General features: G+C 39.7%; 3 protein-coding genes and 1 long non-coding RNA gene across 6 annotated transcripts; 2 read left to right on the top strand and 2 right to left on the bottom strand.

The window, feature by feature from the left end:
- The first annotated feature begins 13,595 nt into the window (after positions 1 to 13,595).
- On the top strand, positions 13,596 to 23,721 carry LOC131953769 (PC-esterase domain-containing protein 1B). Of its 2 annotated transcripts, none has more exons than XM_059317146.1 (6): positions 13,596 to 13,623; positions 14,901 to 15,047; positions 15,480 to 15,559; positions 16,639 to 16,877; positions 17,300 to 17,513; positions 22,040 to 23,721. In XM_059317146.1, exons 2-6 carry the CDS (start codon positions 14,975 to 14,977, stop codon positions 22,478 to 22,480), a joined length of 1,047 nt encoding a protein of 348 aa, XP_059173129.1. In that variant the 5' UTR covers positions 13,596 to 13,623; positions 14,901 to 14,974; the 3' UTR covers positions 22,481 to 23,721. The 2 variants fall into 2 exon arrangements, with proteins under 2 accessions (XP_059173129.1, XP_059173121.1); XM_059317138.1 differs by lacking the exon at positions 13,596 to 13,623 and adding an exon at positions 13,636 to 13,778.
- Positions 23,700 to 29,238, bottom strand: LOC131953784 (BLOC-1-related complex subunit 7). Of its 2 annotated transcripts, XM_059317165.1 has the most exons (6): positions 29,089 to 29,238; positions 25,900 to 25,962; positions 25,769 to 25,812; positions 25,572 to 25,592; positions 25,424 to 25,460; positions 23,700 to 25,361 (listed from the first exon to the last, which is right to left on the bottom strand). In XM_059317165.1, exons 1-6 carry the CDS (start codon positions 29,218 to 29,220, stop codon positions 25,347 to 25,349), a joined length of 312 nt encoding a protein of 103 aa, XP_059173148.1. In that variant the 5' UTR covers positions 29,221 to 29,238; the 3' UTR covers positions 23,700 to 25,346. The 2 variants fall into 2 exon arrangements, with proteins under 2 accessions (XP_059173148.1, XP_059173140.1); XM_059317157.1 differs by having other exon boundaries at positions 23,700 to 25,460.
- Positions 27,899 to 28,622, bottom strand: LOC131953800 (uncharacterized). Its single transcript, XR_009388682.1, has 2 exons — positions 28,535 to 28,622; positions 27,899 to 28,095 (listed from the first exon to the last, which is right to left on the bottom strand). It is a non-coding gene; the product is annotated as an uncharacterized LOC131953800 (long non-coding RNA).
- Positions 29,239 to 40,793: 11,555 nt separating the features above from the next.
- LOC131953271 (beta-1,3-galactosyltransferase 5-like) lies at positions 40,794 to 54,051 on the top strand. The gene is made up of 5 exons (XM_059316389.1): positions 40,794 to 40,918; positions 44,200 to 44,442; positions 45,468 to 45,642; positions 48,490 to 48,615; positions 52,866 to 54,051. The coding sequence occupies exons 1-5, from the start codon at positions 40,899 to 40,901 to the stop codon at positions 53,514 to 53,516; spliced, it is 1,215 nt and encodes a 404-aa protein (XP_059172372.1). The 5' UTR covers positions 40,794 to 40,898; the 3' UTR covers positions 53,517 to 54,051.
- The last annotated feature ends 18,038 nt before the right edge of the window (positions 54,052 to 72,089 follow it).

Genomic DNA, 72,089 nt, shown 5'->3' with positions numbered 1-72,089 from the left:
CTACCTCAGGGATCATTGTAATCAAGTTGTGTAATATTATGTAATGAATTTTTTGAAGAGCATACATTATGTTGATTATTGTATTTACTTGTATACAGCTAGTAGCTAAAGATAATTTACTTAAATGGTACTACAAAATCATGATTTAATAACTTATCAATGATCCATACAACTGTAATATAGCTAATTTTTTAACTTTACAATCAGTATTTTTAAATTTTGTATCAATTCAAATTTTGTATCAATTCAAATTTTGTATCAATTCAAATTTTGTATCAATTCAAATTTTCTATCAATTCAAATTTTCTATCAATTCAAATTTTGTATCCAATCTTTCAGTGAATGTCTGGGGCAAGCAAGTGTGTGTGTGTAATGTGACTGCTGTATGTTGTGTTTGTGTAGTTGTATGGTGTAGATCAGGGATCTCCAAACTTTTCAGTCTGAGGACCGCATTAACTATCTAATTTCAGTTCGGGGGCCAGTTTCTTCCAGGCATGTCGTGATTTTTCTGAGCAAAGTTCCTCAGCAATCTCCAACAAACGTTTATTTCCGTGGACAAAAAGATCTCCGCGGGCCGGATGAGAGGACCTCGCGGGCCACATCCGGCTCGCGGGCCACATCCGGCTCGCGGGCCACATCCGGCCCGCGGGCCGTAGTTTGGAGACCCCTGGTGTAGATGTATTGTATGTTGATGTGTACCCATGTTATGCTGGTGTGGCTGTTCTTAATGTTGTATTCATGTAGCTGTGCTGTATGTTGGTGCGGTTGTACCTATGTTATATTGGTGTGGCTGTATGTTGTCTTCCTGTAGCTGTGCTGTATGTTGGTGCGGTTGTACCTATGTTATGTTGAGCTGTATGGTGTAGCGGAGTTGTATGTTGCGTAAATGCTGTATTGAGTGAAGGTGAAGTTGTAATTATGTACATAAAAATTTGGACTAAAGGTATACTAGTCACTACAATGTTTACAAATAAATTGTACAAATTAAATTTTATTCTGCATGCTAATTAAATATGCCTATACCACTTCTGCATGCATATATTTCATGATTTATTCTTTATTCCCCAAATTTTTCAATAAAATCTATTTTACACTGGATTCATGTTGTTAGTTAATGTATGATTGTCACTGTGTGTGTGGGACACGAAGATTGTCCTTGTGTATGTAACAAGTATACGATTTGTTTGTGTGTATGTGTCACGTGATCATTATGTACTAACATACCTAAGCAGGAGTGCTCTGCTATAAGGGGCCCGGGAAATACATATTTCCCCCTTAATGGTTTACACTCGGTATACATGTACAATAACAAAACGGTAATTTAGTTAGGTGGTGACTGGGGCAGGGGGTGACTTACTTGGCTAAGATGGGGCAAGGGGTGACTTAAGTTAAACATTCAATGAAAATCAACGCTAGATAATCTGTCCATTACAGCACTGATCCGAAGACCCTGCCAACCCCTTCGCTCAACCAGATCCCACCGGGTGTCACCATTTAGGGGGCGGGGATGACACAAAGGCAAAAAAGAAACAGAAAAATGCTACATCATGCTGTATTTATAACCGATTAGTATATATCTGAGCACAGTTAAAAGCAATCGCCGTGGGGGGGGGGGGGGGGGGGGGGGGGGGGGGGAGTTACATTAACTCAACTTCTTTGCAAGATATGCCTGAGGTAATGCCTGTTAATCCATCTATGAGGAGAGGGGAGGTAAAAAAAAATTAAAAAATTGAATGCATACACATGCGTGTATAATATATACATACATACTTATATAAATTCAAATTTGGCAGGCAATAGAACACGGGGGCCGGTACCGGTTGGCCGCAAAGAGAGGCTCAAAACTGACCTCGACTGACCGGCGCCTTATATGAGATATATATTACTAAAAAAACTTACCGAACGCCCCCCCCCCTTGATATTTTATGAGATCGTAGACCGACCATGAAGGGTAACAAAAAAAAACAATATTCCCGTCGGATAAACCCTTTAGGGTCGTTAGATTTGTCCAGATACCGTATTTTCTTATATAAACAATTGTTTGTGAAAAAGTAAACAAAGACTACATCAATTTTGGCATGTGCACATGGGAGATAACGTTTTAATTTTAAGTAATAATTTTTAAATAAATTTTTTGCAATCTAAAAGAAAAAACAAACATTACAAAGTATAGCATTCGTTTAAACTGATATTTCGTTATAAAGTAAATTATGTATTGTCCTGACCTTGTAAAAATTAATTCCAAAAGTAAAATAAATATAATATTTGATTTATACTTTTAAGGAAGCCTTTGCAGTTCTAATAACCAAGCGAGTAATAAGTTTGCGAATACACCATTAATTGATGCATGACTAGAAATTACTCAGACCGCTTAATTAGACACTAAGCACTCCACATAACATCAAATCACCAATTAATTAATCATTTAATTTCTCAAAAGTTTTTGAAAACTTATGTATATATATAAAATATATATACATATATATATATATATATATATATATATATATATATATATATATATATATATATATATATATTTTATTTATTTTACGGGGGGAGGGGGGTGACACCATTTAGTGCCGCACCGGGTGACGCCCGGCCTCGCTACGCCACTGGGTTAGACTACCACGGAACACCCATGATGTATGTCAGTGGTCAGTTCCGACTCTTGCTTGGTAGATTTATGAGTCCCGGGGGTAAAGTTGAGATAATGACCCCAGGGTGGGGCGTGACGTTCAGACGTTAAACGACAGGCAGCAAGGTGTGATGGTCGGCCTTGACCTCAGTGGGTCAGTGAAACAGGGTCGTGGTCAGTCACCAGGTGTGTGACGGGGGGGGGGGGGGTCAGATGCAGAAAATTAGTTGCGGGTCAGTTTCTCTGTACTCTCGCGTAACTTGGGAGAGTTTGTCTAGTTGGAGAGGGTTTGTACATTTTACAGTCAACTTTGCAGGGGAGGAGGGGTGGGTCCTCATAGACATTCGCAAGTTAAATTGCACCTCAGCCAACATCCACAAAACATCATGTGCACCTCAGCCAACATCCACAAAACAACATGTGCACCTCAGCCAATATCCACAAAACATCATGTGCACCTCAGCCAACATCCACAAAACATGTGCACCTCAGCCAACATCCACAAAACAACATGTGCACATCAGCCAACATCCACAAAACATCATGTGCACCTCAGTCAACATCCACAAAACATGTGCACCTCAGCCAACATCCACAAAACATCATGTGCACCTCAGCCAACTTCCACAAAACGTCATGTGCACCTCAGCCAACATCCACTAAACATGTGCACCTCAGCCAACATCCACAAAACATCATGTGCACCTCAGTCAACATCCACAAAACAACATGTGCACATCAGCCAACATCCACAAAACATCATGTGCACCTCAGCCAACTTCCACAAAACGTCATGTGCACCTCAGCCAACATCCACTAAACATGTGCACCTCAGCCAACATCCACAAAACATCATGTGCACCTCAGTCAACATCCACAAAACATCATGTGCACCTCAGCCAACATCCACAAAACATCATGTGCACCTCAGTCAACATCCACAAAACATATGCACCTCAGCCAACATCCACAAAACATCATGTGCACCTCAGTCAACATCCACAAAACATGTGCACCTCAGCCAACATCCACAAAACATCATGTGCACCTCAGCCAACATCCACAAAACATCATGTGCACCTCAGTCAACATCCACAAAACATGTGCACCTCAGCCAACATCCACAAAACATCATGTGCACCTCAGCCAACTTCCACAAAACGTCATGTGCACCTCAGCCAACATCCACTAAACATGTGCACCTCAGCCAACATCCACAAAACATCATGTGCACCTCAGCCAACATCCACAAAACATCATGTGCACCTCAGTCAACATCCACAAAACATGTGCACCTCAGCCAACATCCACAAAACATCATGTGCACCTCAGCCAACTTCCACAAAACGTCATGTGCACCTCAGCCAACATCCACTAAACATGTGCACCTCAGCCAACATCCACAAAACATCATGTGCACCTCAGTCAACATCCACAAAACATCATGTGCACCTCAGCCAACATCCACAAAACATCATGTGCACCTCAGTCAACATCCACAAAACATGTGCACCTCAGCCAACATCCACAAAACATCATGTGCACCTCAGTCAACATCCACAAAACATGTGCACCTCAGCCAACATCCACAAAACATCATGTGCACCTCAGCCAACATCCACAAAACATCATGTGCACCTCAGTCAACATCCACAAAACATGTGCACCTCAGCCAACATCCACAAAACATCATGTGCACCTCAGTCAACATCCACAAAACATGTGCACCTCAGCCAACATCCACAAAACATCATGTGCACCTCAGTCAACATCCACAAAACATGTGCACCTCAGCCAACATCCACAAAACATCATGTGCACCTCAGCCAACTTCCACAAAACGTCATGTGCACCTCAGCCAACATCCACTAAACATGTGCACCTCAGCCAACATCCACAAAACATCATGTGCACCTCAGTCAACATCCACAAAACAACATGTGCACATCAGCCAACATCCACAAAACATCATGTGCACCTCAGCCAACTTCCACAAAACGTCATGTGCACCTCAGCCAACATCCACTAAACATGTGCACCTCAGCCAACATCCACAAAACATCATGTGCACCTCAGTCAACATCCACAAAACATCATGTGCACCTCAGCCAACATCCACAAAACATCATGTGCACCTCAGTCAACATCCACAAAACATGTGCACCTCAGCCAACATCCACAAAACATCATGTGCACCTCAGTCAACATCCACAAAACATGTGCACCTCAGCCAACATCCACAAAACATCATGTGCACCTCAGCCAACATCCACAAAACATCATGTGCACCTCAGTCAACATCCACAAAACATGTGCACCTCAGCCAACATCCACAAAACATCATGTGCACCTCAGCCAACTTCCACAAAACGTCATGTGCACCTCAGCCAACATCCACTAAACATGTGCACCTCAGCCAACATCCACAAAACATCATGTGCACCTCAGCCAACATCCACAAAACATCATGTGCACCTCAGTCAACATCCACAAAACATGTGCACCTCAGCCAACATCCACAAAACATCATGTGCACCTCAGCCAACTTCCACAAAACGTCATGTGCACCTCAGCCAACATCCACTAAACATGTGCACCTCAGCCAACATCCACAAAACATCATGTGCACCTCAGTCAACATCCACAAAACATCATGTGCACCTCAGCCAACATCCACAAAACATCATGTGCACCTCAGTCAACATCCACAAAACATGTGCACCTCAGCCAACATCCACAAAACATCATGTGCACCTCAGTCAACATCCACAAAACATGTGCACCTCAGCCAACATCCACAAAACATCATGTGCACCTCAGCCAACATCCACAAAACATCATGTGCACCTCAGTCAACATCCACAAAACATGTGCACCTCAGCCAACATCCACAAAACATCATGTGCACCTCAGCCAACTTCCACAAAACGTCATGTGCACCTCAGCCAACATCCACTAAACATGTGCACCTCAGCCAACATCCACAAAACATCATGTGCACCTCAGCCAACATCCACAAAACATCATGTGCACCTCAGTCAACATCCACAAAACATGTGCACCTCAGCCAACATCCACAAAACATCATGTGCACCTCAGCCAACTTCCACAAAACGTCATGTGCACCTCAGCCAACATCCACTAAACATGTGCACCTCAGCCAACATCCACAAAACATCATGTGCACCTCAGTCAACATCCACAAAACATCATGTGCACCTCAGCCAACATCCACAAAACATCATGTGCACCTCAGCCAACATCCACAAAACATCATGTGCACCTCAGCCAACTTCCACAAAACGTCATGTGCACCTCAGCCAACATCCACTAAACATGTGCACCTCAGCCAACATCCACAAAGCATCATGTGCACCTCAGTCAACATCCACAAAACATCATGTGCACCTCAGCCAACATCCACAAAACATCATGTGCACCTCAGTCAACATCCACAAAACATGTGCACCTCAGCCAACATCCACAAAACGTCATGTGCACCTCAGTCAACATCCACAAAACATGTGCACCTCAGCCAACATCCACAAAACACCATGTGCACCTCAGCCAACATCCACAAAACATCATGTGCACCTCAGTCAACATCCACAAAACATGTGCACCTCAGCCAACATCCACAAAACATCATGTGCACCTCAGCCAACTTCCACAAAACGTCATGTGCACCTCAGCCAACATCCACTAAACATGTGCACCTCAGCCAACATCCACAAAACATCATGTGCACCTCAGCCAACATCCACAAAACATCATGTGCACCTCAGTCAACATCCACAAAACATGTGCACCTCAGCCAACATCCACAAAACATCATGTGCACCTCAGCCAACTTCCACAAAACGTCATGTGCACCTCAGCCAACATCCACTAAACATGTGCACCTCAGCCAACATCCACAAAACATCATGTGCACCTCAGTCAACATCCACAAAACATCATGTGCACCTCAGCCAACATCCACAAAACATCATGTGCACCTCAGCCAACTTCCACAAAACGTCATGTGCACCTCAGCCAACATCCACTAAACATGTGCACCTCAGCCAACATCCACAAAACACCATGTGCACCTCAGCCAAATTCCACAAAACATCATGTGCACCTCAGCCTACATAAAAAAAAACAACTTAATTAGCCTCTGATGTACGTTCCACATGTCAATAACATTTACTCGACCATGTTATGACCGATATTTACCACTCAAACTAGTACAAGCTTAAGGAAGAAGACGATAAAACTTATATTAATATGAAGTGAAGTGCATAATTACATTGATTAACTTGAATTTATAGACTGGATGACAGTCAGGTTTGATTAATGTACTGCTATGGTGCAGAGGTAAGGATTAAGGCGTGTACTACTAACGTAGTGCTATGTTGCAGGGGTAAGGATTAAGCGGCGTGTACTACTAATGTAGTGCTATGCTCCTGCTCCTACTTGGTAGATGAGTCCCGGTGGTAACGTTGAGATAGGCCCTAATGATTCGGGGCGAGGCGTGACTTTCAGCCGTTTAACGTATGCCAGCAAGGTGTGCGGCCGTCCACGACCTCAATTTGTGGGTCATGCAACAATTGTCGAGATTTTCATAGTGGAAACAATTGCCTCTGGTGCACCCTAGTAACTTTATCATTGTTTATTTAACCACATTTATTTTCCACATTTATTTTCCACATTTATTTTCCGCGTTTATTTTCCGCATTTATTTTCCGCATTTATTTTCCACATTTAGATCTATATGCTACATTTATTTTACACTTTTATTTTACACATTTATTTAACCACATTTATTTTACACATTTATTTTCCACGTTTATTTTCCGCATTTATTTTCCGCATTTATTTTCCACATTTAGATTTATATGCTACATTTATTTTACACTTTTATTTTGCACATTTATTTAACCACATTTATTTTACACATTTATTTTCCGCATTTATTTTCCACATTTATTTTCCACATTTATTTTCCACATTTACTACCCACATTTATTTTCCACATTTATTTTTCCAAATGTATTTTTCACATTACAGAGAATGAGAAAACAATTCAAATTAATCTCAAATGTTTTTAAAAATTAATAATCTTAATCAGTGGCGTTGCTAGGTCAGGTCTGACCGATGCGGCACCTAGAGGTGAAAGTTGGTGTCGATCCCCCTTCCCCCCCCCCCCCCCCACAAACTTTTGATAGGTTTAAACTTTGCACGGATAATAGCAGTGCCGGCGCCAGCTTATTTAGCGCCCTAGGCAAAACTTATTAAAACGCCCCCTTTCGCACAAATTAATTACTAAAACATATGTATAAGAAAATAATTAATTAAAAGTAACATTAATTTATTTATTAATAGCATACACGTTATAAGTAGACATCAAAATCAAATTTTATTTGCCTCCTTCGCCGCAAAAGTTTGTACTAATTCCTTCCATTCCAGTTTGCAAGCGTAATCACATTCTATTGAAATTATTGCTAAATCCACGAGTCTATTTCACGACATAGCCCCCACTCCCTCCCCTATTTAAGTTAAGCAACGAATTATCTCCCATTTGGTAATCCAAATTCTAAGATTTCATTCAAGGGAAATAACTTTCACAAGAATAGCTAAATTAACCAAGTGTAACTAAGACATACTTGAAAACCAAATAAAGCGGTTTAAATTTCATTACGTAATAATCATACCAAATCTTTTATATTAGCTATGTAACCGTGTCAAAACAATGTATTTTAATAATTTAATTCTTAACTGTAGCTTTTGTTTGAAAGTCTAAACATGGTAGTTTTTTATTATAACATACTTCTAGTCAATTTCGATTACATACATCGTCGGAGCGATCGCTAAATCAACATTAAAATTAGATAACGTTTGACATGTTCGAAATTTAAATTACGAACTTATTTAATAGTTTACTACATCAATTATGTGGCACCCAAATAAAAAGGCAAAGTGACTGGTAAAAAGCGCCCCGACCTTTCCAAATTAGGGAGGTGGGGGTTGCATTCTCACCATCGCGAATAAATATAATACTATATAGGTCTAATAATTTTGGGATGTGGGTGCAAAATTGATAGTTCGTCCTGGGCGCCGAAATAGATCACTACTCCTTTTGTATGTTACCATCCATAGTTTATAAAAGATAATCAAAGTTATTAATTATTAGATACTTTTTTATAATAGCGATTAAACATTTATAATAGTAACGATGTTTATCTATAGTCGGTTGTTAATACAGCTTGATGTGCTTGATGTAGCATTTTTTTTCTCTATAGCTAGCAAGTTTACGTCATGGTGTCACCCCCCCCCCCCCCCCCACACACACATTTAAGTTGAATGATCTTTTTTTTTCTATTTCTATTTTTCTATTGGTGTCACCCCCCCCCCTTCCAATGATGTCACCCGGTGTGGTCCGTACCCCCCGCCCAGCTCTCGTTAGGCCTCTCATATTAATTTAATTTAATTTTTCAAAGTCAATCAGTCAGTCAGGTTTGACCACTGAGGTGTAGGAGTAAGGACTAAGGGGCGTGTACTGATGTAACGCTAAGGATTATCACGTGATCTAACCGTTACAGTCCAGACTGTAATGTGTGACTGGGGTTCGATCCCATCCCCTGGTATGTGGGAAGGCGCTAGACTTAATCCGGCGTCAGTGACGCGTGGATGACGCAACAACTGACATGTGACACACAGCTGACGGTCACCTCAAGGCGTTACAGACAGCACCGTGTCTGTCAATGACAGCAAAGTGTCTGCCACAGACATAACAAGCGACAAACACGCTATCAACAAAATGTTCACAACTTTAGTTACCAATGCTCTCAATTTTATCGACCCGACTTGCGTGTAATGCCTATATTATGTCTGTTTTATTCCGATTTTAAAAAATCAAGTGTTAAAATATGTTTTACCACACCACTACCCAGCCCAACATAATGACTCATCACTACCCAGCCCAACATAATGACCCCACCACTACCCAGCCCAACATAATGACCCCACCACTACCCAGCCCAACATAATGACCCCACCACTACCCATGTGGTACTGATTGAGAACACATAACACATGAATGTATACAGAATGAGAACTTGTAACACATGAATGTGTACAGAATGAGAACTTGCAACACATGAATGTGTACAGTTTGAGAACCCCTGACAATGAGGGCTGACCCCTGGGTTATCTGTAAACCCCTGTTGTGGCAAGATACGCGAGAAAGGATGTTGTCTTAAGCCTGGGTTACACCAAAACCCATGACCCACATTAACTAACGCCAAAATGTGTTGGTCCAATTAGGCTAACCTGTCTCATGGATACCTGGCTCTGATGGACCGTCCCCTCCCCCCTCCCCTTCCCCAGTCGGGGTGTAACGGTCGTAAATCGTGCTGACACCCACCGAGAGAAAAGAGAAAAGACAACTCTCGTTCGCTCACACGTGGGATATCACTTTACCGGAAATTAAGTCCCCTTAACAATTAAGGAACACCGATCCGCTGGCCGGTTTGGGAAAAACCAAGGGAAGAGTACCAGGTACATCTCTGTTGTCTCCCTTGCTTGCTCGGGTCCAACAAATGAGCTCGCGACATTTGATCAGGCTTTGACACTACGTCAGGGCAATATGCAAATGTGACTGGGATAATATAATAGTATGCTGACGCGTGACACCATATAAGGGGGTGGGGGTCAGGACGATTGAAATGGGGGTGGGTGTTAAAAATAGTTTTAAGATTGTTGTAGTTTCTGAATAACCCCTGAGAGAATGTCGCGTAGACTTTTTTTTTTTACTGTAAGGTTGCCGACCCCATGGCATGGGCCTGTGTTACAAAATTCAATTCTTGTCCTGACCTAGTGGTCATATGGTCTAGAGGTAGAGCGCTAGACTGCTAACCCGAGTTTTAATCCGGATTCAAGTCAGTCAAAAGTCTTTGAGTCTACCCAGCTCTGATGGGTACATTACTAACGTTATAGAAAGTAAATGCGGCTGGGCGTAGTGCTGACTTCACTATCCCTTCTCATGCTGAGGTCAAGATACATGAACTCTACTTGATCTGCCCAATGTACACGATAAGGATGTCATAACGCCACAAATCTTGGGAGCCGGGGGTAGACTTTAGTTACGAGAGGGAGGGGGGGGGGGACTAAACTCTTTTGGTTTTAAAAAGTTGTTAGGCCCTAGTGTAGTCCACGACATTTGAGCTAGTAGTTTGACAGAAGAATCACACACAACAACACGTAACATCAGCACTGGCTGTCGTCGTTAACAGAACTAGAAGCCTTTCACCGGGAACTACAGTACCACTACAATGTTCCCTCCTGTGGCCTTGATAGGTGGGGGAACTACAGTACCACTAAAATGTTCCCTCTAACAGGCCGTGGTCAGTGAGGGAACTACAGTACCACTTCAAATATTTTGCTAAGTTAATTTAAACTGCTTAGAAAAAATATCGCGACCAACCCGTTTTCGTCTATCCTTGCTTGGATAGAGATTCTGTAAAAAAAAAAATAAATGCAAGAGCGATGGTTATTCTACGTCAACTAACCCGCGAAGTTAAAAATTAAAAAACCAACGTGGACTGAGGAATGGGACAGATATACAAAACGTTCGAACGGCTACCCACTTTTGTCGTATCGTATCGCTATCCCTTAAACTTAAATAGCCAAATAAGCCGGCACATACAAATTACACCGCTCATAAAAATGCCTTTTTATTCTAAACATTTTATTTCTAGTTTATAGACTAGATTTTATTTTAAAGAGGAATGAATTAACGGGGAGGGTGATTATCAGGGACGGGATTACCCCACCTGATCTAGGAAGTACCTGTTTGTTGTTGTCAATGTACCCAATCATTACCCCGCCCCCTACTTCTACATGAGCCCGCCTTACTGCCTACATAGTTGCTAGTCTCCGCCCCGCCCATAAACACGGGAACCCAGCGCGGTGTAGCCGACTCCCACCGTTCACCTTGATCTAGCCGAGCGGCGGGCTGAGCAGGAGCGGGCTTTTAACTGACCGGAGCTTTGATCTCACGGCTCAGAGCCGGTGGGCGGCCTCTTCTGATGACGTCACGCGGGGAGGTGTGGGATGGATGGGCTTTGGGAGAGGGGAAGGTGGATGAATCCTCAATAAAGTGTTAAGTTTACGTGCTTAGATTAAGTAAAAGGCAGCTAAACATTAGGCGTATTTTAGTAATTACACCTGTAATAAGTAATTGAGTCGCTACGACAATATTGCGTCATTAGCTCTTCGCCACACAAAAAAAGATGTGAGAGGGAATCTTTAAATAAAAACCTTTGCTCTCACCCCCCCCCCCCCCACCAAATGGCCATGCCCCCCCCCCCCCCAAATGCTCTTACCCCCACCAAATGCCCATGTCCCCACCAAATGCTCTTACCCCACCAAATGCACATGTCCCCACCAAATGCTCTTACCCCCACCAAATGCCCATGTCCCCACCAAATGCTCTTACCCCCACCAAATGCACATGTCCCCATCAAATGCTCTTACTCCCCACTAAATGCCCATGCCCCCACCAAATGCTCTTACTCCCCACTAAATGCCCATGCCCCCACCAAATGCCAATGCCCCCACCAAATGCCCATGCCCCCACCAAATGCTCTTACTCCCCACTAAATGCCCATGCCCCCACCAAATGCCAATGCCCCCACCAAATGCTCTTACTCCCCACCAAATGCCCATGCCCCCACCAAATGCCCATATCCCCCATAGATAGTGTGTGTCTGTGTGTGAATGCCCATGTTTGTTGTGGTGATAGAAAAAAGGGCGTCATTTAATTGTTGTAAGTTGTAAAAGTCATCAGATTTCTTAATTGAATTGAATTTGCTTGTGTCTACACATCACGGTTAATTTTTATTAAATAACTGAAGTAAAGGAATGTAAGTTATAATTTTAAATCGTTCATACTATCCGATTTAAAGACCAACAACAATGAAAAAACTGAGTATTTAAAAACTATTTTTTAAAATTATATTCTGGACTTAGAGTTACATGATTTAGATCTACATCTACTAGGTCTATACGAAATTATGTTGGCATTAGATTGGGAAATAATTACAAATAGCATTTTGATCGTTAAATGAAGCACCTCTCCTTGCTAAATCAGAGATGAAAGTCTATTGAATTCATTCGTAAACTAATTTCACATTTAATTTGTGCGCTTTAGTAGACGGTGAACATCACTCACAATGACGTCATTTTAACATAAAATTAGCCGCCTGTACACCGATTGGTCATTAATAAATAAAAGCAGATAATACATTTTACTAAAAAAAATATAGCCTAAGGGGGGAGCGCATGATGCTAACCCTGGAATCGAAGTTATGAGGACACTAGGGGCCTAGGCCTTTAAAAACAATTAGGTAGGCCTACAAAATTTGTTGACACCGCGAGAAAAAACGTGATTACTTTAGCTCGTGCAAATGGTGTGTTGAATTACGATGTTTAGCACAGGCTGACTTTCAACGCCAGAAGAATACAAAATACAATTAGGCCTAGGCCTATAACTCGACTGGTTTTATTGTGTCTCAAAACATAAACGGACGACCAAGCGTGACAATTGTTTTTCTAAGTTGTTTTTCGTTCACTCTAGCCTACCGGTGAATGACGGGAAATGTCCGTAGCTAGATCTAGATTTTTACTCAACTTAGGCCTACAGCTTTTCGTGTTTCATATCTAGCATATTTGGGAATACTACAACTAAAGCGTAGCAACCCCCCCCCCCCCTCTCCAAACTTCGTACCCCCTCCACCCATCGAACCATGGAAGCCCTGGGGTTATATCACTTCGTCGTCATATTTCTTTGACCACTCCCCGTCTTGAGGGCTATTCAAGGCCTAGGCTACCACTGTGGGAATGTTGATCATTAGCCAAGCATATCATTGGCTGGACATTCTAATTTGCATAAACGAGCAGACGGAACCGGAAGACGCAACTCACTTGTCATAACACATTAGGTTTTTTTAGTGTGATAGGCTAGCCTAGTTAACAAATCCTGTGCCGAAGTTAAAATGTTTTCGCGCTGAAAGTGTAATTTTGTAGTTGTAGTATCAGGATCTAGAAAAATTCTAGATTAAGTAATTGTAACTTAATTGATTTATAGTTTCTTTAGGTAAGTAGGAATCTAAAACTTTAGTTAGATTCTAGATTTTCTAGATCTAGTCTAGATTAGATCTTCATCTTGTGTGAAGCGTAAGTCAAGTTAAAAACTAAGTTTAGCAGAACACAGCTACTGAATGAGCTAGCCTAGGGCGGCCTAGGCTAGGACAGGACCTAGAATTCTAGTCTAGAGAATCGATCTAGATCTAGATTCTAGATCTAATAAGATTATTATTATCTAATATCTTCAGAGATCTAGACACCGGGAGAATTTTTATACCGGTGTCCGATAAATAATGAAATCTTTAAAAAAGGGGTGTTAGGTTACTGGTAGTTAACTAAAATAACACATGGCTGGCTAATAATGTCAATGCAGTAACCATGTACTATGTACCTAACCCCAACCATGGTCCTACCCAGAGGCGTAGCGAGGGGGGGGGGGGGGTGCGGACCGCACCGAGTGACACCATTTAGAATATAGGGGGGTGACACCAAGGCAAAAAAAAACAGCAAAATATATAGAGAAAAATGATAATTTCACTTAATTAAGTGATTAATTTGAGTGTTAAATAGTCTTTTAAGAAGTGCAAATCAAAAGTTTGCTGGGGGGGGGGGGTGTGCAAATCAAAAGTTTGAGGGAGGGGTCACTACGATTCTGGGGAGGGGGGGGCCGACCTCGCTACGTCACTGGTCCTACCATATGCCTAACCCTAATTTCTAACCATAAAATTAGGCCCAGTCAGATTACAACACTACCAACATCCAAACACACCTATTTATATTTATGAATGGTATTATGATCAGATACTGGCAGGCCTAGATCTACTTACTAGACTTACTAGAGATCTTAGATCTAAATCAAATGCCACCAATAAACTGAATAAAGTCACTATGAAACCTTGTAGTTTTTTTTTCAAATAGACCACTCAGTTATGAATCCTCCATATGATTAACAGACTAGATCAAGATCTAGTTGTAATGCGTCTGAAATAGGCCTACTTTTATGAAGCCCTTTTTATCAGTAAACCCAAAAATGTAGCTCTCATTTCAGCCCACATTTGGTTACATTAGTCTAGTCCTCATTAATATGTAGATCTAGGTCTAGGCCTAATTGAAAAAACTTTTTTTCTTTCAGAAACAGAAGAAAATTGGAAACAGTTTTAAAGTACTTGAAGTTTTTATGCATAATTTGGATTACTCTAAATTGGAATGGAAGTTTTTCTTAACTGTGATGTAACCCAAATCTTAAGGAATAAATTTGTTGTAATAATTGGAGATTCCAGTAAGTATTTTATATATATAGTTGAGAATACTCTAGAAGAAATAAGTATTTTATATATATAGTTGAGAATACTCTAGAAGAAATACAATAGAATGTAGTCTAGTTATTAGTAAAAATAGTGTGATTTCTTTATGCATCCTTTTACTTTTACAATATCTTTAATATTTTGAACTCTGCCAAATCATCATGCTAATGTTGAATTTTATCAATAACTTGTGTTGGTTGTGCTGCAGGATGGGTTCCATGGGGTGGGGGAGACCATGTTTCTTAGATCTTTGGGTCCTGTTATGTAACATGTACAGACATTAACATTACTCAGTCTCCTGACATGGAAATTTATGCTACCTAATGGCATTATAATTATGCCACAGCCTTCTTGTTAAGGCATATTGAGCTATTGGGTGTGAAAATTGTATCCAATGTAATTTTCAGTCCAGCGAGGGATCTACAAAGATCTTGTGCTGTTGCTCCAAAGTGATAGATATCTGACTCAAAAAGAGCTGCGGTCCAAGGTATGTCAAAAACAGTGTTTAATGTTATGAATAGTGTATAACAATCTATTGCTCTAACTCTAAGAACAGTTGGTTATTTCTTGCCACTTATTTACTTGTGTACCTGTAATGGTTATTTTGTCGGCAACAAATTCTTTAAGTTAGTGGTAGAAATGCACAGACTAAAAAGGCCTTAACATGAGGGGTATAATTCAGTCAATTGCAAATGGAGCAAAGTGTAATGGACAGAAATGGTTAGTCCCTAAGTTAGTCTGTAAAAAGTAGCCCAAGGGAGATAAACCTGTATATAGCAAAATAAGGAGAAAGTAAAGGGTTATGCTGCAGCAAATGCAAAGGGGGATAACCCAGTATATAAAAACCGATGTAAATGCTAAGTAAGTTTTAATATATTAAATATGGTGATACTAGTAATTTTGAAATGTATTTCATAATGTGTATCTACTTACAATAAAATACAGTATACTAAAACATTTCTCATGAATTAAATTTATCAGTCACTCTGTTATTGGGTTGCTTCAGTACATTGAATTTGTTAAGTGAGCAAGCTTAAATGTTAATATTTGTAACTTCAGTTTCTTTCAAAATTATTTTAACTTATGTAAAGTTCCTTTTTTTTAACCCGACAGTCCATGGGGCTAATCAAGTAGAGTTCACCTTTTTGTGTGAGCTCAGCATATGAAAGGATAGTCGCAAGAGCTGTGTGGGCTCAGGGACGTCCCACTTACTTGATCCTCAAATCTTTCTTGAGACTTATAGGGTTTCCAGGCTCAGGGACGTCCCACTAACTTGATCCTTAAATCTTTCTTGAGACTTAAGGGGTTACCAGTTTAAAGCTCTACCACTAGGCCACAATGTTTCATCAGTTGAAAATATGAGAAAGAATTTAATATTTATACCTTTTCTTCATTGTTTGCATCGTAAATTTAATAGCGTTAATTAAATTCAGATTGGGAGTTAAAGGACAATTTACTTGGTTTGCAGTCTTTTTGACACGTTTTTTAAGTCAGAGAATTTAGTTTCCTCAATGATTTTTTTGTGAGTGGAAATACAGTTTCCTGAATAATTTTACCTTTTGTCAGGGAGAATTCAGTTTCCTCAATGATGAGCTCATAGAGGGTGGACAGAAGGGGACTATGTCAAATGGCATCAGCTACAAGGAAGTGCGAGAGTATGTCACAAATGTGCATCTGGTTAGGTTTTACTTTGTGACCAGATGCTACAACAGTTATGTTGAAACACTTCTCAAAGACCTGGCTAAGGATAAATTAGGCCAGCCAGATATCATCATACTCAATTCTTGCCTTTGGGACATATCCAGGTAACAACTTTCTATAATTATTGAATAATGATGTTGATAGCTTATTGCAAGCATTAACATATCTTCTTGCATCATAGCTGCTTATCACAGTCTTAAAACAGTAATCAGTATTGCTAAATGAATCTGTTTCTTAAACTCTGATGCAAGTTTTTATGATTATTAAAATACAAGAAAATTCCTCAATTGAATTTGTTGAAATGTTATTTAAGTTTAGTATATTTGAAAAAGCTTTATACTGAGTACAACAATAGAATCATTAGATGTGGTAAAAATTGTTTTGACACAAATTTGATCACATGACTGCAGGTTTTACATGATAAATTAGTTCATGTTTCACTAGTCATAGCCTTGAAAAGTAAACTCCCTGTACTACTATAATTATAGTTCATTAACTGTTAATTAACCTGAGCACATGTTTTCAGGTATGGACCAGACTCTTTCATGGATTACAAGGAGAACTTGGTCAAACTTTTTGAACTGTTCTCTGATTATTTTTCAAAGCAATGTCTCATCATCTGGAATACAGCGCTGCCCATTTCTAGTAAAGCTAGAGGGGGCTTCCTGGTACCAGAAATTGAGTTTATGAGCTCATCCTTGAGAATGGATATTTTGGAGGCTAATTTTTTTGCAGGAAAGGTAAGGCTAGGTTATCCAAGATTTGTGTATTCAATTCTTGTTTATATTTAATTTGATTACTGTTGTTTTTCAACTAAGGAGCACAGGCTCTTGTAATACAGTACCAAATGTCTGGTAGATCTACATAGTAAGGAGCATAAGTAAATGGTGAAATTGATACTTTTTAAGCTCAGTGATTTTTTTGTTTTGTTTTGCGAATGAACAACCAAAGAGAAATAACTCTTTAATTGAATAAAAGAGAATAACCAAAAAACAAAAGAAATAAAAACCTTTATAATACGGAGCTTTAAAATGCACTATAAGATAAAATAACCTTACTTTAGTAAAAGTATTGGCTTCTCAAAATGTGGCACAAGGTTCTAGATTGATTAATGCTTTTACCCCAAAAAAAGTTGTTTGATTTATTTTTGTGTGGATTTTCTTTTCTACTTTTTAGAAAATAGTAATTTGAAAGTTAGTATCATGTTTACTGTATTTATTCTTAACTAAATTCACAACCCAACTAAAAAAATAATTTGTTTTAAAACCCAATCAGTAGCGTGCACCTGAAACTTATTAATGTCTGTCCTTGTCTATGCTCAGGTGTGAGAACACCACTGCGTACAACTCACCTTAGTCACCTGGTAATTAGAGCAATTGCTCATTATTTTATACCATTATCTCTCTTTGCTATTGAATGTAGTAATCTTTGAATTAATTTTCGACTAATATCTTATTGAATGTTGTCATCAGAAATGAATTTATCTAGCAAACATATTGCTTCATTATAAGTTGGTCAAGACATAGTGACCTAAGTATAAGCATATATTAACAAATCACAAAATAATTGATAAATTTTTAAAAGTATTTTATTTAAAAAATAAGAAGCTTTTCTGTGTACTTCCTGCCTGCTTTGTTTTTCCTTCTTTGTGCATAGAGAACCACTGTGTCTAAAATTTAGTCCACTACTTTTAGATAAATTCTTTTAGTAAGCAAACTATCAAAGATTTTACTGACATTACATATGGGGCACTGACACAATGCATGCTGGGCACTGTGACATAACATGTTGGGCACTGTAACAGTTGGTGTTGGGCACTGTGATGCTGGTGTTGGGCACTGTAACAGTTGGTGTTGGGCACTGTGATGCTGGTGTTGGGCACTGTAACAGTTGGTGTTGGGCACTGTGATGCTGGTGTTGGGCACTGTAACAGTTGGTGTTGGGCACTGTGATGCTGGTGTTGGGAACTGTGACAGTATGTTTTGGGCAATAACACTGTATGAGTACATGTTAAGTTATGAGTCAGTGCATGTTAAGAAACTTTTTAGAGCACACATTAGAATTACCAAATTTTGGTGTCAATGTATTTGTGTTTGTCTGGGTATATATTGTATGACCATTTTTGTGTAGCTACAGGGGAAATCTAGGTGCAATCTGTTGTATACTAAGCATGTTGTGACTTACTTCACACTTCCTGAAATTACAAGTCAGGATTTACTCTAACAGTTTTTGTTGTAAACATGTCAATCTTTTTATTACTACTTTTCATCCATCCAGTACTTGGTTTTATGCTTCATCCATTCAGTGCTTGGTTTTATGCTTCATCCATTCAGTGCTTGCTTGGTTTTGTGCTTCATCCATTCAGTGCTTGGTTTTGTGCTTCATCCATTCAGTGCTTGGTTTTGTGCTTCATCCATTCAGTGCTTGCTTGGTTTTGTGCTTCATCCATTCCATGCTTGGTTTTGTGCTTCATCCATTCAGTGCTTGGTTTTGTGCATCATCCATTCAGTGCTTGGTTTTGTGCTTCATCCATTCAGTGCTTGGTTTTGTGCTTCATCCATTCAGTGCTTGCTTGGTTTTGTGCTTCATCCATTCAATGCTTAGTTTTGTGCTTCATTCATCCAGTGCTTGGTTTTGTGCTTCATCCATCCAGTGCTTGGTTTTGTGCTTCATCCATTCAATGCTTGGTTTTGTGCTTCATCCATTCAGTCCTGTGCTTGGTTTTGTGCTTTATCCATTCAGTGCTTGGTTTTGTGCTTCATCCATCTAGTGCTTGGTTTTGTGCTTCATCCATCCAGTGCTTGGTTTTGTGCTTCATCCATTCAATGTTTGGTTTTGTGCTTCATCCATCCAGTGCTTGGTTTTGTGCTTCATTCATCCAGTTCTTAGTTTTGTGCTTCATCCATTCAGTGCTTTGTTTTGTGCTTCATCCATTCAGTGCTTTGTTTTGTGCTTCATCCATTCAGTGCTTTGTTTTGTGCTTCATCCATTCAGTGCTTGGTTTTGTGCTTCATCCATTCAATGTTTGGTTTTGTGCTTCATCCATCCAGTGCTTGGTTTTGTGCTTCATTCATCCAGTTCTTAGTTTTGTGCATCATCCATTCAGTTCAATGCTTGGTTTTGTGCTTCATTCATCCAGTTCTTAGTTTTGTGCATCATCCATTCAGTTCAATGCTTGGTTTTGTGCTTCATCCATCCAGTGTTTCATCCATTCAGTGCTTTGTTTTGTGCTTCATCCATTCAGTGCTTTGTTTTGTGCTTCATCCATTCAGTGCTTTGTTTTGTGCTTCATCCATTCAGTGCTTTGTTTTGTGCTTCATCCATTCAGTGCTTTGTTTTGTGCTTCATCCATTCAGTGCTTGGTTTTGTGCTTCATCAATTCAGTGCTTCATCCATTCAGTGCTTTGTTTTGTGCTTCATCCATTCAGTGCTTTGTTTTGTGCTTCATCCATTCAGTGCTTGGATGTGTGCTTCATCCATTCAGTGCTTGCTTGGTTTTGTGCTTCATCCATCCAGTGCTTGGTTTTGTGCTTCATCCATCCAGTTCTTGGTTTTGTGCTTCATCCATCCAGTGCTTTGTTTTGTGCTTCATCCATTCAGTGCTTGGTTTTGTGCTTCATCCATTCAGTGCTTGGTTTTGTGCTTCATCCATTCAGTGCTTGGTTTTGTGCTTCATCCATTCAGTGCTTGCTTGGTTTTGTGCTTCATCCATTCAGTGCTTGCTTGGTTTTGTGCTTCATCCATTCAATGTTTGGTTTTGTGCTTCATCCATCCAGTGCTTGGTTTTGTGCTTCATCCATCCAGTTCTTGGTTTTGTGCTTCATCCATCCAGTGCTTTGTTTTGTGCTTCATCCATCCAGTGCTTGGTTTTGTGCTTCATCCATTCAGTGCTTGGTTTTGTGCTTCATGCATTCAGTGCTTGGTTTTGTGCTTCATCCATTCAGTGCTTGGTTTTGTGCTTCATCCATTCAATGTTTGGTTTTGTGCTTCATCCATCCAGTGCTTGGTTTTGTGCTTCATCCATCCAGTTCTTGGTTTTGTGCTTCATCCATCCAGTGCTTTGTTTTGTGCTTCATCCATTCAGTGCTTGGTTTTGTGCTTCATCCATTCAGTGCTTGGTTTTGTGCTTCATCCATTCAGTGCTTGGTTTTGTGCTTCATCCATTCAGTGCTTGGTTTTGTGCTTCATCCATTCAGTGCTTGGTTTTGTACTTCATCCATCCTGTGTTTGGTTTTGTGCTTCATCCATTCAAGGTTTGGTTTTGTGCTTCATCCATCCAGTGCTTGGTTTTGTGCTTCATTCATCCAGTTCTTAGTTTTGTGCATCATCCATTCAGTTCAATGCTTGGTTTTGTGCTTCATCCATCCAGTGCTTTGTTTTGTGCTTCATCCATCCAGTGCTTTGTTTTGTGCATCATCCATTCAGTTCAATGCTTGGTTTTGTGCTTCATCCATTCAGTGCTTTGTTTTGTGCTTATCCATTCAGTGCTTGGTTTTGTGCTTCATCCATTCAATGTTTGGTTTTGTGCATCATCCATTCAGTTCAATGCTTGGTTTTGTGCTTCATCCATCCAGTGCTTGGTTTTGTGCATCATCTTTTCCGTGTAGTGCTTGGTTTTTATTGTGCTTCATCCCGTCAGTTAAGATTTTTTTTCTGTCTATCTGCGCTTGTGTGAATACATTTTCTAATTTTACTCTATATGCTGTGGGTTATTGTTCATGAGTTTAGCTGTTGATTTATTTTTAAGTTATCTTGTTTAATGGAACACAAGAAGACAGTGTGTGTTTCTTGTTGAAGGACACAGCTTGTTAAAAACAATGAGTTGTGCCTATATACTTGCAAGATCATCTGCTTACACTGATACACAAACCTTTAGTGTGAGTATATAGCTTTAATATTATTCATAAACATGAATAAGTTGTGTGAGATTACATACCCCTCCAATTGTTTGGTTTCCCCAAATACACTTAAAAATACTATTACTATTATCTCATTTAACTTTATAAAAGCATACAAAACAAGCAATAATGATTTTCTAATGTCTTTTTAAAATTGTTAAAAAAATTTTTTTATTAATCATTAACTAATTTTAATAGAAAATTGAACTGTAATTAAAATTAGTACAAAAGACTTTTTTTTGTTGTACTTTGAAAAGTATTAATTTATTTGTGGGGGAAAATGTTTTGTATAAAAGATTTTCAAATGATGCTGAAACAGACCACTATAAAATCCTCTTGATAACTGATACAACTTCTGTCTCCACCAGCTTGCTACTCAACATGGCTTTGATGTTCTTGACCTTCACTTTTACCTGAGGCATCACCTGGACAGGCAGGTGAAAGATGGAGTACACTGGGACCACTTAGCTCACCGCCACATCTCCAACCTCCTCCTGAGTCACATATGTGAAGCCTGGATGATCACCATGCCAGCCAACAGACCAGCTTATTTTGGTAGCTACGGCTCAGTCAACTGCAGGAATGGCTTCTACCAACAGTTCCCAACAACCACACCCACATTTACAGATTGTACTTATGACAATAACTTTAACACAGGATTCAATGTATCAGTGCCCATTGTCAATAATGGTGACTGGTTGAATCATCAGTACTACCAGTGGCAGCCCTATGAACAAAACTCAACGGCTGGAGCAACCTATGCAGAGTCAACCTCACGCCGTAAACCTTACCACAGAAACAGACGGTAAACAATTTGTGGTTTTTACATTTTAAAGTGGATGTTTTATTGAACTTTCCAGAAATCTGCTTTACAATCAGGACAGTTGATTCACAAGTCTTGTATAATTACATTTTTTAAATGATAAATCAAAACTTTACTTTTGGTTATGGCACAGGTATCTTTAATTTTTAAGAATTAGAAGTCCATTTACACTTCTTTTATGAGCTTTTTCTTGTTTGACTTAACTTAAGGATACAATCATTCTGATCCAATTATAAATCACCGTGTGACCAACAAAAGTTTTGGTTCTAACAAATAAGCAGTTAGTGTACCCTGGTGATAGTTTAGTTTTATGTTTCTTAACTAGTAAACAAAACTAAAAATGTGTTATGTAAATTTTGTTTTTTTATACGGGTGCATTAATTATGTAACTGTTGATATGTAATTTATTTTTGTTTATGTTAACAGGCCAAATAGCCTAAGTCATTTTTTTAAAACTTCATAATTTTGTAGTTTTTTTTATATTTATATATGTACATAAATTTTTTGATAATGAAAATTGATAAATGTTTTGTTTTATCCTATGTTTTCTTCTGAAGGTTTTTGGCTATTTACTCTCGGTTAAAAATAAATAGAATACCCGTAACTTTTTTTTAATGTATGAAATTTGCATAAAAACAAAAGAATAGGTAATACAGTAGTGGAACTTGTATAGTGTCTAGAGATTTACAGTTTAAAATTAACTGGTAGAATATTCATCACTCGCCACATTTGTATTCTTTCACTTGGTGTAGAGTTGTTCACATTTCGAATTTTCCGATGAACCAGTAAGGAAAAACTGGCATGTAAATAATAATACTTGAGTTAATGATGTTTTCATCTGTGTAACACAAGCATTTTGGTTTTCATTCTGTTGCTTCTTGTACATACAATGTAGTAAAGTTATTATCTAGTCCCAAGGTTTGTTCCAATTAAAACAGCTATTTAAAAATTGAGACAATGTTTTTCTTTTACATTAAAACTGTTTATTGATCCAAAAATTGTTTCCATGTGATACATTTATGAACCAAAAAATACTAGCATCTTATTTAGTCACTGCCAAAAGTTGGTTGTCTACGTTAGTATGTACGTGACCTCCACATTGTGTGGCTGATGTTACACTTACAGACTGAGGCTCTAGTAAAACAGCACATTCCTTGTTTTGACATTCTTTCTATGAGAATTAAATAATTTACTGAAAGTTTTTTTAATAAAACCATTTTTATTAAATCTGCTTTTTTTGTTGTTTCATTATTAAAATTTGAAGCAGTAAAGCAAATAAGTTATTAAAACCAGTAACTTTGGGTTCTAGTAATGACAGTGTTTGATAAACAGCCATATTTTCAGTCTCACTGTCATACAAGCAAATAATTAGCTCTGCTTAAAACAGCAAAGATTATTTTACATTGCACATTAAAAACAAAAGAAAATATATGCACAATTTAAGACTAAAGTAAGCAACAAACAAGTAGAATTAAAATAAAACACTTAAGCAGCAATTAGTGTGATTTGCATTCTAAAGTATGAAGACATCATGGGTTTATTGTATAAAACAAAATAGGTTTATTTACTGTATTGTTTTGTCATATTGTAATATACAGGTTATGGTGAAGGTATAGAGAAGTGTTATGTCTGTAATTTAAAAAAAATAATTGTTTGATGAATAGGTTGACTTAAGTAGTTTACACATTTATTTTCCTTCTAAATGTAACACAAAACAAACATTTACAACTGTTTAAATTCATTTTCTCTATACTGACTTAATAGATTTCTAATTCTATACAAATTGGAAAAAATAACAGGTTTTTGCATCGATCTACGTATTGTATCCTGGTTTGTTTGTGACTGTGATTCCTAGAAATGTAATATAAAATGGTACAGGGTGGAAAATGACAAATTTTTGTGTTCTATATTATGTGCCTGATCTTTAAATACTGAGTCAACTTCACCCAACATTCACTACTTGCTTTAACCCTTAACCTTAACTGTTCAGGGCATCAAAACTATATTACTTCCCCTTATGGCCATGCAAATAAAGCCGCATTTTGTAACCAAAGCACTTGAAAATAAAATCTATTTAAAAATAACCACTTGTGTTAAGAAAATAAAAAGCATTATACTATTATACTATTTATACGAAAAATTGGTCTGAGTTTTCTATGTATAAAGTAAAATAGCCTAACAGTTTACTAATAGTAAATAAAAAAATACATTAATCCCAGAAAATAAAACTTAAACAAAATGCTACTCCCTAAAATTATTTCTATAAAATTTTATTTAAATGCTAAAAAATTCAACATAGTCACAGGCGCTACTTTTTTCTCAATATCACTCTATAGGATACATTAAAGCCAGATTCAATGGCAAAGGCATTTTTAATTTGATTTAATTTTACTAATTATATTGCCCATAATTTTTAAAGAAAAATCTTAACTTAAGAAAAATCAAAGAAAATGAACCACTAGTGATAGGACAACAAGAAAACAACCTTAAAAAAACTTATTTTCTCCTTCAGCTGGTATCTTCACAAAATCTCGTTACCAAATTAATCTTCCAATAATATGTGTAAATAAATGCAGGTGCACCAGACTACTACAAACAAAAATTCTCTGGTGGGTGCATTGGACTGTAAGGGTTGAACTAATGCTCTCCATTCAAAATGAGCGTGTTATCTTTAAAACAAAGTGTTGAAAAATGCATTATACTTAATTAACCAATCATTCAATTAAGTGCAAAAAAATATTTGATTTAAAACATTGTTGTGACTAAATTGATTGAAATACTGGTTTGACATTCAATGACTGATTGAAACCCTGGTGTGACTTTCAATGACTGATTGAAACCCTGGTGTGCTTTCAATGACTGATTGAAACTCTGGTGTGACTTTCAATGACTGATTGAAACTCTGGTGTGACTTTCAATGACTGATAGAGGCTATTTGATCTTGCACCTCATCCAGATGACTTAGGCTGTTAAAAGAATAATAATTAAGTTTATCACACTGTCAATGCTTTCTCCAGTCAAGATTATTAAATAATGATGACAGCTATTTTAAAATCAGTAAATTAGAGGTGACTTACCTTCTAGCTATTGCAGAATGTCTGAAATAAAGTTAAGCTATTGTATCTAATGCACAAGAATTTCGATAATATAAAATTTCTGAGTTTCAAACTTACACAATTAAGCTGCTAACTAATAACATGAAAAGCTCAAATTAAAAATAATGTAAATCAGAAAACTGTTAGAATGTTGCTTTTGACTGCACTTCATAACTTACTGAAATTCAAGTTGGGAGCGTATCATGTCCATTTTCCTCATTGTCTGTTGAAATTAAAAGCATCTGGTTAAGTTATGATGACTAGTTTGGGGAAATGTTTCAAAACTAAGTGAATAAGTTAAGGCCCTTACTTCATGTGAATTTTGAATGCAGCTTTCTTGAGAAGCAAAGTTTTTGGCCGCCTGTGCAAGAAACTGAAAAATAGTTTAGAACAGAAATTTTAAACTTTAAACTAATAAGAAAATAAGCATATATTTACTGAGCAAACCTCTGAATATCAAGTGGGTTATACATTAATGATGTCTACAAACAACATATATAACGCTTCATCCACCACTTCTTCCAATGAAGTGGACATCTAGACTAAATAAAACTTACTTCATATCTATTTGACTTAGCTTGACTGCACTTTATTTCATTTGGGAGGATGAATTAAAATATTGTCTGCAGTCATTTGCCCAATCTGTTATTAAAGTTAAGTTTTATCTGTCATAACAACCTAATTATAGTATAAGCATAGTTTATTATTATTAATATTATCCAGTACCCATGGCAGCTAGTTAAATATGTTGATCCGTAGCTAGTCAACAAACACCATCAATTAATTATTCTAAATAAATTAATGAAAATTTAAACTATTAAGTTTTTGAACTTGGAATTCACAATTACATTATTAATGATAAGAGTACTAAAATGCTTCTTTACCAATGTAGAAGTATTCTAGCTTGGATTTTGGTTTTTTAAAAGTCTCAAAAAATATAATTTCAATTTTGATTTTTTAAATAGTTTTTTGTTAAAAATAGAGTGGGAGTGATCTCCCATTAAAATTTCTCAAATCTATATATCGTCCCCCCAGTATTATCTTGTTCTATCTCTCAAAATGTAGTTTTGAGAAAAACGCATCTGAAGTTTCATGTGGTCTGATTCTTATATTTAAACTGTTCCAATTCATTTTTATTTAGATAAAATGTTAAAGGGCATTAAGCAATGAGCATCCAAGTTATTTTTATTACTTTATGTACCATTAGAAGACCATAACAATTATTTTTCACTTTTGAGATAGAACAAAATACGATGAAAGTGATCAGGTTTCAAAAATTTTATAATGTTCTAAGTCAAATTTTGTGTTTTTTAGGCAGTTATAATAGCTTTTCTAGAAGTATTATCTACTTTTTGTATGAGCAATGTCTTCTGGTTTTCTATCCTATTGTTCCCGGTCTTTACTTTCATATTTTTGATTACCGCAATGTGCAAAAAATGTTTTTTGCACTACATTACAGAACAAGTAATATTTTAAGTTGTAAGTATGCTTTTGCATACAGAATTTTGATTTAATGTATTAATAAAATGAATTCACAAATCAATAGATAGGTTCAATAGATTTTAATGTTTTAATTCTACACCATGAGCCGTTTAAAAAAAAAAAAAAAAAAAAAAAAAAAAAATAACAAAAATAACAAAAACTTGTAATAATGAATATTGAGAAAATACATAAACTTTGTTTTTATAATCAAAACAGTTTTAGAAAAAATAACACTCGCCGACAGTGCTTTAAAAACGTACTGTTAAAGGCTTTGTAATTTAGAAATAGATGATAACTAGCCACAAAGAGTAGCCATACATTTTCTGTCAATCTCTGGCATGTAGGGCATCATTTTTTCAAATCTTTCTTCTTTTCTGCTGAAATTAGGGAGCCCACTTTATTCGACTGAATTGAAAACTCCGGTATACTGGGAGATGTTTCAGGCTTTCCTTTTCTAAGTGTTCTTTATAAGTGGGTGTGTGCATTAAAATGTAAAGTTTATTCTGTAACTTTGGGTTATCTGCATACATTAACATAATTTGATTTAGTCAGCGGCGAGTCTAGTTAGGTTGACACTCGGTGTGGTAACTGAGGGTGTCAACCCTCCACCCTCTTACAATTTTACATTTTTGGTTTTGTGTCACCCCTCTACCCTATAATTTTATTTTAAGATTAACTAGATAAAGAATTATATTGGCTGTAAATTTTAGTGTTTTTCACATTGGTGTCGCCCTCTAAATGGCGTCACGTGCGGATCAAACCACGCCCCCAGCCTTGTGATACAACTGGAATTAAAGTATTAATACAATAAATGCAAATCTCGAGAATTAGCTTAAAAAAATAATGTATTAATTTTACACAATATGCACAGTTCCCTAATTCAAAAACAACCAATCTTGTAATTGAATATTGAGAATATACATAAACACTGTTTCTTTTCTCACTACAGGCAGCGCCAATACCCATATCATTGACACTGCATTAACAGGTCTCTGTTGTTTTTATTGTTCTCTTTCGCACTTCTCTATGGATAGAAATAAAGATAGACTACATCAGTACAAAGTGCAAAAACAGAAGGACTTATTTCCCCCACCCCCCTCTGCTACACTAATAATAAACTGAAAACCAGGAATAAACTTATATTCGTGGTTTTAAGACTAATAAGTTACTCACAATGAATTACTTTACATTTTGATCTATAACAAAGACATTGTTTTCATCATTCATATATTGGAACACCTCCTCATTATGATTTTGATAATATAAATAGTAATAAATACAAAGTAAACCCTACAGATACTATACTACTATACTACTAAACAATACAATTAGTATAGGCGTATACTACAGTATACATTAACAATATTAGGCCTATTAATAATTAAGATATTTTAATAAACTTTGAACTAAATATGTGTAAAATAACACAGTTAAGACAACATATAAAAGATAAATATACTTACGATTCAGGATCTGGTAATTCAGTCAGTTTATTTGCATGACAACCAACATCGACTAAAAGGTGTTCACACGCCGCCATTTTGATCAACGACGCACAAGTCACATGACTTAAACAGCTGATTTCATTGGCATAATCGGACATAGAACATTATAATTCTAGCGTATCCAAGGAAAATTTATGCGTTAATTTTATATAGATTATATACTGTTAGAACAGAATCATATTATAAAACTGACATAGAACAAGATTATACTGGCCAAATGCATCAACTTGTAGTTAGTGTAATTTGTATTTTTTTTTTTAATTTAAAGAAGTTGCAAAATAGCTGCACAAGGCCAGGCTGTTGCTGAACTCTAGCAGGTCTTACAAATGTGGGTGAGTTGCATATCTTCTAACTTATAGTTTGTTTGTTAAGCCTAAGCCGCTAAGCCCTTACCTTAGCTTAACTCGCCAGTAACTGTGAGTAATACCGTAGTAATAGTACGCAATAGACACGACTTACACAGGGACAACAGTACTTTAAAAAATAAATAAAAACTTCAGTCACTAGTCTACCTCATTTGATTTTGATCCTCGTATAACCTGTCGTGTTAGTGAACCTATGTCATTTATGTTAGATGTTATTTTTTCATTTAATCTTATCTTCGTCTCTTGATTCCAATTGTTTGACGAACGATTCGACGCCATCTTGTAAACAATTGGCTAGTATCTACTTCCGGCTAGAAATATTTATATTTTCTTCTTCGTGAGAGCTAGTCTGTGGAGTGCGATTAATCTCTTTGCTACTAACTTACAGTCTGACATGCTTTTGCTATAGATCTAGAGTCTATTAGAAAGAGGTTGAACAAGAGTTGTAAAAAAATAAACGAAGAAAATGAAAATGAATAATATCTAATAAAATAAATTATAACGCCTCGTAGATGCTGAACGTTTTTCACCGAATAACGGCGTAATTGCCGTAGACTTTTTAAGCATTTAAATTAATACATTCAATCATTCGGTTTCCTTCGTGCTAGCTAAGAAAGAGGACGAGTTCAGAGTTACTTCCACTTCCAGGCATCTCTTCGGGGGAGGGGGGGGGGGGGTGAGACACCTGAAGGAAGTCTACCGTGAGTACCGTCCCCCCCCCTCCCCCACACACAAGGAAACGGAATTTATATAAAACATACTTTTACCAGTGTCCTTCCCCCGGATAACGAATTTGAAATTGCCATGTTATGTAGCTTTAATTTTAAAAAAATGTAATGACTCGTCACAAATATACGTCTTGGCATATTTCTGGGTGCCTAGCTCAGCGCCATGTAAGAGCGAGGCGCTTTTTTTGTCACAATGTCAACCCACTTTAGTACCTGTACATCTGCTGTTTGTGTTATTCCTACAGGATATGGACCGTCAACCACTCACGCTTTGATCATAATTTCAGTAGCGTAGCGAGGGGGGGGGGGTGGCGGGGGCGGGGGGGGGACATATGTCCCCGGGCGCCGACCTTAAGGGGCGCCAAAATGGGTTGGAAAAATAAATTGAAAGGTTGAGGGGGGTGCAAATTGAAAGATTGAGGGGGGGGGGGGGCAAATCGAAATCTTGAGGGAGGGGGGTGCAAATCGAAAAATTTGTCCCCGGGTGCCGGGAAGGGTCGCTACGCCTCTGCATAATTTACAAGTATTTATCACAATATACATCTTTTATATGGTATTTCGTCTTTAAGAAGAATAACATTCTTCTTATCAACAAAACACGTGGTCAAATAAAACAAATTAAAAAAAAACCTTTATAATAATAAACTTATAAGTGCACTGAAGCGAAGAAAATAAAACTATTTTGTTTTCTTTATTAACAGCTTTGGTCGTCAAAATATGCAGGAGATTTCATGAACAAAATCGCTGCCACAAATCCACAAACATACTTTGTGAACTAAATATAAGCTTATCTAAAAAAAAATTCAAGTACTTGTTGTTAAATATGTATGACCTTCTCCCTGCCCCCCCCCCCCCCATTAGGTTGTGTATGGGAGCATCGTAGAGTAGTAGCCAGTGTAATTAATCTGCTTGTCAGGAGATTGGGGGGGGGGGGGGGAAGGATAGTGTAGATAGCCTAGCACTCATTCAACGCAGAACATAATTTAAACAAAGTGAAGTTAGGCAATGGGCAGCCTATGGCTAGTCACCGACCGTTTATGGGTTCCTTTCAGACATTTTCTCTCCCGAGGGGGGGGGGGGGGGGGAGGGCTCTGAAAACTTCAGGGTGAGAGGGCGTGACAATGTTTAAAGTATATATCTTCCGTATTAATTATAATATAAATTATAATATATAGTTTATCTATTTCTCCGATGAGGGGAGGAGAGGGGGGGGGGGGGACAGGTGGGACAGTGTGAAAATCAATTCTTTATCGTGTGGTGCTGCAAAACGCAGAAACAAAGTGCACATTTTCATTTAATTAGTGGTGCTTTTGTCCACATCTCACCTTAATTATATGCACATAAATCCGGTATTAATAGTTGTAAATGAGCTAGAAGTTGATATGCTACTTCCAGCTATGGCAGAAATTATCAGGTACACAATAAAACATACAGATTTTAATATCAGGTATATGGTAAAACATATAGTAATTAAAATCAGGTACATAACTAAACATGCATATTCCCAATCCCTGTCTTCAACCTTACCGTGGTAATTAAAAAATACACGGGGCATTCAATGATTTGATTGTGTGGTGTAATTAAATCTAAAACAGGAATATTCTTCCGCAAACTACCTCGTGTATTCTTGTAGAATAGTGGGGGGGGGGGGGGGCACTTCCAGTACAATGGAGTTATAGAATAGATAGTATAGAAAGATAGAACTTTGTGACTTTTGTTGATGAGAAAACACATTGAAGTAAACATGCTCACCGTTAGTGAGTTATCCCCCACATGAAGTGGACAGGCTGTAATTTGATAGGAATGCGTTACCTGGGTGTTATATTTAGGGAAACACGTCCTTAGTTGTAGTGAGGGTCTGACAAAGCACAGTGGATGGTTAGACACCGACCAATGTAAAGGTGTTTTTTCTTAAAGTTGTAAGGTGTGGTAGGGCTTTAGCCAACCAAGATTCACTTCTGTTATATTAGATGTTCAAACAGATTGAGAGTATTCAGCATCACATCTCCTTAAAAGCATTGACCTTTTGACCGAGTGGTTTAGAGATACAAATGTAAAACATCTCTAGTTCAATACACGCTCTCACTTGTATTAATTGCCCTGTTGAAATTCCCAGACAGGCCAAGAGTGAAGCAGCCCATAAATAAAGGCGTGTCGGATGCCCTAATTGTAGGCACGGACAGTTTTTGTGTGGCTGAGGTCCAGTACGGTAATATAAAACCGGATGAGACTCTGATACACCCCTCCCCCCCACGCCCACGACATGTCCCCAACTGTTTCACTCCTTGGGATTTAGCCGTAATCAAATGCTTTACTATTAGTATTTTTAATTAAGACACACACACACACACACACACACACACACACACACACACACACACACACACACACACACACATATATATATATATATATATATATATATATATATATATATATATATATATATATATAATGGGGGCATCTTCCTCTTGAGTAGGCCCCGGGCATCTACATAGGTCTGTACGCCACTGAAAGTAGGCTTACCACTTCCCTTTATAAGAGGTAAATTAAAAATTTATTTATATTATTTATTTATGCAGTAATTTCGTCTACATAATAGGCTTGAAAAGCTGGTTCCAAATGGTTCCAAATTTTTGTTGCCAGAAAGCACATGTTTCAACCAAACTTAAATAATTTATAATATTTGTGTAACTAACTTTAACTAAGTACAAAATTAGTGTCGTTTTCATTAAGGCTAGAAATAGCCAAATAAATAATTATTATAATATAATTATAATTTAGCAAACACTTTTATTTTTAATTCGGATTAGCAGAGTCTGGGTGTTTTATTTTTAAAAATATTTCCCCTTACCCAATTAAAATAAAATAACAGTCCTCTAACAAACGAAGTGCTTGGTAAAAAGAAATTCCTGTACTTGACGTGAATTATGTATGACCCCCCCCCCCCCCCCCCCACACACACACACTCCCTCCAAATTTAGGCTGTGTATGTGAACATGGTATTCTAGTAGCCAGTCTGATGAATCGAGTTGTCAGTAGCTGGAGCAGTGGCCTCCTAGCACACATGAAGTATGAAGAGTTTGGGGGGGGGGGTGTATTTCCTTTGCCCACGTAGTTGTGGACTTTAGCTGGTCTCCAACCGTTTCTGATGAGTGGGTGGTGGGCGGTGGTGGGCGGTGGTGTGCGGTGGTGTGCGGTGGTGGGCGGTGGTCACTTTAAGCTCGACCTTAACATGAGACGCAGACTCTGTTGATGAGTTGCTGGACTGTGTTTGTACCTGGCCGGTGTCTCAGGTAGCTACAACCTAATTGTGATGTTCCTGACCTAGGTAGACACTCCATCTCAGACAGTGGCGTAACAACCATGTAACCAAGGTGGCCCAAACACGGGGCCCCTATGTGCTGGGGCTCCCTATGTACTGGGCTCCCTATGTACTGGGCTCCCTATGTGCTGGGCTCCCTATGTGCTGGGGCTCCCTATGTGCTGGGGCTCCCAAGCATTTTAAGTTAAAAATCTAGAGACTCGATTTTTAAAAAAAATTGATTTTCTTTATTCGTTTTAAGTAGAAAAAAGTGCTTGCTCCCAAATCGGGGATCATTATATTGCAGAAAAAGAACAACTTTTTTTGCAATCAGAAACCGTAGCATACAGTACAGAGATGTGGTCCATATGTTGTAAAACAAAAATGATTAGGAACGTAAAAAGCGGCTGTCAGTGCGAACAAGGCAATAGTTTGAATTGCTAAAACAGGTTAAAAAATGACTACTTTTATATCACGTGAATCTCACTGGTGTGTTAAATCTAATTAATGTTGTGAAATATTCATGGATTCACTTTTCCACAACTCTATGCATAGCGCGTTTATGTATAAACTAGCTGCATAACCGTGCTCCGCCACGGTAAATCTTTTTTAAATGTACCAACTTGAGAACAGAACAAAACTTAACACAACACAAACACAACTCAAACACAACACAAACACAACACAAACACAACACAACACAAACACAAAAACAACACAAACACAACACAACACAACACAAACACAACACAAACACAAACACAACACAAACACAACACAAACACAACTCAAACACAACACAAACACAACACAAACACAACACAAACACAACACAAACACAACACAAACACAACACAAACACAACACAAACACAAAACAAACACAACACAAACACAAACACAAACATCAACACAACACAAACACAACACAAACACAAACACAAACACAAACACAAACACAAAACAAACACAAAACAAACACAACACAAAAACAAACAAACACACACAAACACAACACAAACACAACACAAACACAACACAAAAGAAAACATACCGCCGGCGGACGCGCCTGATTCAGTGAATGACTATAAAACCCCCAGCTTGTCCGCAAACCGAAAGATTTGACATTGATCCGTTTAATATGTTTTAGTAATTTGCGTGTATTTAATTTTTTCTTTACGTTATGCGAAAGAGTTTAACGAGTGGCAACTATAAAATTAATTTAACTCGTTATACAAACAAACCCTACTCATTACTTATATTGCGATGCAAGTAAAAAGCACGATACGTGATGCGTTATTTTTATGGTTCCAAAATCTATAGCGATGATGGAAGAAAGGAAGGATGGAAGGAAGGACTGACACATTACCAGCAGCGTTATATTATAGATTTAGATTTAATACACTTGCGCCACAGTTTGAAGGTATAATTTATATTATAATAGTATATTAACCTTTCGAAGAAACAGAATTATTTTATAATATAAATTGCAAATTTGTTTCCATAGTATATTGAAAGTTAATTCTTTTATAAAATGTAATGTGAAAGATGTAATTAATCATGTGTAAGGAGATGTATTAAAGATAGTAATTATTTCCCCTAATTTGAGTACCCGTACTTTGGATAGCTGACCTTAAATACTTTAAAAAAATTCCTAAGTTAAAAAATAGTTGATTGCACAAGTACAAGAATTAGAAAAATCTGTTGTTATGTTTTGTGCTTTGTATTTGTTTTGTATGATGAGTTATTTTTGCTATATGTTATGTTATGTTATTTCTTCTGTATTTCAAAATAAACATAATTTTTTTACAAGCTAGCTAGTTGTGTATCTGTGGTATGACAAGATATTCTCTGACTTAAGTTGTGTATCTGTGGTATGTCAAGATATTCTCTGACTTAAGTTGTGTATCTGTGGTATAAGATATTCTCTGACTTAAGTTGTGTATATGTGGTATGACAAGATATTCTCTGACTTAAGTTGTGTATCTGTGGTATGACAAGATATTCTCTGACTTAAGTTGTCTAAAGTTTTCTATCTGTGGTATGACAAGATATTCTCTGATAGACGCTTTATGTAAATACACATGCTACAAGAGGAATATCCCTGAACCCTTTCTTTAACGTTCGTCATTACAATCTTACATATTATAGTTCCATTACATCCCTACACACAATACTTACCATTACATTCTTACATACAATAGTCACCATTAAATTCTTACACACAATAGTCACCATTTCATTCTTACACACAACAGTTACAATTACATTGTTACACACAATAGTCACCATTACACAATTACACAATAGTTACCATTACATCCTAACACTCTAGTTACCATTACATTCTTACACAATACTTACCATTACAGCCTTACACAATAGTTACCATTACACAATTACACAATAGTTACCATTACATCCTAACACTCTAGTTACCATTACATTCTTACACAGTACTTACCATTACATCCTTACACAATAGTTACCATTACACAATTACACAATAATTACCATTACATCCTAACACTCTAGTTACCATTACATTCTTACACAATAGTTACCATTACATCCTAACACAATAGCTACCATTACATCCTTATACCCTATTGTTTCCATTACATTCTTACACAGTAGTTACCATTACATCCTTACACAATAGTTACCATTACATTCTTATACCCTTTAGTTTCCATTACATTCTTACACACAATTGCTTCTATTTCTTCCCCACCCCTCCCATTTCTACTTAGCACTCAGGACTTTGAGATCATCCAAATGTACATCACATAGATCACATAATGGTTGAACTAATCAGGCATGTCTACATGCCACACAATTACACCCATTACACATATAGGTCTTTAAAATGTGTATTCTATATGTTGATAGTTTTAAAGATGAAATAAATATTTATAAAGTGAATACAAAGAAATTAATTAAGACAAGAAAAATGGCTGGCAAGTAAATAAAAATAATCATATATAAGGGAGGTAATTCTGCTGACAAGAGTTACGCTCTGTCTTATTTTATTATGTGGTCGGTAGCTGTGGGGCTTAAAAAAACTGTTGATATTGTGGTGACACTGACAGAGCTAAAACAAATTAGATTTTCTTACATCTTACTCGAGCACATACTAGTTCTATGAAAATACAAATGTTGTCTAGGTAAGTAAAGAGGATCAGCCTGTCTATTGAGGAGAAGAGAATGTTTCAATAAAGCTTTCGTCTAACTGGAGTTCATCCTATGTCTGTGCTAGTTATGTATGTACTTGTATGTCTGTACCTCAAATATTATGTACACGTTATGTCTATTCTTGATAACTATTTCTTTATACGTTGTGTATGTATTTGATATATCTATACATGCTATATCTATACGCGATATATCTATACATGATATATTTGTGCATCATATATCTGTGCATGATATATCTGTGCATGACATATCTATACATGATATATCTATACATGATATATCTGTGCATGATATATCTATACATGATATATCTATACATGATATATCTGTGTATCAGTATCATATATCTGTACACGATATATCTATACATGTTATATCTATACATCATATATCTATACATCATATATCTATACATGATATATCTATACATGATATATCTATACATGATATATCTATAAATGATATATCTGTGCATGATATATCTATACATGATATATCTGTAAATGATTTGTCTATAGCCTACATGACGTGTTATATAATGACATATACGGTATGTCTGATTGTAATGTCTCCTTTATACTCTTCCTGTCATCCATATTGCTCTAAAAAATAAAACTTCAACTTTTTCAGCCAAAGCTATAAATCTCGTAACCCCCCCCCCCCCCCAACACACGAACATGTCTACAGTGTAGGACTTCCTTAATCTTCCAAGGCCATCAAATTACTAACCTGATTAATTTTTTAACTTTCAGGTTTGAAAAAAGTAAATTAGACGTTTTGTATTATCTATAAATGAACGATTAACAATGAATGAAAGTATATGACAGAAAAGTTGTTAATCTGTACCAATCCTCACAAACCGATGATGAAAATGATGATTAAAGCGAACAAAACGCAAGGCAAACAGACGCTGCAAGTTACATGTCTAAGTCGGACGTGTAAATTATACGCCTGGGGCCATTGTATAAAAATACAAAGAAAAATGGATTAACTAGGGCATGTTTACTAAGCTAACGTAATATAAATTCTATAGCAGCGGTTTCTATTTTTGATGGGATTGTCGTTGAGTTAAATGTCCAGAGTACAATTAAAATCTTTTATGACGTGATGTTAGAGCGTCCTTTGTGAGGAAATCGATAGAATTTATTGTTGGGGATGTGGGAAATATTTAATGCACCGGGTTGATGAGCTACAGCTGGTGGGAGAATGGCGACTGGGCGAACAAATGGGCGGCTTTATGGGAGGGAGATAAAGGTAAGACGTGAGTTGGAGGTGAATAAGTCAATTGCTGGTATAGCAGTCAATCTCTAATGATTAATTAATCTCTTAATCAACAGTCTTAATTAAACGATTTTGCTGAATTAGTTTCGTTAATCCCAAAGCAGATTTAGTCGATTAGATAAAACAAAAGGTTGCTCAATGCGTAACTTTAATCCCTAATTGTGAGTTTAATGCCTTCCAAATGCTAACCTAGTCATTAAATGAAATAATGAAATAAATTCTGATCTTAATGTTTGCTTAACATCCACCTTTATATTCACTTTAATGCCCACCTTAATGCCCACCTTAATGCCCACTTTAATGCCCACTTTAATGCCCACCTTAATAGTTTAACAGCAAAAACCGTCACGGATGACGTCACTCAAGTCACTTCCTTACCCCCCCCCCCCCCCCCCCCCCCCCCCATTTTTCAACTAACCGGTAAGTTAGCCCATATAATCACCTCGCACCCACCCCCTAGAATCTAACAGCAGTGTTTCTTTCAGACTTTTTTCCCGGGGGGCACTTGAAAAGTCTCAAATCTCAGAGTCAACCCGCCCTTCCATTGTATTCCCCCCCCCCCCCCCCCCCCATTGTGCTAGATCCCGACACAACACAACTCAGGTTGAAATCACCCACAAAAAACCCAGTCAAAGGTCACGTTAAATCAAGCGAATGTTCTCTATTGCCTATAAACGTCGAACACACGGCATACGGCTGGTGTAGTGGTGTCAGGCAGGACATGTTGATGTGGTTCGTGGAGTGTAGGGAGTTCAGTGCTGGAACTAGAATCTGTTGATGTGGTTCGTGGAGTGTAGGGAGTTCAGTGCTGGAACTAGAGTCTATCTGTCACATGCTGATACAGGCACCGTCCTACAGGCGATACAGGACTGTCCTACAGGAGATACAGGACTGTCCTACAGGAAATACAGGACTGTCCTACAGGCTGATACAGGACTGTCCTACAGGCTAATACAGGACTGTCCTACAGCTGATACAGGACTGCCCTACAGCTGATACAGGACTGTCCTACAGCTCATATAGGACTGTCCTACAGCTGATACAGGCACCGTCCTACAGGAAATACAGGACTGTCCTAGAGCTGATACAAGGACTGTCCTAGAGCTGATACAGGACTGTCCTATAGTTGATACAAGGACTGTCCTATAGCTAATATAGGAATGTCCTATATCTGATACAGCTAATACAAAGACTGTCCTACAGCTGATAGAGGACTGTCCTAAGGATTATACAAGGACTGTACTATAGTTGATTCAGGCACTGTCCTAGAGCCAATTGCTTTATGACCACTTTGCTATTGATTTTGATCGTTATGATCCAATTTATGGTGCTGTTTGAAGGGGCGACAACTTTGTGCTGTGTGGGTAACTGAAGGGGTGCATTGGCGGGTTGAGTGTACGGGTTGGACGGGTTTAGGTGTGGACCAGGTGGGTCAGTGTGGACCAGGTGGGTCAGTGTGGACCAGGTGGGTCAGTGTGGACCAGGTGGGTCAGTGTGGACCAGGTGGGTCAGTGTGGACCAGGTGGGTCAGTGTGAACCAGGTGGGTCAGTGTGGACCAGGTGGGTCAGTGTGGACCAGGTGGGTCAGTGTGAACCAGGTGGGTCAGTGTGGACCAGGTGGGTCAGTGTGGACCAGGTGGGTCAGTGTGGACCAGGTGGGTCAGTGTGGACCAGGTGGGTCAGTGTGGATTAGGTGGGTCAGTGTGGACCAGGTGGGTCAGTGTGGGTCAGTGTGGACCAGGTGGGTCAGTGTGGACCAGGTGGGTCAGTGTGGACCAGGTGGGTCAGTGTGGACCAGGTGGGCAGTGTGGACCAGGTGGGTCAGTGTGGACCAGGTGGGTCAGTGTGGACCAGGTGGGTCAGTGTGGACCAGGTGGGTCAGTGTGGGTCAGTGTGGACCAGGTGGGTCAGTGTGGACCAGGTGGGTCAGTGTGGACCAGGTGGGTCAGTGTGGACCAGGTGGGTCAGTGTGGACCAGGTGGGTCAGTGTGGACCAGGTGGGTGGGTCAGTGTGGACCAGGTGGGTCAGTGTGGATTAGGTGGGTCAGTGTGGACCAGGTGGGTCAGTGTGGACCAGGTGGGTCAGTGTGGATTAGGTGGGTCAGTGTGGACCAGGTGGGTCAGTGTGGATTAGGTGGGTCAGTGTGGACCAGGTGGGTCAGTGTGGACCAGGTGGGTCAGTGTGGATTAGGTGGGTCAGTGTGGACCAGGTGGGTCAGTGTGGACCAGGTGGGTCAGTGTGGACCAGGTGGGTCAGTGTGGACCAGGTGGGTCAGTGTGGACCAGGTGGGTCAGTGTGGATTAGGTGGGTCAGTGTGGACCAGGTGGGTCAGTGTGGATTAGGTGGGTCAGTGTGGACCAGGTGGGTCAGTGTGGATTAGGTGGGTCAGTGTGGACCAGGTGGGTCAGTGTGGGTCAGTGTGGACCAGGTGGGTCAGTGTGGACCAGGTGGGTGGGTCAGTGTGGACCAGGTGGGTCAGTGTGGATTAGGTGGGTCAGTGTGGACCAGGTGGGTCAGTGTGGATTAGGTGGGTCAATGTGGACCAGGTGGGTCAGTGTGGGTCAGTGTGGGTCAGTGTGGACCAGGTGGGTCAGTGTGGGCCAGGTGGGTCAGTGTGGACCAGGTGGGTCAGTGTGGACCAGGTGGGTCAGTGTGGATTAGGTGGGTCAGTGTGGACCAGGTGGGTCAGTGTGGATTAGGTGGGTCAGTGTGGACCAGGTGGGTCAGTGTGGGTCAGTGTGGACCAGGTGGGTCAGTGTGGACCAGGTGGGTGGGTCAGTGTGGACCAGGTGGGTCAGTGTGGATTAGGTGGGTCAGTGTGGACCAGGTGGGTCAGTGTGGATTAGGTGGGTCAATGTGGACCAGGTGGGTCAGTGTGGGTCAGTGTGGGTCAGTGTGGACCAGGTGGGTCAGTGTGGGCCAGGTGGGTCAGTGTGGACCAGGTGGGTCAGTGTGGACCAGGTGGGTCAGTGTGGATTAGGTGGGTCAGTGTGGACCAGGTGGGTCAGTGTGGATTAGGTGGGTCAGTGTGGACCAGGTGGGTCAGTGTGGGTCAGTGTGGGTCAGTGTGGACCAGGTGGGTCAGTGTGGGCCAGGTGGGTCAGTGTGGACCAGGTGGGTCAGTGTGGGTCAGTGTGGGTCAGTGTGGACCAGGTGGGTCAGTGTGGGCCAGGTGGGTCAGTGTGGACCATGTGGGTCAGTGTGGACCAGGTGTGTGGGCCAGTGTTGTCCTGGTATATCGGGGTAGTGCGGTACAGCGCGGGTAGAAGATAACAAGTCAACAGTGTCAGCCCCGTACACACTGGGTAGCCCGCCAACACACGCGAGCGGGTGACAGAACAGGTCGCGTCACACGGCCCATTGGCTGGGTGTATTGTGTCTCTACCTCCAGCTATGCCGGGAGTCCCCGCGTTATTTACACCTGGAGCGTACACAGCTAGCAAGAAATGCGCGTCTCTTCTTTCAAGTAAGTCACAAACACTTGGCCTGGGATCAATTTCATTAGCCGTACCCAGTGTCCCGTACTTAGTACTTTTAACATGCCATGATAGATCCCGACTAATTGTAGGGTACGGCTAATATAATCTTTATTTACTACGTTACTATGTACCAATATAAGTTAGGTTTTTAGTCAGTTCAACCTAATAACACTTGAACGTCAGCCTTACTCTAAGTTTAGTAGTAATACGTCACTTATAGTCTAATCTTAATAATCCGTTGAAAAGTAGGCCTAAATCTGTTACTGTTTACTATTTTGGTGTTGCGACCTACTGATTAACGTGTTTGACTAATCCGTTAAAGCCAATGAGAAATTTTTGAGGAATAAAAGGTTAGAAAAGTTTAGAGCTGTAGTTAAAAGTTCCTGCCTGTGTGACACACTGGTTGGTTGTTAGACACACTGGTTGGTTGTTAGACACACTGGTTGGTTGTTAGACACACTGATTTGTTGTTAGACACACTGGTTGGTTGTTAGACACACTGGTTGTTAGACACACTTGTTGGTTGTTAGACACACTGGTTGGTTGTTAGACACACTGGTTGGTTGTTAGACACACTGATTTGTTGTTAGACACACGGGTTGGTTGTTAGACACACTGGTTGTTAGACACACTAGTTAGTTGTTAGGCAAACTAGTTGGTTGTTAGACACACTGGTTGGTAGTTAGACACACTGGCTGGTAGTTAGACAAACTGGTTGGTTGTTAGACAAACTGGTTGGTTGTTAGACAAACTGGTTGGTTGTTAGACACACTGGTTGGTTGTTAGACACACTGGTTGTTAGACACACTGGTGGGTTGTTAGACACACACTGGTTGGTTGTTAGACACACTGGTTGGTTGTTAGACACACTAGTTGGTTGTAAGACACACTGGTTGTTAGACACACTGGTTGTTAGACACACTGGTTGTTTGTTAGACACTATGGTTGTTAGACACTATGGTTATTAGACACACTGGTTGTTAGACACACTGGTTGGTTGTTAGACACACTGGTTGGTTGTTAGACACTATGGTTGTTAGACACACTGGTTGGTTGTTAGACACGCTGGTTGATTGTTAGATACGCTGGTTGGTTTTTAGACACACTAGTTGGTTGTTAGACACGCTGGTTGGTTGTTAGACACACTGGTTGGTTGTTAGACACACTGGTTGGTTGTTAGACACACTGGTTGGTTGTTAGACACACTGGTTGTTAGACAAACTGGTTGGTTGTTAGACACTATGGTTGTTACACACACTGGTTGTTAGACACACTGGTTGTTAGACACACTGGTTGGTTGTTAGACACACTGGTTGGTTGTTAGACACACTGTTTGTTTGTTAGACACACTGATTGGTTGTTAGACACACTGGTTGTTAGACACAATGGTTGTTAAACACACTGGTTGGTTGTTAGTCACACTGGTTGATTGTTAGACACACTGGTTGGTTGTTAGACACACTAGTTGTTAGACAAACTGGTTGGTTGTTAGACACTATGGTTGTTAGACCCACTGGTTGTTAGACACACTGGTTGGTTGTTAGACACACTGTCTGGGTGAACGTCTGTGAGTCCACAATGTGTCGGTCCACGGTGTGTCAGACCATTGTGTCCTGACCTATAGGACACTGACCCCTGCTATTGTCGTGTCCGTGTCCTGGACATGGTTTCACCAGAATGGAGTTTTCTAGAACATCTACTTTTAGGTCAGGGGGCGGGGCTTAGTTGTGAGTAAGGTGTGTGTCAAGGGGCGGGGGCTTAGTTGTGCGTAAGGCGTGTGTCGGGTCAAGGGGCGGGGCTTAGTTTTGTGTGAGGTGTGTGTCGGGTAAAGGGGCGGGGCTTAGTTGTGAGTAAGGTGTGTGTCAAGGGGCGGGGGCTTAGTTGTGCGTGAGGTGTGTGTCGGGTCAAGGGGCGGGGCTTAGTTGTGAGTGAGGCGTGTGTCGGGTATAGGGGCGGGTATGATATTAAAGTTATCTTGATCACATGCAGTTTTTATTTCTATGAAAAACAAAACAGCATCCACAGATTTCTTTGTATCCGTAAAAACAAAACCACGTCAAGATTAGATGTTGTTTCCTGATATGGCTTTCTGTGTTTACGTTTCACATGAACCCGGAAGTAATACTGATACCTTTGATTTGTGACGCTCACCTTTCCAAACTTATCACCTGTGTTCAAAGCTTTTTCTTTACGCCACTCTATTTGTGATTGTGATTTGTAACTCTACACGACTGACTTCATTTAACTTTAATGAGGTTTTCTTATTTTTTATCATTCCTATATCTCCGATGACAATGTAACGATTTCTCAATTTCAAACTCGTGAGATATAAAACAAGTCATTCCCCATCAACCTGAACGAAGTATACAAATATTCAATTAAACTACTAGAAAAAAAAATATAGGCCAACTTTTGAAATTGTACACGGAATTTTGATACGTGTAATGGTTTCCCGAGTTCGTTTTATTGTAATTTTTTTATTTTTTGTAATTATATAATTATATAATTTTGTAATTATATAATTAATTATGAAGGAATTAATGTGTATAGTTATGACATTCTTTAGTATAAATTATTCAAATAATAATTAAGTGAAGCAATTGATTTTTAATTTGCTTAGTACAAAATTATTTAAATGAGATTTACGGGCACCCCTATTCGAGTAATTAAAGAAGAGCAATAAGTGCTGGAAGTGGTCTGATCGTTTGCCTATCTTTCAATCACTACAGCCACGCAGCAGTGTGTGTTAGTTACACCTGAACAATCACTGCTGTAGTAGATATTATTTGTTATTAATTACAAAACCGGTAGTCTATCAAGGTGCAAGAAAATTTTAAGAAAATGATTAGATTTGTCATTGATTAATTTTGTGATTTGTTACTCTTGTGATTAGTTTTGTGATTGATTAGGGTTTTTGTTGCTTAGAGTGGCGGTGCATTAGATTTTCTTATCCAAAACCTTGAAGGTACGGGTCAGGATAACTATAGGCCTATACTTCATCAAAACGACCCGCTTTAAATGTTCAGACGTTGTTTTAGGTACTGTGGAGCTTATTAATTTAAAAAAAATTAATACCAAAAGGTAAAAAAAATCAAAGAAAAATATTCCGTAGTGGCTCCTGCCACTGTTGGTAAAAAAATGTATTTTTTTTTCTCTCTAGCGAGCATTAGAACCTGGTATTTAAAAAACATGTCTGTTTCACATTTCCTGTCACACAAGGCGAACTTTTCCCCATGACCTTTCTCACATGACCTTGTCCTTGACCTAGCTCCCACCTGAGCCGCCACCTGAAGGTCACCCTTGCCCTACTGGCCCTGGCATGCTGTGGCTTCTACCTGATGGTACACAGCGGGTCCCAGCCCAAGTTCGTCATCAAGGTCGAGACTGACCCGTCCATCTACGAGCTGACCCGGCTAGTGCAGGAGCAACGAGAAAAGATTGAGTACATGGCCGCACATCCCAAGGTCATCTTCAGGTGTCTGGACGATGAGCCCAAGATTAAATACCCCAGGTAGGTTTACCTGCTACATACACAAGGTAAATAGATACATTGGCTTGTTTATACCCCAGGTAAGTTGCTCATATCACAGGTAAGTTATTCATAGTCCAGGTAAGTTTACCTGCTACATACACAAGGTGAATAGACACATTGGTATGTTTATAGCAAAGGTAGGTTGCTTGTGACCCAGGCAAGTTGATTTCTTCTGTGATAGGCGGGTCCAGGTAAAAAACAATCTCACTCAGAACTCTGGCATTGGTACACATCGCGTCACGCTTGACTGCACACTCGGGTCATCTGCCACAACCTGGTCCTATCAGAGCCCTCTGGTAAACAACCCTTTAGCAGCTGGTTTAATACATTGGTTTTCAACTTTACGGCTGGTCCAATGATACACGTACTCACTCACTCACTCAATCACTCATCGCCCAAAGAATGATTGCTAAAGATCTGAATGATTGCTAAAGATCTGAATGATTGCTAAAGATCTGAATGATTGCCAAAGATCTGAATGATTGCTAAAGATCTGAATGATTGCTAAAGATCTGAATGATTGCCAAAGATCAGAATAATTGCTAAAGATCTGAATGATTGCTAAAGATCTGAATGATTGCCAAAGATCTGAATGATTGCTAAAGATCTGAATGATTGCTAAAGATCTGAATGATTGCTAAAGATCTGAATGATTGCCAAAGATCTGAATGATTGCTAAAGATCTGAATGATTGCTAAAGATCTGAATGATTGCCAAAGATCTGAATAATTGCTAAAGATCTGAATGATTGCTAAAGATCTGAATGATTGCCAAAGATCTGAATGATTGCTAAAGATCTGAATGATTGCTAAAGATCTGAATGATTGCCAAAGATCTGAATAATTGCTAAAGATCTGAATGATTGCTAAAGATCTGAATGATTGCCAAAGATCTGAATGATTGCTAAAGATCTGAATGATTGCTAAAGATCTGAATGATTGCTAAATATCTGAATGATTGCCAAAGATCTGAATGATTGCCAAAGATCTGAATGATTGTTCCAGACACGCCAGCGACGACCTGACCAAGATTGTGCTGGACACGTCAGACGAGTGCGGCAACATGACAGAGCTGGACGCCGTGGTCATCGTCCACACGTCTGCTGACCACTTCACCAGACGGGAACGGTTCCGTAGGGCGTATGCTAATTATAGCAACACCAGCCCATACAGACTTAAGGTGAGAGGACTTGATGCTAATTATAGTAACAAAGGTCACGCTAATTATAGTAACAAAGGTCACGCTAATTATAGTAATAAACGTCACGCTAATTATAGTAACAAAGGTCACGCTAATTATAGTAACAAAGGTCACGCTAATTATAGTAACAAAGGTCACGCTAATTATAGTAACAAAGGTCACTCTAATTATAGTAACAAAGGTCACGCTAATTAAAGTAACAAAGGTCACGCTAATTATAGTAATAAAGGTCACGCTAATTATAGTAACACACGTCAAACAAAATCATCCACCATCAAAACCCATTTCCCATATTTGTAACGAAGTTCGACTAATTACCCGAGAAAAAAAATCAGTTAATTATTGAATCTATTCATCCCCGTGAATCAATTATTGAGTAGCAGGTTAATGAGATCCAGCACTAGCAGTTTAAAATTTAAAAACTTGTGGAGTTGTCGAGGTCTGTTGGCGTTAAAGTACATCATTATAAACTACACATTGCTGCATGTGATGGTGTTAAAGTACATCATTATAAACTACACATTGCTGCATGTGATGGCGTTAAAGTACATCATTATAAACTACACATTGCTGCATGTGATGGTGTTAAAGTACATCATTATAAACTACACATTGCTGCATGTTTTGAGTTGGTGTGTGTGTGTTCTAAACACATATATATATACACACGCATAATCCACATGGTAAACACAACATACATATGACACCAAGTCACATACTAGATTAACATATGGGCCATAGACAAATACAGACCATGAGAAACATTACATACACTGATTTCATGTTTTAGGCAATCTACATACATGGGTCAGACACGGGTCACACAGATACAATCTACACACATGGGTCAGACACGGGTCACACAGATACAATCTACACACATGGGTCAGACACGGGTCACACAGATACAATCTACACACATGGGTCAGACACGGGTCACACAGATACAATCTACATACATGGGTCAGACACGGGTCACACAGATACAATCTGCATACATGCGTCAGACACGGGTCACACAGATACAATCTACATACATGGGTCAGACACGGGTCACACAGATACAATCTACATACATGGGTCAGACACGGGTCACACAGATACAATCTACATACATGGGTCAGACACGGGTCACACAGATACAATCTACATACATGGGTCAGACACGGGTCACACAGATACAATCTACATACATGGGTCAGATACGGGTGACACAGGTGGGTCAGTTTGGACCAAGTGGGTCAGTTAGGGCGATCACCATTTCGTGATGGCTGTGTTGTCTCTTTGAGCTTCCCACAACGGTAGAACTGTATGGCTCAGTGAAGGGATGTTTGATTGAGGGAACTGAATAGAACTACCGGGAACACCTCGGCCAAACCTCAGTCTATGGGTCATGGTGCCACTAGTACTGACCGCATGTTTTTGTATATTGCTACAGATGCCAAACTTTGTGTGAGGGATATTTAAGACTCCCTCCCCTCCCCCGCACTCCTCCGTCACTAATGACCCTAGTCTTAGTTCATTCTGATTTCCCGTAGGAAATACGAAATGTTTTGGTCACTGACTGAAATATTCCTTTTACCCTTGCCATTCCTGTCAACACGATTACAGTCAGCACGTTCTAGGTCAAGTGGCGAGCTCTTTCACACGGAACTGGGAATTTAAAAAAACTGTGATTTAACAAAAGTTTTGTGTGGCTACAGTTCCTATGGTTACCAGTCATCCATGAATAGGGCCAGCTACGTCTTAAAGAAAGTTGTGCGGGGGGTGTTGTAGCCGCTGAACCGTGTTGTCGACCCTGTTGATTGCGGGTGGTGTACCCTGAATAGAATGTATCCACACGTCACGTCAATAGGACATTTGTACTGGTGGATTTTAGTGGGGCACACGAACAGTACATGGGTGTAGGATATCAGACTTGATCAACATAAATGTCGGCATGCTGTTATGTGAAACTTCGGGTCAATTTTTACATCGACCGAATACGTTTTTCAACCGACCAAATAAGTTAGTTTTTCTATGGCCCGATCAAGTTAGTTTTTCAACCGACCAAATAAGTTAGTTTTTCAATCGACCTATTAAATTAGTTTTTCAACCGACCAAATAAGTTAGTTTTTCGACCGACTGAATAAATTAGTTTTTGATGTATCGAATAGAAGAAATGCTGGCCAATGCACATATAAGCATTTAAACTTATGGTAAACAACTTTACAGGTTTACAATTAATTATACGTACAGGTGATTCAGCCTTGTAATTCATTCAGTAACATCGCGAATGCGGTATTTTATAAGGGATTAGTGTATATAGCAGAGGCATAGCGGGGGGGGGGGGGGGAGGGGTACATATGTCCCCGGGCGCCGACCTAAGGGGCGCAAAAAAGGGTTTAAAAAATTATTATAAAAGCTAATTTTAGCTGCAAAAAAATACATGGGTGGGGGGGGGGGGGGCGAATTAAAAGTTTGTCCCCGGGCGCCGGTAGGGGCGCTACGCCTCTGGTATATTGTCAAACAATTTTCATATCGCCGCAGAGAAATACATATGTACATATAGTAAGACATTAACTCTAACAGGAAAATATAAGTTGGAGCTGATGCAGTATGAACAGTTGAAGCTGGCAGCATTTCCTATTAGCCTTTAACCACTTTCTACCTAACCTCATTTAGCCACTTTCCTGCCCAGACTTCTCATTAATTAGCCTCTACACACCACCATTAGCCACTAATCATTTCCTGCCAACTTAAGGCAGCCATCTTAATTTCTACAACCTATGGCCAACACAGGTCAAGCTGACCCCTTATGCCCCCCCCCCCTCTGATTGGTTGCAGGTCGTGTTTCTGATTGGTCAAGTGCTGAACGCTGAGGTTCAGATCAAGGTCGAGATGGAGAACAGGGACTACGGGGACACGGTGGTGGGGAACTTTCTAGACTCATACCAGAACCTGACACTCAAGGTAGGTCAAGGTCACTAGGTGGGGGAACAGGGACTACGGGGACACGGTGGTGGGGAACTTTCTAGACTCCTACCAGAACCTGACACTCAAGGTAGGTCAAGGTCACTAGGTGGGGGAACAGGGACTACGGGGACACGGTGGTGGGGAACTTTCTAGACTCCTACCAGAACCTGACACTCAAGGTAGGTCAAGGTCACTAGGTGGGGGAACAGGGACTACGGGGACACGGTGGTGGGGAACTTTCTAGACTCATACCAGAACCTGACACTAAAGGTAGGTCAAGGTCACTAGGTGGGGGAACAGGGACTACGGGGACACGGTGGTGGGGAACTTTCTAGACTCCTACCAGAACCTGACACTAAAGGTAGGTCAAGGTCACCATGTGGGGGAACAGGGACTACGGGGACACGGTGGTGGGGAACTTTCTAGACTCCTACCAGAACCTGACACTCAAGGTAGGTCAAGGTCACTAGGTGGGGGAACAGGGACTACGGGGACACGGTGGTGGGGAACTTTCTAGACTCCTACCAGAACCTGACACTCAAGGTAGGTCAAGGTCACTAGGTGGGGGAACAGGGACTACGGGGACACGGTGGTGGGGAACTTTCTAGACTCCTACCAGAACCTGACACTCAAGGTAGGTCAAGGTCACTAGGTGGGGGAACAGGGACTACGGGGACACGGTGGTGGGGAACTTTCTAGACTCATACCAGAACCTGACACTCAAGGTAGGTCAAGGTCACTAGGTGGGGGAACAGGGACTACGGGGACACGGTGGTGGGGAACTTTCTAGACTCCTACCAGAACCTGACACTAAAGGTAGGTCAAGGTCACTAGGTGGGGGAACAGGGACTACGGGGACACGGTGGTGGGGAACTTTCTAGACTCCTACCAGAACCTGACACTAAAGGTAGGTCAAGGTCACTAGGTGGGGGAACAGGGACTACGGGGACACGGTGGTGGGGAACTTTCTAGACTCCTACCAGAACCTGACACTCAAGGTAGGTCAAGGTCACCATGTGAGGGGAACAGGGACTACGGGGACACGGTGGTGGGGAACTTTCTAGACTCCTACCAGAACCTGACACTCAAGGTAGGTCAAGGTCACCATGTGAGGGGAACAGGGACTACGGGGACACGGTGGTGGGGAACTTTCTAGACTCCTACCAGAACCTGACACTCAAGGTAGGTCAAGGTCACCATGTGAGGGGAACAGGGACTACGGGGACACGGTGGTGGGGAACTTTCTAGACTCCTACCAGAACCTGACACTCAAGGTAGGTCAAGGTCACCATGTGAGGGGAACAGGGACTACGGGGACACGGTGGTGGGGAACTTTCTAGACTCCTACCAGAACCTGACACTCAAGGTAGGTCAAGGTCACCATGTGAGGGGAACAGGGACTACGGGGACACGGTGGTGGGGAACTTTCTAGACTCCTACCAGAACCTGACACTCAAGGTAGGTCAAGGTCACTAGGTGGGGGAACAGGGACTATGGGGACACGGTGGTGGGGAACTTTCTAGACTCCTACCAGAACCTGACACTCAAGGTAGGTCAAGGTCACTAGGTGGGGGAACAGGGACTACGGGGACACGGTGGTGGGGAACTTTCTAGACTCCTACCAGAACCTGACACTCAAGGTAGGTCAAGGTCACTAGGTGGGGGAACAGGGACTACGGGGACACGGTGGTGGGGAACTTTCTAGACTCCTACCAGAACCTGACACTAAAGGTAGGTCAAGGTCGCTAGGTGGGGGAACAGGGACTACGGGGACACGGTGGTGGGGAACTTTCTAGACTCCTACCAGAACCTGACACTCAAGGTAGGTCAAGGTCACCATGTGAGGGGAACAGGGACTACGGGGACACGGTGGTGGGGAACTTTCTAGACTCCTACCAGAACCTGACACTAAAGGTAGGTCAAGGTCACCATGTGGGGGAACAGGGACTACGGGGACACGGTGGTGGGGAACTTTCTAGACTCCTACCAGAACCTGACACTAAAGGTAGGTCAAGGTCGCTAGGTGGGGGAACAGGGACTACGGGGACACGGTGGTGGGGAACTTTCTAGACTCCTACCAGAACCTGACACTCAAGGTAGGTCAAGGTCACCATGTGAGGGGAACAGGGACTACGGGGACACGGTGGTGGGGAACTTTCTAGACTCCTACCAGAACCTGACACTCAAGGTAGGTCAAGGTCACCATGTGAGGGGAACAGGGACTACGGGGACACGGTGGTGGGGAACTTTCTAGACTCCTACCAGAACCTGACACTCAAGGTAGGTCAAGGTCACCATGTGAGGGGAACAGGGACTACGGGGACACGGTGGTGGGGAACTTTCTAGACTCCTACCAGAACCTGACACTCAAGGTAGGTCAAGGTCACCATGTGAGGGGAACAGGGACTACGGGGACACGGTGGTGGGGAACTTTCTAGACTCCTACCAGAACCTGACACTCAAGGTAGGTCAAGGTCGCTAGGTGGGAGAACAGGGACTACGGGGACACGGTGGTGGGGAACTTTCTAGACTCCTACCAGAACCTGACACTCAAGGTAGGTCAAGGTTGCTAGGTGGGAGAACAGGGACTATGGGGACACGGTGGTGGGGAACTTTCTAGACTCCTACCAGAACCTGACACTCAAGGTAGGTCAAGGTCGCTAGGTGGGGGAACAGGGACTACGGGGACACGGTGGTGGGGAACTTTCTAGACTCCTACCAGAACCTGACACTCAAGGTAGGTCAAGGTCGCTAGGTGGGGGAACAGGGACTACGGGGACACGGTGGTGGGGAACTTTCTAGACTCCTACCAGAACCTGACACTCAAGGTAGGTCAAGGTCACTAGGTGGGTGGGGGGGGTGGACTATGGGGACATGGTGGTGGGGAACTTTCTAGACTCCTACCAGAACCTGACACTCAAGGTAGGTCAAGGTTATTAAACTGATGGATGAAAACACTGGTCAAAAGATCGATGATGATATGTCTTCTGATGTTTTTTGATGGTATGTCCTTTGGTTGTTATTCTTTCGACTTCAAGACATTAAATACTCAGATATTTTTATGACTCGTAAAAAAGCTCGTACACCATAAACATACGCCATTAAAACATGTATTTATGTGCGACCCTTGTCCAAAACATGTATTTATGTGTGACCCTTGTCTCCCGATCATTAAATATTTAGTTATCGCCCTTCACACCGACAAGACATTAAGTTGTCGCCCGTGTCTGCCGCTAATAAAAACATCAAGTTCTCACCCTTGTTTTAACCTGATGAAACAGTATTTTGTCGCCTTGTCTCCGTTTGATAAAACATTAAAATTGTCGCCCTTGCCTCCCCCTGTATAACATTTCTTGTAATAAAGCATTAAATTGTCTCCCTTGCAATATTTCTTCTTCGTCATTTTGTAAAATACCTAAATCCCTGTAACAAGACTTTTAGGACACAGCACACACAAGACACGCTACACATGAGTTTTTTCCTCTTGGAGTGACGTTGCACCCTTGCCCTTGTTTTCTAGTAAAATAAGCATCAAGTTGTCTTCCTTGTATCCCCCTGATAAAATAAAAATGTCGCCTTGTATCCCCCTGATAAAATAAAAATGTCGCCCTTGTATCCCCCTGATAAAATAAAAATGTCGCCTTGTATCCCCCTGATAAAATAAAAATGTCGCCCTTGTATCCCCCTGATAAAATAAAAATGTCGCCCTTGTATCCCCCTGATAAAATAAAAATGTCGCCCTTGTATCCCCTGATAAAATAAAAATGTCGCCCTTGTATCCCCCTGATAAAATAAAAATGTCGCCCTTGTATCCCCCTGATAAAATAAAAATGTCGCCCTTGTATCCCCTGATAAAATAAAAATGTCGCCCTTGTATCCCCCTGATAAAATAAAAATGTCGCCCTTGTATCCCCCTGATAAAATAAAAATGTCGCCCCTGTATCCCCCTGACAAAATAAAAATGTCGCCCTTGTATCCCCTGACAAAATAAAAATGTCGCTCTTGTCTCCCCCTGACAAAATAAAAATGTCGCCCTTGTATCCCCCTGACAAAATAAAAATGTCGCCCTTGTATCCCCTGACAAAATAAAAATGTCGCTCTTGTCTCCCCCTGACAAAATAAAAATGTCACTCTTGTATCCCCTGACAAAATAAAAATGTCGCCCTTGTATCCCCCTGATAAAATAAAAATGTCGCTCTTGTCTCCCCCTGACAAAATAAAAATGTCGCCTTTGCTTCACTCCCCAGGCTGTCATGGGCTTCCGCTGGCTGGCCAACATGTGCAATGACGTCAAACTGCTGATCAAAATGGACGACGACGTTTTCTTTGACGTCCGTAAGTTCTTCACGCGGTACTGGAACAAGCTGGGCCCGAGCCAGAAGACCAAGTCCATTCACTGCCAGGTGTGGGAGAACGCGGTGGTGGGCCGGACCGGCAAGTGGAAGGTGGAGCGGGGTCTGTGGGCCAACTCAAGCTACCCCTTCCCCTACTGCGCCGGCTTTTTCGTCGTCGTCACGCCCGACTTGATCCGGCCCATGTACGAGGTGGGGAAGAGCATCGACTTCTTCTGGATCGATGACGTCTTTCTCTACGGCATGGTGCCGTCCACCATCAAAGGCATCCACTTTAACCAAATCGGGAGAAAAAAGCGTCTGATATCTCAAACGTATAAAGAGTTTCCGGCATGCAATAACCGGAAGGGGCGTGACTACTGCACTCTATGGGCGGTGTTGACTAATGGCGCCGATGAATTTGCCCTAGAATACGCCAAATTACATGAGCCGCCCGCGTTAAAAGCCGATGTAACAGTTAAACCTCAGCCAGTTGAAAGTCTCATAGTCTCAGGAAGTCTCAACGATACTGGAAGCCTCAAAGACACAGGGAGAATCATTAGATAAAATAGATTAAATTAGTTATTACCTCTTTAGTAGCCATTTACATAAGATTTCAGAACCAGTGTTTTAAATAACGATTTGTGTGTTCCTGGAGATAAATGTGGATTTTCGGTATTTGGAGTATCCGCCTTGTTGTGAACTCTGCCGGTAGAAATAATCTATGAGGTATTTCGGTACTGGAGCTGTTGATTTGGGTGCGGTACATGTTAGGGGTGTACCGTTTTATGTGGTGTAGAGAATTGGCAGTTCATTTTGGTATTTAGACAAACCGTGTGGGTCTGTATGTGGCCAGTAAGATACTTCAATATATTTCGGTGTTTAGAGCTGCTATTAGATCTCAGTTATCGCAAGTCTGGAAAAGTATTTATTTTCTGTACTGTGGGTCTGTTATATCTTTTGTTGTAGGCGGATCTTTAAAATATGGCGGCCAATAAAAAGTAAATAAATGTTACAGTTACTGGTAACTTTGGCAAGTACTAGGGGCTCTGTGTATTTGGACGCATTTTTGGTATGGAAGCCTAGCACCCCCCCCACTATATATAGGCTATATATATATATATATATATATATATATATATATATATATATATATATATATATATATATATATATATATATATATATATATATATATATATATATATATATATATATATAGCCTATATATATATATATAGTCTCCAAAACTCAAAGGCTAGATCTGCCTATGTGACATTTGCGTGTGCTAGTAATGTGAAAATGACGTGATATTATCGACGTGACAATGGGGTGTTCTAGTTGTGTGAAAATGACGTGATATTTTTGACATGACACTTATTGTGTGTGCTAGTAGTGTGAAAATGACGTGATATTTATGACGTGACAATGGCTTGTTCTATTAATGTGAAAATGACGTGATATTTTTGACATGACAATGGCTTGTTCTATTAATGTGAAAATGACGTGATATTTTTAACATGACAATGGCTTGTTCTATTAATGTGAAAATGACGTGATATTTTTGACATGACAATGGCTTGTTCTATTAATGTGAAAATGACGTGATATTTTTGACGTGACAATGGCTTGTTCTATTAATGTGAAAATGACGTGATATTTTTGACATGACAATGGCTTGTTCTATTAATGTGAAAATGACGTGATATTTATGACATGACAATCATGATGACAATGTGATGCTCGTGGCTTGACTTTGTGGCTATCGATTGATTTATTGATGTTCGATTAGCACATAGAGATAGCGAGGCTTTGATCTCTACACCTGGACTAACAGGTCAATAATTAAACATGAATGATTGGTCGTTTTTATTGTCCACATTTCACAAAGTGCATCACAATCATATGTGCACCACAATCATATGTGCGCCACAATCATATGTGGACACAATCATCCACTGTTCATATCTGGTTTGTGTTAAAGGTTTAACTTATGATATGCTAACACATGTGGGTAATGCACATATTGTAATAAATCTATTTATAGAACTAGAGTGTTTTCTCGTCTTGAGTTTCTAGTGTCGAGTGTAATTTATATACAAATAATTTATATAGAAAATATAATCTTTTATCAGCGTCAGCCCCCCCCCCCCTGAGAATTTAATCCGAATTTAACGAAGTCCCTCCCCCCCCCCCCCCCACGAATATAACGCCCTTCCCCCGAATATAAAGCCCCCCTCCCCTCCTCTCTCGAAACGAAATAGAATTTATACAGACAATATATACTTTTACCAGTGTGATCGACAAATGCGACCACGAGGTGGGGGGGGGGGGGGGGGGACTAAATTTTCCGGAGGGAGTAGGTCGTACACTGGTAAAAGTATTTTCTATATAAATTCTATTTCGTTCAAGGGGGCGGTATACGTCATTGTTAATAGAGGAAAAAAAAAAACGCCTTATTTTAGAAATGAATGTAGATATACAAAACAAACACCAGAAAAGTAATATATATATATATATATATATATATATATATATATATATATATATATATATATATATATATATATATATATATATATATATATAGTAAACGTTAGTATCAGTATTAAGGTTGGGGTTATTTGGTGTTTTATATCAAGCTGAATTTCCGGATTTAGTGTTTAATTAATTGTATGACTTATCGTGGAGAAAGTTGAGTGATCCACCCTTTCGAATGGCAGATGAAGTAGAATATATGTTATTATTGTTCTCTTAGAAGTGTAAAATAGAACTCCATAAGAAATACTTTTATTAGAACATACATCACGTTTTAACTAACAAGACAAACATTTCGATATTGAGGGCCTTTAATCAGAGTTGAACACATCAATTCTTGATTCCCGTTTTATCACATAAAACTGTCTGTTGTATAATGTCACACAGCACACACTTGAAGGGTGTATTGAACAGACGCAATGAGAAGTCGCCAAGTCGTCACGCTCCAGTTATGTTACATACAGAGAGAAGAAAGTACAGACTACAGACCAACATACAGAGAGAAGAAAGTACAGGCTACAGACAGAGGCGTATCCAGGTTTTCGTTGTAGGGGGAGCGAAAAGAGCAAAAAAAGGCGCCTAATTTTTAACACGTTCTATATACGTGTATTATATGTATATATATATATATATATATATATATATATATATATATATATATATATATATATATATATATATTATTAGCTGTATGTTATTACTTCGCTATGATGTAAAATAAACTGAAAGTACCACTCTTAAGAAATAAGAAAAAACACACAATGTAGGCAGACAAAACAAAAATTGTATCAATCTAAACAAAACAAAAATATACACACACTACAACCAAAAACAATGAACGTAACACAATCTATTTTGTAATTCTTGTAAAAAATTTTGTTACAAAATAATTCCTGGGAAATTATTCAAGACAAGTGAAATAGGGGAAATAATCACTCTCTTAGTATAAATATGTATATATCTATACATTTAATTATAAATTTCAAAACAAATAAATAGTTACTTTAGAATATAATCAAATTGTTTACAATTTTTTTTTGTCTATAATCAAAAATTAATATATCGTCATCATAAATGCTAAAGTATTACAGCATAATGAAAGTTTTTTTAAATCAGAGATTGTATAAAACCACGCTTTTCGTTATTATAGAAAAACATTCGGAATAACAGTCTACATTTAACTAAATTTCGGTCTTTTAGTTCAGATCATATATTTTTAATTAACTACTGCTTCTTTGTGTGTTTTAAAGATCATTTTTTAACATAGTGATAGGTATGGGTTAGATCACTGTATTGATCACACACATTTTTACTGGTAATTGCAAAAACAATATTCACAGAATTTTACGTTTAAAAAGCTAATTTTCTGGCGGCATGGTACTTTGGTACATCATTACGCGTTTTTCTAATTGTACTTAACAGTACAGTTCGGGGTGGGTAGGGGGGGGGTGGGTTCAACTTCATTCACCACTGTCCGGTCACTTTAGGTCAATTATCCAACCCAGTGTATACCTAGGTGTGACATTAATGTTGCTCTACACAATTGTGGTGGTGAAGTGTGTGTGTGGGGGGGGGGGGGAGATAACCAACTCAGAGTGAATATAGCGTCAGTTTTTAGATGACTTTCCTAAACATACATATATACAGTGGCTTAGCGAGGTCGGGTGTTGTAAACGTAGACACTACTAGACTAGTACAATAATGCTTAATTGCTGCATGAAAAGAAAACTTGTGATTTACATAGATGTGCCGACCAAAAATATTTTTTTAACAAATATCGTTGTTCAAATCTTTGAGTTTAAAAAGTTTCCAAAAAGGCGCCACTTTGCTGAAAATGGCCAGAGGGGGAGCGGCTGCTCCCCCTGCTCCCCCCCTGCGTACGCTACTGGCTACAGACAACATACAGAGAGAAGAAAGTACAGGCTACAGACCAACATACAGAGAGAAGAAAGTACAGACTACAGACCAACATACAGAGAGAAGAAAGTACAGGCTACAGACCAACATACAGAGAGAAGAAAGTACAGGCTACAGACCAACATACAGAGAGAAGAAAGTACAGGCTACAGACCAACATACAGAGAGAAGAAAGTACAGGCCAACATACAGAGAGAAGAAAGTACAGACCAACATACAGAGAGAAGAAAGTACAGGCTACAGACCAACATACAGAGAGAAGAAAGTACAGACCAACATACAGAGAGAAGAAAGTACAGGCTACAGACCAACATACAGAGAGAAGAAAGTACAGGCTACAGACCAACATACAGAGAGAAGAAAGTACAGGCTACAGACCAACATACAGAGAGAAGAAAGTACAGGCTACAGACCAACATACAGAGAGAAGAAAGTACAGACCAACATACAGAGAGAAGAAAGTACAGGCTACAGACCAACATACAGAGAGAAGAAAGTACAGGCTACAGACCAACATACAGAGAGAAGAAAGTACAGGCTACAGACCAACATACAGAGAGAAGAAAGTACAGACCAACATACAGAGAGAAGAAAGTACAGACCAACATACAGAGAGAAGAAAGTACAGGCTACAGACCAACATACAGAGAGAAGAAAGTACAGACCAACATACAGAGAGAAGAAAGTACAGACCAACATACAGAGAGAAGAAAGTACAGGCTACAGACCAACATACAGAGAGAAGAAAGTACAGGCTACAGACCAACATACAGAGAGAAGAAAGTACAGACCAACATACAGAGAGAAGAAAGTACAGGCTACAGACAACATACAGAGAGAAGAAAGTACAGGCTACAGACAACATACAGAGAGAAGAAAGTACAGACCAACATACAGAGAGAAGAAAGTACAGGCTACAGACCAACATACAGAGAGAAGAAAGTACAGGCTACAGACCAACATACAGAGAGAAGAAAGTACAGGCTACAGACCAACATACAGAGAGAAGAAAGTACAGGCTACAGACCAACATACAGAGAGAAGAAAGTACAGACCAACATACAGAGAGAAGAAAGTACAGGCTACAGACCAACATACAGAGAGAAGAAAGTACAGGCTACAGACCAACATACAGAGAGAAGAAAGTACAGACCAACATACAGAGAGAAGAAAGTACAGGCTACAGACCAACATACAGAGAGAAGAAAGTACAGGCTACAGACCAACATACAGAGAGAAGAAAGTACAGGCTACAGACCAACATACAGAGAGAAGAAAGTACAGGCTACAGACCAACATACAGAGAGAAGAAAGTACAGACCAACATACAGAGAGAAGAAAGTACAGACTACAGACCAACATACAGAGAGAAGAAAGTACAGGCTACAGACCAACATACAGAGAGAAGAAAGTACAGGCTACAGACCAACATACAGAGAGAAGAAAGTACAGGCTACAGACCAACATACAGATAGAAGAAAGTACAGACCAACATACAGAGAGAAGAAAGTACAGGCTACAGACCAACATACAGAGAGAAGAAAGTACAGACCAACATACAGAGAGAAGAAAGTACAGGCTACAGACCAACATACAGAGAGAAGAAAGTACAGGCTACAGACCAACATACAGAGAGAAGAAAGTACAGGCTACAGACCAACATACAGAGAGAAGAAAGTACAGGCTACAGACCAACATACAGAGAGAAGAAAGTACAGACCAACATACAGAGAGAAGAAAGTACAGGCTACAGACCAACATACAGAGAGAAGAAAGTACAGGCTACAGACCAACATACAGAGAGAAGAAAGTACAGGCTACAGACAACATACAGAGAGAAGAAAGTACAGGCTACAGACCAACATACAGAGAGAAGAAAGTACAGACCAACATACAGAGAGAAGAAAGTACAGACTACAGACCAACATACAGAGAGAAGAAAGTACAGGCTACAGACCAACATACAGAGAGAAGAAAGTACAGGCTACAGACCAACATACAGAGAGAAGAAAGTACAGGCTACAGACAACATACAGAGAGAAGAAAGTACAGGCTACAGACCAACATACAGAGAGAAGAAAGTACAGGCTACAGACCAACATACAGAGAGAAGAAAGTACAGGCTACAGACCAACATACAGAGAGAAGAAAGTACAGGCTACAGACCAACATACAGAGAGAAGAAAGTACAGGCTACAGACCAACATACAGAGAGAAGAAAGTACAGGCTACAGACCAACATACAGAGAGAAGAAAGTACAGGCTACAGACCAACATACAGAGAGAAGAAAGTACAGGCTACAGACCAACATACAGAGAGAAGAAAGTACAGGCTACAGACCAACATACAGAGAGAAGAAAGTACAGGCTACAGACCAACATACAGAGAGAAGAAAGTACAGACCAACATACAGAGAGAAGAAAGTACGGGCTACAGACCAACATACAGAGAGAAGAAAGTACAGACCAACATACAGAGAGAAGAAAGTACAGACCAACATACAGAGAGAAGAAAGTACAGCCTACAGACCAACATACAGAGAGAAGAAAGTACAGACCAACATACAGAGAGAAGAAAGTACAGGCTACAGACCAACATACAGAGAGAAGAAAGTACAGACTACAGACCAACATACAGAGAGAAGAAAGTACAGACCAACATACAGAGAGAAGAAAGTACAGGCTACAGACCAACATACAGAGAGAAGAAAGTACAGACTACAGACCAACATACAGAGAGAAGAAAGTACAGACCAACATACAGAGAGAAGAAAGTACGGGCTACAGACCAACATACAGAGAGAAGAAAGTACAGACCAACATACAGAGAGAAGAAAGTACAGGCTACAGACCAACATACAGAGAGAAGAAAGTACAGGCTACAGACCAACATACAGAGAGAAGAAAGTACAGGCTACAGACCAACATACAGAGAGAAGAAAGTACGGGCTACAGACCAACATACAGAGAGAAGAAAGTACAGACCAACATACAGAGAGAAGAAAGTACAGGCTACAGACCAACATACAGAGAGAAGAAAGTACAGACCAACATACAGAGAGAAGAAAGTACAGGCTACAGACCAACATACAGAGAGAAGAAAGTACAGATCAACATACAGAGAGAAGTACAGGCTACAGACCAACAATGTACTCTAGGCCAGAGACAGTTTGTATACGTTTGTTGTCCCATACCCCACCCCCACCCCAACCCCGACATGCCTCCCCCCCCCCCCCCCCATCTACAGTTGTTAGTAGTCCCATGAAACAAATCTCCGACCCACTACTGGGCTGTTCAATGTGATCATGCTGTATTGCTGTACGGCTGTACCTGGGTACCTGACGTTCAAAGACTGACATAAGACACCGACGTGTTAACACCAGAATTAAAGTCTAAAGTGCAGGAATTCAAAAGATATCGATTTTTCTTTACTTACAGCAGAACTCTGGTGTCTGATCTACAGTTTGAGAGAGGAGTTCTCCATTAATCTCTGGTCCAGCTGATTAACATGTTAACACATACATGTGTACATACTGGTGGTACATATACAGGTGTACATAGTGGTGACACACATACAGGTGTACATACTGGTGGTACACATACAGGTGTACATACTGGTGTTACACATACAGGTGTACATACTGGTGGTACATATACAGGTGTACATACTGGTGGTACATATACAGGTGTACATACTGGTGACACACATACAGGTGTACATATTGGTGGTACACATACAGGTGTACATACTGGTGTTACACATACAGGTGTACATAGTGGTGGTACACATACAGATGTACATACTGGTGGTACACATACAGGTGTACATACTGGTGACACACATACGGGTGTACATACTGGTGACATATACGGGTGTACATACTGGTGACACACATACGGGTGTACATACTGGTGACATATACAGGTGTACATACTGGTGACACAGATATATACATACTGGTGGTACATGTACAGGTGTACATCATTGTGGGTACACAAACAGGTGTACATACTGGTCACACACATACATGTGTACATACTGGTGGTACACATACAGGCGTACATACTGGGTGTACACATACAGGTGTAAATACTGGTGACATATACAGGTGTACATACTGTTGGGTATACATACAGGTGTACACACTGGTGGGTACACATACAGGTGTACACACTGGCGTATTTATTGGTCTCCCTCCGTCTTATTCACACACATATACTAACACACTTACACACACACTATAATATATACAAAAAGCAGAATATAATATCATATAATCCTCTAATTATATTTGCTAGCCATCCTCGCTGTATTCACCCCCCCCCACACACACACACCACTACTACAGTACGACAAAGCTACAACGTCTCCCTGTACGTTCTATGCATTAGTTTATAATTATAATTTCTGTAGCCGTACCTGTCCTTACAACTTTCCACGACAGTTGGTTGGTACAATGGAACATAACACGTCATAGAAATGCTCGTAAAGTCGGTCTTTCACGTTATAACGTGCGTAGATATAAAGTTTGTCCCGTTATAAGGTGTAGATATAAAGTCTGTCCCGTTATAATGTGTGGATATAACGTCTGTCCCGTTATAATGTGTGGATATAAAGTCTGTCCCGTTATAATGTGTAGATATCAAGTTTGTCCCGTTATAATGTGTGGATATAAAGTTTGTCGATCTATCTCGATATATTTTGTCCATTAACATGGTCCGTCGTTTTTTTTTTTTTTTTTTTTGCGCTACTGTTTCCCAATGGTAAATCCTCCACGGCTTCCAAATTTCCGACAACACACCACGTGACACACGACCTAGTGACGTCACTGGTATAACACTTCAACAAACATTATATAGTGAAATTTGGAAATTTTGACTCTATATCAACAACCTCTTAATGTTCCGGTTCTCCTTTCCTTTCTCCCTCTCTTGCTCTTCCTCTGCAACTCTCTCTCTCTCCATCTCTTTCTCTCCCTCTCTCTCCCCCACTCCCCCCCTCTCTCTCTAAGCTCAAATAGCATTAGAGCGTTAGGCAATGTAATAAAATCCTCTTAGTTATGTCTTCAATGTTTCATTAGTGTAAATTATGCAGTCCTTTATACGGCACACAATGAACCAAAACGGCAAAGATTTAACACGTAAAAATGTCCGATTAATATCCGATAGAACTATACACAATTCTAAATGTAATCTCACAAAGGACAAAACATATTTTAGTAATATGTAAATTTCCTTATATCTGTGTTTCATAAATATGTAAATGTAATATATATTATTCCAATCTACCACCCCCCCCCCCATGACATTAGTCTTGCCATTTGTAGAGCACTAATCACATTTTTCTAACAATATGTAGATCTACCTGTTTTATACGGGTGAGGAATTCAAGGGAACCTACTCTATATTATTTATCGCGCTTCTTAAAATACGAGTTATTCCCCCTCCAGAGATCAACACACACGTATTTTTCTCCCGTAAACAATTTCTTTCAGACATGTCTAGTGCCGCCTCCCAAACGAAATAGAATTCGTATACAAAATAAATATTTTAAACCAGCTTCCGCCCCCCGGAAATTTAAATCCCCCCCCCTCATCAGTGGCGGATTAAGGGGGGTGCTGAAAGGGCTGCAGCCAGGGGCCCCCGAATTTTAGGGGCCCCCAAATTTTGATTTCTCAACTACAGCAAATATTACTTTATCATTGATTTTTTAACAGCTTAGTTAAATTATTTTTTTAATGTCAGAAGTATGAGTTAAAATTTCACCAAGTATTAACCAGCATCACTTAAATAAAAGCTTTATCAGTGAATGTGCAGATACTCTCTGATCTTTAATGTTTAATGTTGCCTTATTTAACTCTCTACCTGACATCGTTAGGCCTACCGATAGAAAATGTTTTGAAAACCATTTAAAAACACATAGGCCTAGTGTCGAGGCTGAGGGAGGGTGGGGGTGGGGGTATTTGTATGAGGGTTTGTTTGCGTATTGTCATAGCGTAGCTTATATAGATAAATATAAGACTAGACTAGGCCTAGTAGAGACTAATAGGCTAAGGACGGTGTAAACTTGACGGTAGACGATTTTTTTTTCGAGAGTATGTGTTACATGGGTGTTAAATTTGGGAAAAAACGTCCCAGTTGTAGGGAGGGTCTGATATAGCGAATAGGATGGTTAGACACAGAAGTGTTTTTTTTTAAGTATTGACCTTTTGACAGAGTGGCTTAGAGATTTTAAAAAATGCGAAACATTTCTTGTTCAAGGCACACTGTCACCCGTATTAATTGCACTATAGGAATTGCCAAACCGGCCAAGAGAGAAGAAGCCTATAAATAAAGGCGTTACCGACGTCCCTCACGGTAATACAAAACCGGATGAGACTCTTTTGCATGGCATGGCATCTTTTGTAATACTCGTTAGAAAACAATTATTTCTTTACAGCTTTATTAAAATACATCCGCATATGCATTTTCACTAAAAAAATGGTGGAAAAATCTTGGTAACTATGAAAACGGCGGCCATCTTGAAAAATTAACCCCCCTCGTAGGTTTTCCACCATTCATATAATATTATATTTTATGCCCAATAAAGAATGAATTCATAATCTTCTTCCATATTTTGGGGTACTCAGCTAAAACTTTTAAGTGTATATCTTCAAAATTATTATTAATAGATTCAAGTGCATTTAGAGCTTTCCAAATGTGCACATTGCTCTTCGAATTTATCTGTGTGTGATGACGTCTAACTGCAGCGGAGAGCGCTCATTTTCCCAAAAGAAAAATATTTTAGAAGCACAATGGGACAGCAGAGACTTAGTATGCTCTCACTTATGAGCATAGAAAATGACATTGTAAGCTCACTGAATTATACGTACAGAACTAATAGAAAAGTTTGCTATCAGGAAAGCTCGAAAATGTTCCCTATAAAAGTTACTTGGTCTTTAGTTCTAAGTAAGAAGAAATGTAATAAATGTATGTATTCATAATTTATTTTGCATTGGTAAATAAGTAATTGTTACTTTAAATGCTCTTACTCTTATGTCTCAATGTATTTTAACATTACATTAAATGTAACATTTTTTGTTTATGCCATGGCTTCTGTTAACCTTTAGTACATTCCATTCGACCTTTATTTCTGGGTAGGCTTCTGTTTTGTGATATGTAATTATATAAACTACATGTATATATCTAATATATAAAGCTCAGTTCTGTATGTAATACATATGTTTGTCGCTGGTCTTCCATGGATTAAAGCGTTATAATATTATCGTGCGCATTTCTCTAAATTTATGAGTTAAAAAATTACTATTGAAAGTGTTGGGAAATAATTTTCATTTTTCAAATTATAGTAATAATTGTCGGCGTGTTCATTAAACACAAGTTTAAAAAAAATATCATCTTTTACAAAAATTCTAATTATGTCTTTATTTAGTCCTATAGCATTTACTTCCCTTTGATAAATTAGGAAAACACAATTACTTCCCTTTATAAAACCATTGCATTTACTTTGCATTAATTTACTTTTTATTACTTTGTTTTGGTGTTGGGAAAAAAAATAATTACATAATTAGCGGGGATTGATCAAGTGCAAATGTTGTAGGTATTTTACGGATAAGCTTGGAGTATTAAAATTGTTCATTAAATTGAAACAGGCGCGTTCGTTTAAGTGAGTGCAAAAGACTATGAATAAGTTGGGGTACTATAGTCGTTCATTAAGCTAAAACAGGTGATTCCGCCCCGGGCGTTTATGTTCGCGTTAGTGTTTTCTTTGTGTTTAGGTGGGTTTGCGTTAGTGGTTGCGTTTTGATTTGGTTCGTTTTTGTTCTTTCTTTTTTCGTTTTTGTTTGTGTTTTTTTTGTTTGGGTTTGTATTTGTGTTTTTGGTTGGTTTTGCGTTTGGATTTGGTTTGTTTTCGTTTGCTTTCTCGTTGTTTTTTTTGTTGTTGGTATTGGTGTTTGTGGTTGGGTTTGTTGTTAGTTTTTTGTTTTCGTTTGCTTTTTTGTTTGTTTTTTCTTTGTGTTTGTATTGGTGGTTGTGGTTGGGTTTGTTGTTAGGTTTTTGTTTTCGTTTGTATTTGTAATTGTGTTAGCGTTATGTTTGCGTTTTGTTGTTTTGGTTGGTTGTGGTTTGGGTGGGCAATGCCGGGTTTATGATGATTACTAAACACACAGGTAATGGTCTTTAACAGAAAGGTTTTTCACAGAAGCCAGAGCAGGGCCTGGCCGGGACGGCTAGTATATATATATATATATATATATATATATATATATATATATATATATATATATATATATATATATATATATATATATGTATATGTATATATATATATATATATATATATATATATATATATATATATATATATATATATATATATATATATATATATATATATATATATATATATATATATATATATATAGTTAAGGGGGGCCCCGGAAAAAGTTTCAGCCAGGGGCCCCGCTGAAGCTTAATCCGCCCCTGCCCCTCATAAACACGTTTATTTACATAAAATGTAGATCTAAACGTCGAAAGATACTTAATAGTTCTGAAAAATATCTAAATTTTCTTAGACTATCCCCAAGCCTAACCCTAATTGTGGACCATTAAAAGAAGCGAACAAGTGGTACTTATAGACGATTCTAGATCTAATAGATTCCTTCACAGTAGCGCCACAGGGCGGGAAACAAGGGGTGCGATCCGCACCGTTTGGCGAGCGACTTATGACTCTACCGCTGCTAAAATTATCTATTAGCTTTCACCAATTAAAAAACAAAGAATGCACGTTTAATATTTTTGACACAATTTTACAACAAATAATATTTATCATTCTAGTATTCGCTGTTTAATTCATTCAAATCGCCCTCCTACACTCCGTGTACTTCACTGTATAAGAGAATAAAAAAATGTAAGTTCCCACTTTCAAATTCCTGCGGATCAAATAATTATAGGTTTGGACAACAAAAAAAAAATTAACGTATAACCAAACTCTTGAATATTTCTAACTTTATTAGATCTTGTAGAAAATTCATAGTAGCATTCTTTCCAAGGTCAAAAATAAACTGTGAATCTAATTGTGTTAGTTATTTCCCATTTATAAATTTAAACTTTTCAAGGGGAAAAACAACGACACAGTTTCTTAAGATTAAAAATAAAATTCAAGAATCGAGCAGGTTTTTAAAAGTACCAATGGTTTTTCATAATATTCTTAAACAAAATATAAAAGTTTATTTTTACGTTCTAAATTTTTTTTATACTTATTATTCTGGAATTATCATTACACTCTAATAAAGTCAGAAAACTGTTAACGGTAATAAATATCTAAGGTGTACAGATATAAATAAGATATTTCTTCCATGATATCTCGAATTTTTGATGATCATTAGATCGTTGAAAAAATCGAATTTATAACCATCTGTTTCCGCCCAGGCAGACTTCCCCCAACAACATGAATCAATTTGGAGTGGGATCAACAGTAGTTGACCGAACGGTGCCGAAAAAAAAACCGAAAAGTTCAATGAGTAATGGTTTGGTTGTTGGGACGTCGGTGTTGATTCGTGTTACTGGGGCGCTATTTTAGACAGTCTGTTTGCCAGACTTTGAAAAATGTTACTGTGTGCACTTTGTTTATTCTTCATTACAACAACTTTTTTTTTATTCTGTGTGTGCTTCATAAATTAAAACAATGAGTTTTTTTTATTCTGTGCGTTCTTCCTAAATAAAAACAAGTTTTAGGGGGGAAAAAAACAACTTTTTAATTACATATTTGAAGTTCCGGGTTTGAAAAAAATTGCAATTAGACGATTTGTATTATGACAATTAAACCATCTTAAATTAATGAAAGAAAATGTGAGAAAGAAGTATTACTATTGTAAATCTGTGTCAGTCCTTGCAAGCCGATTAAGAAAACTAATACTGAAGCAGACAACGAGTCAAGGCAAATTGACGCTGTAAGTTAGTGTAAGTTAGTGTAAGTTAAGTGTTTGAGACTAATCCCCCCCCCCACCAACCAAACGAAACAAACCCACACGCTTATATAACAAGTTAATAAAAAGTCTAGTGACAATTTAAGCGCAATTTCCTTAATTAATTTTTTATGACCGAACGAAAGGATATTTTTGAAAACTTTCTTCGGCAATATTGTTCTAAATTATGGCAGAAATCGATTGGTAAATGTTTCAAGTCGCTAAGTGGTCTGGTTGCCGAGATATGGGCCAAAAACTGCACTTTTTCGAGGTTTTTTGGCTTTTCCGGGAAATCCAGGAAGGAATTCCGGGAATTTTTTTGACCCACAATCATCCTCGGAACTTGCTTAACATATTTCCTTTGGAACTAGTTCTCGATATTGCTTCGTTGAGGAGGAGATACGACTTAAAGCTGCGGACACACATCCATCCATCCATCCATCCATCCATCCATCCATCCATCCATCCATCCATCCATCCATCCATCCATCCATCCATCCATCCATCCATCCATCCATCCATCCATCCATCCATCCATCCATCCATCCATCCATCCATCCATCCATCCATCCATCCATCCATCCATCCATCCATCCATCCATCCATCCATCCATCCATCCATCCATCCATCCATCCATCCATCCATCCATCCATCCATCCATCCATCCATCCATCCATCCATCCATCCATCCATCCATCCATCCATCCATCCATCCATCCATCCATCCATCCATCCATCCATCCATCCATCCATCCATCCATCCATCCATCCATCCATCCATCCATCCATCCATCCATCCATCCATCCATCCATCCATCCATCCATCCATCCATCCATCCATCCATCCATCCATCCATCCATCCATCCATCCATCCATCCATCCATCCATCCATCCATCCATCCATCCATCCATCCATCCATCCATCCATCCATCCATCCACCCATCCACCCACCCATCCACCCACCCAAGTGCTACCAAGTGCTGAAATAGCCGTTCGGGAACTCTGGGTGTCAAACTGCATGCGACTTTTATTTTATATTTCTAAAATTAAAAATACTACTACACACTTACAAGATCTACGCATACGCAACCTAAGACACAACATTCTCATCCACACGAACTTGACACAAACACACAACCATCAGACACACACACACACGCACAACGCACACTTGCTATTTTCTCGATAGTGTTAAACAAAATAAATCTCATCCAATATTTCCAGCTCGCTATGCTACGGCCATCCCCACTCCCCCTCCCCCACACTAAGGAATACCGGATAACTAACAATAATCGATGTTGAGACGAGTGCTGGAACCTCGGCCGGTGCTGCAAGGCTGGGTAGGTCACACTTCAAAGTAAATTGTCTTAATGTTTCTGTACACTCAAACAGATGGGAGTTAAACAAAAATTGTTGGTCTGAAAACTTGGAAAAAGATTGGTTGATATGGACCAATTGAAACTTGTTTAGAAAATTTAAAACAACTTAAAACCACCCCTTGTCATACTGTTGTAGATATCGATCCCAATCAACAACATCGACCGGGCAGATAACTATGACGTCATCTACTAAAATATGGTAGTCTAGTCTAGTCTAGTCTAGTCTAGTCTAGTCTAGTCTAGTCTAGTCTAGTCTAGTCTAGTCTAGTCTAGTCTAGTCTAGTCTAGTCTAGTCTAGTCTAGTCTAGTCTAGTCTAGTCTAGTCTAGTCTAGTCTAGTCCAGTCCAGTCCAGTCCAGTCCAGTCCAGTCCTAGTCTAGTCTAGTCTAGTCTAGTCTAGTCTAGTCTAGTCTAGTCTAGTCTAGTCTAGTCTAGTCTAGTCTAGTCTAGTCTAGTCTAGTCTAGTCTAGTCTAGTCTAGTCTAGTCTAGTCTAGTCTAGCCCAACTAGTCTAGTCTAGCCTAATCTAATCTGTCCTGATACCCAACCCCTTTAATCCCATCTTTTCATTTTTCTTGATATCCTCCAAACACGACATTCCTGCCATATGATGACGACATTGCAGCGACATTACAGCGACATTGACGTGGTCGTTGATTGGATACAGGCATCGCCATTTCGTAAGCAGATTATTACGCCCTAGCAGGCGATGATTAAATATTACTTTGGAGAGGGGGAGGGGTGTCAGAAGTAAGGCGCTGCCGCAACTGGTCAGTTCACACAAAAGAACTGACCCTATCACCTGCCCAGAACCGCTCAGACGGCCACTGCCCGCCGTGTTAGACATTGTATAAAAACAACGTACGTTTTTTGTTTCCGTTAAATATGTGTTACATTGGCCCAGAGTTTCTTCCAGGCATCAAGAAAGTCTACCGCCCCCCCCCCCCCGAACAAAATTTAATTTATATAGAAAATATATCCTTTTAACAGTGTTCGCCCCCCCCCCCCCGAAATAAGTCTACCGCCCCCCCCCTCCCGAAAATTTCAAGTGCCCCCCCCCCCCCCGAAGAAGAAAGTCTGGAAGAAACACTGCATTGGCCTTGAAGAGCTGGCCATGATGACCTTGTGTGAGCGTCAGAGTACCCTACCCAACACTGTGTGTGGGGGGGGGGGAGGGGTAGGGGAGGGGGGTTGTCAATAAAATAATTGGGGTGAAGTTTTAGGAGAATTGTTTGATTTTGGGTTAAAAAATAAATAATCATGAAACTGCGAGAAGTTTTAGATAGGATTATTTAATACCAATAGCTAGTTCAATAGCTTGTTCAATAGCTTGACCAATAGCTTGACCAATAGCTTGACCAATAGCTTTTTCTATAGCTTGTCCAATAGCTTGACCAATAGCTTGACCAAAAGCTTGTCCAATAGCTTGTTCAATAGCTTGACCAATAGCTTGACCAAAAGCTTGTCCAATAGCTTGTCCACTAGCTTGACCAATAGCTTGACCAATAGCTTGACCAATAGCTTGTCCAATAGCTAGTCCAATAGCTTGACCAATAGCTTGTCCAATAGCTTGTCCAATAGCTTGTCCACTAGCTTGACCAATAGCTTGACCAAGGGCTTGACCAATAGCCTGTCAGTCCATTCAAGCTGAAGTTGCTGGAAGTTTTCTAGAGTGATCAACCGGGCCAGAGGTTAGGGGAGGGGGGGGGGGGGGGGCAAAAAACTCATCAGGAGAATCCAGTTCCTCAACGTCAGCTTATCCTGTGGAGGCTTCGTTGTGGGAATAGTGGAGTTGGTGGATACAAATAGCGGAGTTTGTGGATAAAAATAGCGGAGTTGGTGGATAAAAATAGCGGAGTTTGTGGATAAAAATAGTGGAGTTGGTGGATAAATATAGCGGAGTTTGTGGATAAAAATAGCGGAGTTGGTGGATAAAAATAGTGGAGTTGGTGGATAAAAATAGCGGAGTTTGTGGATAAAAATAGTGGAGTTGGTGGATAAATATAGCGGAGTTTGTGGATAAAAATAGCGGAGTTGGTGGATAAAAATAGCGGAGTTTGTGGATAAAAATAGCGGAGTTGGTGGATAAAAATAGCGGAGTTGGTGGATAAAAATAATTGTTAGTTACTTGTAGTGGGTACAGAGAGAGGGAGAGGGAGGGGATGTGTAGATCTGCCATGTTTTGCACGATTATGATCAGCATATCCCGAACATATTTTAACCCTGAAACTAAAACAGTTTTCCTTTTTTTTGCCTCCAGATTTAGCTTTATATTGTGTCGTATGTGATGTTATTTCTTACCCTTGTTTTTATGTTCTCGTTTGGATTGTTTTGTGGCTTAATGCCCCTTTTTTGTCTTGGTTTTGGCTGGCTTAATGCCCCTTTCTTTTGGATTTGTCGTGTTTCATTGCTCCGTGATTTGGGATTTGTTGTGATGTTTTTTCTGTTCTTTCTACCCCCTACACCCCGCCCCCCCCGTCCTACCCCCACGCCCCTGCTGTCAGCCGTTGATTCCAGCCAGTGCAGCAGCCATCTCGCGCCCTCTCACGCGCCCTCTCCACGGATGAGTGCACACACAAGATATCGTGCAGAATTACATCCTGTTGGACGATGTTGTGACATCAGCGATGTTGTTCGTGCCACCCCCCCCCCCCCCCACATTTCCCCCTGGGAGCGGTCAATCAAACACTCACGTGGATTACAGGAACACAAGTGTTTCTCAACCTTCCAGTCTTAGATGGGTGGGGATTGTTCGGACATCAGCACTTTTGTGTCATCTGTAGGTTTTGATATCTTTGCCTGGATGTCATATGATAGTTTTGTCATCAGTACTTTGATGTCATCTGTAGGTTTTGACATCAGAACTTTGATGTCATCTGTAGGTTTTGACATCAGAACTTTGATGTCATCTGTAGGTTTTGACATCAGAACTTTGATGTCATCTGTAGATTTTGACATCAGAACTTTGATGTCATCTGTAGGTTTTGACATCAGAACTTTGATGTCATCTGTAGATTTTGACATCAGAACTTTGATGTCATCTGTAGGTTTTGACATCAGAACTTTGATGTCATCTGTAGATTTGGATATCGGTACTTGGATGTCATCTGATGTCGTGAGGGTTTTGTCATTTGTACTTGGATGGCATTAATACAATTGACCAGTATTTGTACCTTCTTGTACCAAAATAGAATGAAGAAACAAGTGGACAACCTTTGGTGCAACGATTTCATTGGTCAAAACAATCCTTAGATACGTTTATAAGAACTTTAACCTTTTTGCCTAAAAATAACTTGACATTTTTTAAAGATCCTTGACCTTGTCCAGAAATCCAGAAAAA

The sequence above is a fragment of the Physella acuta genome, unplaced genomic scaffold (genome assembly GCF_028476545.2).
Source record: "Physella acuta isolate Inbredline_101_S28 unplaced genomic scaffold, ASM2847654v3 ptg000076l, whole genome shotgun sequence".
NCBI classification, from domain to species: Eukaryota; Metazoa; Mollusca; class Gastropoda; family Physidae; genus Physella; species Physella acuta.
This window is presented reverse-complemented; position numbering and strand designations above follow the sequence as displayed.

Excerpts from the sequence above, each read along its gene's own strand:
- LOC131953769 (XM_059317146.1), top strand. The coding sequence starts at position 14,975 with ATGGAAGTTTTTCTTAACTGTGATGTAACCCAAATCTTAAGGAATAAA. Across the intron at positions 15,048-15,479 it reads TGTAATAATTGGAGATTCCA|TCCAGCGAGGGATCTACAAA; the intron begins GTAAGTATTTTA and ends TGTAATTTTCAG. Across the intron at positions 17,514-22,039 it reads CTAATTTTTTTGCAGGAAAG|CTTGCTACTCAACATGGCTT; the intron begins GTAAGGCTAGGT and ends TGTCTCCACCAG.
- LOC131953784 (XM_059317157.1), bottom strand. The coding sequence starts at position 29,220 with ATGGCGTCGAATCGTTCGTCAAACAATTGGAATCAAGAGACGAAGATA. Across the intron at positions 25,963-29,088 it reads GAGGATCAAAATCAAATGAG|TTTCTTGCACAGGCGGCCAA; the intron begins GTAGACTAGTGA and ends ACTATTTTTCAG. Across the intron at positions 25,813-25,899 it reads GCATTCAAAATTCACATGAA|ACAATGAGGAAAATGGACAT; the intron begins GTAAGGGCCTTA and ends TAATTTCAACAG.
- LOC131953271 (XM_059316389.1), top strand. The coding sequence starts at position 40,899 with ATGCGCGTCTCTTCTTTCAA. Across the intron at positions 40,919-44,199 it reads ATGCGCGTCTCTTCTTTCAA|CTCCCACCTGAGCCGCCACC; the intron begins GTAAGTCACAAA and ends TCCTTGACCTAG. Across the intron at positions 48,616-52,865 it reads ACCAGAACCTGACACTCAAG|GCTGTCATGGGCTTCCGCTG; the intron begins GTAGGTCAAGGT and ends TTCACTCCCCAG.